A 72089-nucleotide genomic window follows, 5' to 3' on the forward strand; every position below is an offset into this window, starting at 1 on the left:
CAGCTCACCTGAGGAGGAAGGGAGGGATAGAATCTGGAGGAGGCCAGGGGTGGACAATCAGCCTCCAGGGGAGCCACTTTTGGGAGGCCAGGCACAGGCACAAGGGGCGCAGGCACAAGGGGCACAGGGCCAAGAGGTTGTCCAAGGTGCAAGGGGCCACAGAAGATGCCACTATCCTGCTGCCAGGGTATACAGGCGACGAAGCAGCTACCTCAATATGACTGAGGTGCAGTGCCAAAGGAGGGTCCAACTCTCAAGGGAGACAGTCAACTATATCTGTCAGATGATTGGCCCTGAGATCCCCCTAACTGTGTGAGTGAACACCCCATGCCAGCAACTCTAAAGTTCACAGTTACCCTCCACTTCTATGCCTCTGGCTCCTACCAGGGATCGTTGGGTGATCTTTGCGGTGTCTCCCAATCAGCTGTCCACACTTGTATCAAGCAGGTTACAGATGCTCTGTTCAGATGGGTATCCACCTTCATCCACTTACACTGCGACCAAGCAAGTCAGGCACAGCGAGCCAGAGGCTTCGCGGCCATTGCTGGCTTCCCGGGCGTCCAGGGTGCTATAGACTGCACACATGTGGCCATCAAGGCGCCAGCAGGTTAGCCTGGTGCCTTCGTCAACAGGAAGGGCTTCCACTCCATGAACGTGCAGATAGTGTGTGATCACAGGATGCTGATTCTTCAAGTCTGTGCAAGGTACCCAGGCAGCTCCCACAACGCCTACATCCTCAGACACTCCCAGGTGCCGGGGCTCTTCAGTGCTCCGGCTCGGCTGGATGGTTGGCTGCTGGGTGACAAGGGCTATCCCCTCAGAAGGTGGCTCATGACACCACTACGCCGTCCAAGAACAGAAGCTGAGCATCGGTACAATAGGAGCCAGGGCACCACAAGGGCTGTGGTGGAGAGAGCCATCGGTCTTCTCAAGATGTGCTTCCGTTGCCTGGACCGCTCAGGGGGCACACTCCAGTAACCCCCCAGTTCGCGTCTCTCTGATAGTGGTAGTCTGCTGTGCCCTGAACAATCTTGCGCTGGAAAGGGGGGATGCAGTTGACGATGAAGACCTTGACGCCCTGGATGAGGCTGCACATGATGAATCCAGCAGTGCCTCAGAGGATGAGGAAGCACAGGGCGATGATGAGGGGCAGAACGATGACCTGCATTTACACCAAGGAGGCAGGGACACCCGTGACAATTTAATCCAAAGAACCTTCAGCTAGCTCCACACACATGGATCAGCAGGAACAGCATTGCCTGGCACTTCCGCAGGTGGCACTTAGGTGCCACATCTTCCACCTGTTCAGCTGCAAATAAGGGCTTAGTACAGAAACATCAATGTCCACTCAAACACTCATGATAAATATGTGAAAAAGAAAAATGCACCACAAACAAAAGACCCTCAGCCATGGTCACAAAAGTGGACTTTATTTTGTCCAAAACAAAAACACACATCACTTGTTAGCGATCACAAAAATATGGGTTCTTATTCTAAGGCCAACACAAAATCACCAGTGACATACCCGTGGAGTGCCTAAGGTGCCTTATGCTTACATTTTCGGGTGCTACATCTAGGTGTTGCCCCCATCGCTCGGAGAGTCTTGAGAGACAGCCTGCTGACTCTGCTGTCCTATTGGGCTCGATGACCTTGGCGGGCATCCTCTGGCCCGTGGAGCCTGTGATGGCCACGCCTGGGAGGGAGTGACCAGTTCCAGAACTGGCACCTCCCCAGTTCTCACAGCCTCAACGGAAGAAATGTTGACTGGCAGAGGGGCAGAGGAGCTGCTGCCCTCCTCCGGAGCACCCTGAGAGGAGCTCGCAGCAACGGCAGACAGCTGCTGCACCAACGTGAGGTCACACTGGACCTCCCTGCTCACTGCAAATGCATGGGCCCTGAGTGCCGGCGCTTGGTGTCCACAACATCTCCCACAATGGAAAACACCACCTGTGGCCAGAACCGCTGTGAGGGCTTGCAGGTCAGAGCATAACCCAATCATATTTTGATCCATTTGGTGGAAGCCCCTCTCTATGAGTCACCAATTTCTCATTGAAGGAATCCTGAAGCTCTGCCCTGAGGGCGGATTCTTCGCATGCACTCTGCCTAGACTCCTCCGTCGCAGAGAACAACTGAACCATTCCCTCATGCAACCCTGCCCAATGCAAACGCACTTCCTGCCGCCTGTCCTGCAGCTGCTGCATTGAGGACAACTCCAGAGGCATGTCATCAGTGCCGGACTCAGCATGTGCCTCGTCCCCTGCAGCCCTCCGGCTGCTGGAGCCATCGGCACTCTCTGCCCCGACCATCTCCTCCAGCGATCTTGATGTGTCCTCTCCACTGTGACCCAGGACACGAGCTGACGGTAAAGTTCCCACCAAGGTGTGTGTGTCTGCGCTGGTGCCTGGCTGGCTGAAATGATGTGCTGCAAGTTGCACTTGTTGGCCCTCAGGTGTGGAGGGGGGGCCGCGGGGTCGAGGTGCGGGTCGCTCTGGTGGTGATGCTGAAATTAACAACAAGGACAGTGCATCAGTTAGCGTACATTCAGTTCAACCTTTCATCCCTATCCCCCCCAGACTCATAAGTCGCTCACCCTTCAAGACCCTAAGGAGACGAACATTGGTGAGGTGAAAAAGAGTCAAGACGAGCCCCAAACATTAAACGTACATGCAGACAGGCTGGTCAGATGGCCTCAGGAATGTCACATGGCATGTTATGTACCATAGGAATGGGGAGAGCGCAGAGGTACCTGACCTGGATGCATTGTGACCTGGATAGTTGCGGGGCTGAGGAAACATCACAAACAGTTGTGACATTTGCCATCGATCACAGGAGATCGAGAGGTCACATTATTGGCCTTCATTCCGTAAGGAGGGGCATAGACCGGGTGGGCAGAAGGCAACATTTCCCCTTGGCACAGGGATGAGTAATGTGGTGGCATTCCCCTAAGTTGAGTGCCATGATGTTCAGAGCTGAGGTGCTGAGGACCTTTTAGACAAAGTAATGTGGGGCGCACTGGCTGAAAGGGTGCTGGAGGTCCCAAATCCCCTCAGATGAAATAAGTCTTTGGCTGTGCAGCAGCGATCCAATGGCATGTTAGACCATGGTGATAGTGGTCATAAATGGGATAAGGTGACTTTGGAAGGTGGTAAAGATGCGATTCCTCAAGGAGACGAGGGCCCCTTCTGTATGACCCACACGTCAGAATGTCTCAGTCCGTGAATGAGCATTGTTTCAGCGTTAACAATTGCAGCAACCATCAGTGGTTTGGATGATGGGCAGACAGGGTGGATGGGACTGTGGACCTCAAATACCTGCTCGCCAGACCCCAGCCTCACCGCCCCCAGCCGCCTTAGCCTCCTGACTCCTGCCCAGCTCCATGGCCTGCTCCTCAAAAGGCGTGAGGCGCTGCAAGGAGGGCGCGCCCACCTCCAGTCCTCTGTCGCTGCAGGAGGGCGCGCCCACCTCCAGTCCTCTGGTGCTCCCGGGCATTGTGGTGACTTTTTGCCTGCAAAACAGAGAAGAGGATTTATTGGGGCTGCTCACTCATGTACTCTGCACGCGCACGCCACACCCCAACCACAGTGGCCCATCTGAGGCCTCCAGCAGCTCCTGTCCACACTACTGGTGATCAGTCCCCAGAAGATAGCACGGCTGGTCCCAACCCCATCCCCCAATGGCCACTTTGGACACATTCGGCATCCATCACTTTGAATATCACACGGCTCTTAGTGACCATGGCAAGGAGGCGCAACTAGGTGCGGCGCCGATGCCAGCAGATGGCACTTGCCCAAAACACCTTGAGGCACCCCTTGCACCATCTCATTACCATCAATATGAAATGTGTTGGAGTTCTGAGTATGTGTCGTGCGGCCTCCCCTGCAGGTTGCCCCCAGACTACTCAGATGCCACAAAGACCAACATATGCTGCAGGGAGAACCCTTCTTCTCCTCAACCACTAAGGCTGGTGTAAGCATGGTCAGTACCCATTTGCACACCCAGCGTGCGACAGATGCCCTCTGCAGTAACGACAGCAAGACATGGTTGGGGTGGGGGGGGGTCAAAGGCTAAGGTTGCCTTCTGGGTCAAATGGCCAAGACAGACATGGTACTCATCCTTCCAGAGCGTAGCAAATCATTGAATCGTTTCCTGCTCTGTGTGCCAGTGCGCCGTATATCATCATGGGCACTGACAGCGTCACCACCTCCTCCCATGCCTGGCTGGTGACATGGGGGGCCCTCCTCCTCCCATCCTCCAGATACAGAAGGTGCTGACAGATGCCCACCTCTTGCAGGAGGACAGCAAGGCATGCATCGGAAAATCGCGGGTGTTGGGGGGGGTGTGCACAGAGGCTGGCCTCTCCTGCAGCCTGCCTCCCTCCTCCTGCTCATGCTGCTCTGCACTCGGACCTCCCTCCCTCTCTCCATGAGCGGCCATGGTGCACTGCCTCAAGCAGGCTGCCTGGCCACTCTTTATACAGGCTGCTGGTTCCCCATTGGAACCGGCGGTCTGAGGCCGCCCACCCCCGTGACTATTTTCCCATTCTCCACGGGAGTCACTTACCCACGGGACAGGCCTTAATTGGCCCGCCCACAGAAAATGGTGGCGCGGCCCGTTTCTTCAGCGGCAATCGGCCGCCCGCCCGCCGCCAAGTCGGTCAGGCCCGCCCGACTGACGAACGTAAAATTCTGCCCATTATGAAGAGTGACAATGGCCCTCAGTTCACATGTGAAGAATTCAGCAGCTTCACAAGGGATTGGAAAAATCAGCACTGCGCATCGTCTCTGCGCAATCCGCAGCCAAATGGAAAGGCTGAGGCGGCAGTGAAAATCGCCAAAGGACCTCGTCAAAAAATAGAGCAAACCTAGCACAGATGTATACAAGGCAATCTTGGTGGAGAAACACACCAACCGAAGGCATGGAAAGTAGTCCAGTCCAGAGACTAATGTCATGCCGCATGCAAACTGCTCTTCCAATAGCAAAAAAGCTACTGAAACCAGAAATAGTAACAGTGTGAGTGAAAAGATGAAGCTGAAACAACAGAAAGTTAAATTTCAGTTTGACAAGCCTGCCAAATCATTAACAGAGCTGAGCATTGGAGAACCAGTCAGGGTGTAAACCTTCAAAACTCTCAACAGGAGTCAGTCCATGTGGAAACTTGGCACATGTGTGTAGAGAAATTGTCACCTTGATCGTACGCAGTAGAAGTGAACAACCAAATATACCGCGCAACCGCAGGCAAATCCGCACAACTAGTGAAGCTGTTCCTCCACAGTGCAAAGCTGTTCCTTCACAGTGCAAAGCTGTTCCTTCACAGCAACCGGACGGCCGGGGAGAAGGGATCTCACCAGCTGCGCTGGGTTCAAAGCTACCATCAATCCCAGAGGTCCACAAGTCCCCAACAACTGCAATGAAGCAACAATAGTAACCAAGGCAACAAGGGCCATGGGAACGACACTCTCTGGAGACGAACATCCAATGTCAACGCACATGTGTTCCATTAAGAGACCTGCACATTTTAAAGACAATGTGTGTAATGTATGTGCAGAGACTGACTAGTAGAACTAACAGTTTTTAATGCATGATGTATAGTAGATAACTTGAGTAACTCATAGTCACACAGGATCGTGCATGCAAAAATGTTTTATCTTCACTAGGAAAGAAAGGATGTTTGTATCTTTTGTTCAATAAAAAAAGGGGGATGTTTGGGTTTTGGAAATGCAATCTTTACTAAGTGTAGTACCTGGCTTGTCATAGTCATGCGACTGCCATGAGGCAAGCTGACTGTAGGCTGTCATTTCTCTTCAGTTCAATAAAACCTCTCAGAGAGAGCACACAGAAGTACAGTTGTCCTTATACATGAATCATCCTCCATGCTTTCCTTGCAGGTGCCTTTTACACAGTGGATGCAGCATGGCTGGTGGATATCTGCTGAATTTCAATGGGGGTCTACGGGGAGCTATGCTTTTGAGAAGCTCTGGGTTTAGAAGGCCTGGCTTTAACTGCACCATCTCTGCAAAGGTGGTAGCAGTCTGGGGTGGCTGGCTGACCGGCAATAAATAGCAAGGGCACTGGTGGAACTGCAGCGATGGGAAGGCGAATGCTGTCATTCTGAGAGAGGGCAACAAGTTTGTGCTGCACAGAGCCACTGCCACTCCCCTGAGTCAGCGCTTCAACAATTCTAATAATCTGTTGAAGCACAGATTGCTGGACTACTGTGCAAGCCTGAAAACCCTTCCTGAAAACCCATTTGAACACTGTAATCTGCAGCTAAGATGGCAGCTATCTGAGTCTACAAGGCACCAAGCTGGGCTTGTATGACAACAAGCTGTGGCCTCATGACTTCAGTCTGAGCTTCCACTGCGGCACTCAGACATTGCATGGCTTTTGCTTGTGCTGCAATGGAAGGTGAGACATCGGCCATCAGACGCTGCATGCTGGCTGGATCCGTAAGTGGAGCTCGCCACCACTTCCACACTGTAAAGAGTGGACTCCAAGCTCTACACAAAGCCCTGTGCCAAGTTGGAACATGCTCTTTGACAGTGACAGCAGGCCGTCTGGCAGACCTGCCAATGCACCCAACATTTCTGTGTTTATGCCCATAGGCCTTTTTCTGCACATTGTCACATCGAAGTCTACATGATTAAATGGTGAGAATGGAAGAGGTAGAAGGGTAGCTGTTGTAAAATCTGTGCTTGCATAGAAAGATGTCAAGGGAAAACAAAAACAGAAATACCTGGAAAAACTCAGCAGGTCTGGCAGCATCTGCGGATAGGAGCACAGTTAACATTTCGAGTCTGAATGACCCTTCAACAAAACTAAGTTCTGATGATGTTCTAAGATGTCAAGGGCTTTTGCATTAATGAAGATGACACTATGTTCCTGCCTAATGCACCTTCTCAAATTCCACAAGGCACTCATTTTTCTAAACTCCAGAGAGAGTGTAGACCCAGTTTACTCAGCCTCTCATCATAGGACAACCCACTCATCCTAGGGGTTAGACTGCTGGCACTCACTAGTACAGCTACCTGCTCCCACTGCTTTCTCAGTCTCTGTCTGGAGGGCCTGCTGGCCTCCTGAAGGATGATGACCTCTCTCTCTCTCCTGTCCGCCTCCTGTACCAATGCAGTGTCTGAGAACCTGCTCACTGGCCTGTTGCACCATTCCTGCAGCCTGCCCCTGGCCTTCCACTCTTCTTAAAGTGATTTCCACCTCTGCTTCAACCAGAATGCATCTCGCCTTTAAGAGAAGCAGCCTGCCTTTAAGTTGTGCAGGCTGGCAGTAAATGGTGCTAAATTGGGCCCCCTGCTGAGCTGTGCAGCCATTCGGCAGTGTGTTCAACACTGTGCTGCACAGCACGACCATGGAAAAGAGCAGGCAGTGTGAAGTCTGCACAGGGTAATCGTGCACCACGGTCTTCACACCTGACATCATAGGCTCTTTAATTTAGAGCTGCTGGCTTCCCATCTATATCCAAATCAGCTCCTTTACTTAAAACTGACCCATTTCTGATGTTTATGCTTCTATAAGTTGAAACAAAATCATCATGATTAAACTGCTTAACTGTCAAATCTATCATCGCCGAGGGAGCAAGACATTTCAGAAGGGAATCAGCACTACGATTAGAACCTGAAATTTACTAAATCCCTCTTCATTTTCCTATCATGCCCTGTATTTGCACAGTGCATCAATATAACCTTTCTCTTTACTTCTGTGACTCCTCCAAGCTTCCAGTATGTGAGATACTGACACTAACTTCTCCTGTTTTGCCCTGGGTGGATGAACATGAAGAATTTCTACCCCTTAATCAAAAGTCAGGAACTCCTCTAAAGAAACATTGGTTTGGAAATTTTATTGATGAGAAACACAACTTGTTTTCAATTCACTGATCATTAAGAAAATTAATTACAAAATGAATTTAGAGGTATCTTGTAAATTGCTTCACATTTAAGGCTGGAATACTCTTTCTGGGAGGTTATTCTGGGAGTTGGGAAGTGGCTGTAGTCCTCCATAACACAAATGAACAAAGTTAAGAAATTCAATTTTACCTCATGAAACAATACACCAGTTGAATCAGTGCTAAAGGGTAATTTTGCCAATAGAAGGAAAGAACAAAACTTACATTTACATAGCACCTTTCATGTCCTCAGGATATCCCAAAGTGCTTTGGAACTAATTAAGTGCTGTTAAAGTGTAGCCACTATTGTAATGAAGGAAACACTGCAGCCAACTAGCATGCAGTAAAATCCAACAAACAGCAATGAGCAGATAGATAAATTGTTTTCATGATGTTGATTGAGGGGTAAATACTGGCCAGGACACTGGGAATAACTCCCCTGCTCTTCTTCAAAATGGCACCATGGGATCTTTTATAGAAATATAGGAGCAGGGGTAGGCCATTTGGCCCTTTGAGCCTGCTCCACCATTCAATAAGCTGACCTGGCTGTGGTCTTACCTTCACTTTTCTGTCTGCCCCCCACCATAACCCTTGACTCCTTTGCCTAATGAAAATCTGTCTAACTCAGTCTTGAATAAATTCAAAGACCCGGCCTCCACTACTCTCCGTGGAAGAGAATTCCACACACCAACAACCCTTTGGGAGAAAAGGTTTCTCCTCATCCTGGTCTTATATATCTTTATCTTTACATCCCCTTGAGAAGGCAAATGGAGACTTGATTTAATGTTTTGTTCAAAAGACAGTGCTCTTACAATGCAACACCCCCTCAATACTTCACTGGAGCGTCAGCCTAGGTATTGTGCTTGGATCAGTGTAGCTCCAAAGCCAAAACAACACTCGACATCATTCAGCACAAAGCAGCCTGATGACCAATAGTGCAATAAATGGATGACTGCTTTAAGATGGAATTGAAACGAAACAGACTTTAAAGAAAAGTAACTTCTTCAATTTTTTTTTAATTTTGTGGATTTTTTTAATCACCAATGAGAAATTTCACATCCCACAAAAATAAAATTGGCTTTCCAGTGATGGTAAGGGTGTTTAACAGCAGTCATGAAGTTAATACGCTGTTAAAATCCCAGTTAAACCTCATTCAACAAGGTGTAACTTTTTCCAGAAATTTTATAGTGAGCCTAACAGCTTGAAAGCGGAAGTTTGTGTCAATTCATCACTGCAAGAATGATCGCAGTCCGTGGGAAACATTATGTACCCCCCCACCCATGTAGGAGCAATGGCTCACTGACTTCTGGATTTCCGCATTATTCTGCTTGTGCCTGAACTCCCAAAGTTGCTGTCAGTTCCAGCAGAGTAATGACAGAAAGTACTGTCCAATTCACCATCATTACTACAACAGCCCAAGTGAAATGTGCTTTCCTTGGATAGGGAAACAAAATATTCCTTTATAAAGGCTGGCTAGCTGCACAATCTTATCTGTCCCTCTGTCTGAGAAAAAAGTTTATAACCAAAATTTATAACCTGCTAACGAATTAAACATGCATTTTCGGGGAATGTGATTTAATGAGCTTGTAAAGATAAATTCAGCCAATCACAATATAGCTGCAATAATGGGCTTTATACACTTCTAAAGCACCTAACAAGCTAGCCAATCAGTACAAATGTTAGTAATTGTATTAATCCAGCTGAGGAGTGTGCAATTGGCTCAATGGCCACAAAGGAAAGTCCAATTGACAGTCCACCTCTGAAAGTAGTGGTCACCCCGATATTGTATGTGAGAAGGTTCCTGGTGGGTGAGGAAAGCCTCTCTTAATATAAAAAAATGCAACAAGTGTGGCAACAATTCATGGAAAGAGTGCAGCAAGAACAACACTGAAGGCCTGGCATCGGGCCTGGAAGAAATCGCATGACTCCAAGAAGAGTGAGCTATAAATATTATTGCACAATGACAGCTCAGGACACATATGGACATGAATTAATTAGGATGTGTTATGGAAAACTCTCTGTGCTGATGTAGAGCAATGTCAGCAATGATGTAAGAAAGGCAACCATAATCAAAAAAGGCATGTACCACAACAACAAAGAACTAGAACAGGTGCAATGGAGCAAATGGACCCTTCATGTGCAGTAAGGAATTGCCATGCAACAAATCATCCCACCTCAATTCATACAGGATCAAAGGCAAACCCTGTATAAAATCGGCAGTTTTAGCCTGCAGTAGGAGGCCTAGACATGAAACTCATTCCTCACAGGGGAATAATTGATACAAGGGAGACCTTGGAAGCTGGGGAACTTTCAATACTTTGGAGCAAAATATACGGATTGATTTAAATGTGTCTATGTGAGAAAAATGATTGATAGATCGCTAGACAGACAGGTAGATAGACAATATATTATTCTTTATTCTTTCACGGGATGTGGGCATCACTGGCTAGGCTGGCTTTTATTGCCCATCCATAATTGCCCTGGGGAAGGTGGTGGTGAGCTGTTCTCTTGAACTGCTGGAGTCCATGTGGTGTAGGTACACCAGAGTGCTATTAGGGAGAGAATTCCAGGATTTTGATCCAGCAACAGTGAAGGAATGGCGATATATTTCCAAGTCAGGATGGTGAATGACTTGGAGGGGAACTTCCAAGTGGTGGTGTTCCTATCTATCTGCTGCCCTTGTTCTTCTTGATGGTTGAGGTTGGAGATTTGGAAGGTGCTGTCGAAGGGACCTTAGTGAATTCCTGCAGTGCATCTTGTAGGTGGTACACACCGCTGCTACTGTATGTCGGTGGTGGAGGGAATGGATGTTGAAGGTGTTGCATGGGATGCCAATCAAGCGGGCTGCTTTGTCCTAGATGGTGATGAGCTTCATGAATGTTGTGCGAGCTGCACTCATCCAGGCAAGTGGAGAGAATTCCATCACACTCTTGACTTCTGCCTTGCAGATGGTGGACAGGCTTTGGGGAGTCAGGAGGTGAGTTACTCTCTGCAGAATTCCCAGCCTCTGACCTGCTCTTGATGTCAGGTCCCTCAATCAGGCACTGTTCCTCTGTGTCTTTGAAGGAGGGAACACACCTAACCCCAACCCCTTTTTAAAAATTAATTCATGGAATGTGGGCTTCCCTGGCTGGGCCAACATTTATTGCCCATCCCTAGTTGCCTTTGAGAAGGCAGTGGTGAGCTGCCTTCTTGAACCGCTGCAGTCCATTTGGTGTAGGTACACCCACAGTGCTGTTAGGAAGGGAGTTCCACGATTTTGACCCAGCGACAGTGAAGGGACAGCGATATATTTCCAAGTTAGAATGGTGAGTGACTTGAAGGGGAACTTCTGGGTGGTGGTTTTCCCATCTATCTGCTGCCCTTATCCTTCCAGATGATAGTAGTCATAGGTTTGGAAAGTGCTGTCAAAGGGGCCTTGGTGAATTCCTGCAGTGCATCTTGTAGGTGGTACACACTGCTGCTACTGTGCGGTGGTGGTGGGGGGAGTGAATGTTTGTGGATGTGGTTCTCTCTTGTTGGAGATGGTCATTGCCTGACACTTAAGTGGTGCGAATATTACTTGCCACTTGTCAGCCCAAGCCTGGACATTGTCCAGGTCTTGCTTCATTTGGACACAGACTGCTTCAGTATCTGAGTCGTCACGAATGGTGCTGAACATTATGCAATCATCAGTGAACATCCCCACTTCTGACCTTATGATGGAAGGGAGGTCATTGATGAAGCAGCTGAAGATGGTTGGGCCTAGGACACCACTCTGATGAACTCCTGCAGTGATGTCCTGGAGCTGAGATGATTGACCCCCAACCACCACAACCATTTTCCTTTGTGCTAAGTATGACTCCAACCAGTAGAGAGTTTTCCCCCTGATTCCCATCGACTCCAATTTTTCTAAGGCTCCTTGACGCCACACTTGGTCAAATGCTGCCTGGATGTCAAGGGCAGTCACTCTCACCTCACCTCTTGAGTTCAGCTCTTTTGTCCATATTTGAACCAAGGCTGTAATGAGGTCAGGAGCTGAGAGGCCTTTAGCTGTTTCTTGATATCATGTGGAGTGAATCGAATTGGCTGAAGACTGGTATCTGTGGTGTTGGGGATCTCAGGAGGCCAAGATGGATCATCCACTCGGCACTTCTGGCTGAAGATTGCAGCAAATGCTTCAGCCTTATCTTTTCCACTGATGTGCTGGGCTCCTCCATCATTGAGGATGGGGATGTTTGTGGAGCCTCCCCCTCCAGTGAGTTGTTTAATTGTCCACCACCATTCACGACTGGATGTGGCAGGACTGCAGAGCTTAGATATGATCCGTTGGTTGTGGGGTGGCTTTGCTCTGTCAGTTGCAGGCTGTTTCCACTCTTTAGCGTGCAAGTAGTCCTGTATTGTAGTTTCACCAGATTGACACCTCATTTTAGGGTAGGCCTAATGCTGCTCCTGGCATGTCCTCCTGCATTCTTCACTGATCCCCTGGCTTGATGGTAATGGTAGAGTGGGAGAATATGCCAGGCCATGAGGTTACAAATTGTGGTTGAGTACAATTCTGCGGCTGCTGATGGCACACAGTGCCTCATGGCAGCCCAGTATTGAGTTCCTAGCTCTGTTCAAAATCTATCCCATTTAGCATAGTGATGGTGCCACACCACACAATGGATATTATCCTCAATGTGAAGATGGGACTTTGTTTCCATAAGGACTGTGCAGTGGTCACTCCTACCAATACTGTAATGGTGTCATGAAGCTAGTAATATATATAATATTTTGGAAAATATTTTTCTTTTAAATTACAGGTTTAGACTGTGGGTATGCCTTAATTGGATTAAAGCCAGCTAGTCTGGGTGCTTTGATATGTATTAGTTTTGATATGTAAGGGACATAGCGTACAGTTGCATTTTTTGAATAGACATTCAAGAAGGGGGGGGTGAAAACTGATGCCTTTCTAGCAGCTACCTAGCAATATGTTTATATTACTAATAAAATTGGTACAATGAAAGGGAATTCATTGTTCAAAGAGGCAGGTGAGACAATGAGAATTTGAATTCAATCAGTGGTGGTTGGTATAACTTCAGCAGTTTTCGGGTGTGCAGGCAGAAGCAATGTGAGATCAAAAGGCAGCAGTAAGCCTCCAACTGGCTCCACAGCAATCAAAGTGAAAGAACCTAATTTTGAATTCATACGGTGAAAATGCTTTGCCTGATGTTTGGTTAAGTCTATGGGTTGCTGTTGCCTTAATGGAGATTAGTTTGGGAATTTGTTAAAAGTTATGATAGTAATTTGTAGCCATGTGTATATATATTTTAACCTGTGTAAATAAATAAAATGTTTCATTTAGTTTAATATAAAAACTCGAGAACTGGTGGTCTGATTCCTGAATTTACAGTCGCATCTCAAACATATCACTTAAAATTATAGGTTATGACAGTTGTTTAAAGCTTCCCTCTGGGATTTTTTAAATAACTCCATTTTACCTACTGCATCGGTTATAACAAATGGGCAGATGCATCTGCAGCTGGTGGATTGGTGAGGATGAGGTTAAGTAGGTTTTTCCCTCCTATTGGTTCCCTTACCACATGTCGCAGACCCAGTCTAGCAGCTATGTCCTTTAGGACTTGGCCAGTTCCGTCAGCCATGGTACTACTGAGCCACTCTTAATGATAGACATTGAAGTCCACCAACCAGAATACATTCTGTGCCCTTGCCACCCTCAGTGCTTCCTCCACCACTCCTCCAAGTGGTGTTCAACATGGAGGAGTACTGATTCATCTACCTGAATACAAGGCCCATGTTGCCATGGAGATGGGCTTTGAGAGGTGTAACATCAAAGATTTCCTTGAAAACTCACAGGCAGGGTTAGTCTGCCAAGATCTGGGAGAGGAAGAGCAGCTATAGGCAGCAGGTTTACCATGCAGGAATGCAGGTGGAAACTTGCACTCAGGTTGAAAAGACCAAATTCATGAGAAGTTAAAACGAGGTTAGAAGATTCACTTAGCGTGCACTGGAGGCAGAATCTCCAGGGAAAAATCCTCACCATGAAAGACAGTTCTGAGGTTAAAAGTTCTCAGTCTGAGAAAGGAAAAGAACAGAAGTAAATCCTAGGGAGTGAAGAATCACCTTGGACTGAATCCGGGAGAATTGAATGTCTATTTAAAGGACAGTGTAAAATATATCTATGAAATGTGTTTCCCATTGTGCTAAAAGGAAAAAGGGAACATTCTGTTTTGTGGTTTAAAGTACATGTTGCTTGCAAGGATAGTGTTTAGGTAATAATGTTTTTAGTCTGTTTATTACAATAGAAGTCTTAAAACATAGAAATCTTGTCACATCAATCTTTGAGCTATTAACTAGAAGTTTGAAGTTTTTTTAAAAGTTATCGGCGTGTGTAGAGATCATAACAACCTGGAGAAGAGAGCGGATACAGCACAGAAGGAGGCCATTCAGCCCAATGTGTCTGTGCTATCTCTTCGAAAGCGATATCCAATTAAGTGCCATTCCCCTACTTTCCCTATAGCCATGCCATTATTTTTTTCCTTTTGGGGGACATATCAACTTCCCTTTTGGGAACCACTGTTGAGTCTGCTTCCACCACCCTTTCAAGCAGTACATTCCAGGTCATAACAACTCAGTGAGCAAAACATTTTTGCTAATTATCTGAAATCTGTGTTCTTTAGTTACTGACCCCCTGCCAGTGGAAACAGTTTTCCACATGAGGCAGAAAGGAATAGGAGAGCATATTGATAGGGGGAAATGCAATTAATAGAGTGAGAGGATACTTGCTTGAGCATAAACACTGACATAGACCTTTTGAGCCAAGTGGCCTGTTCCTATGAAGTAAATTCAATGTCAATGCACAACAGATAGAAAGAAAACACACGAGCAACACAGTGAACCTCCACACAAAATAAAATGAATTTTCTTTCACTATTTATTCACTTTTTATGCACAGAAGTAGAAGTGGCAGTTATAGAATCATACAGAACCATAGAATGATAGAAGGAGGCCATGGATCCATCATGCCTGCGCCAGCTATTAGAAAGAGCTATCAAATTAGTCCTAATCCCCTGCTCTTTCCCCATAGACCTGCAAAGTTTCCCCATCAAGGATTTGTACAATTCCCTTTGGAAAGATATTATTGGCAATTTTATTGTTATTATTGCATTCCACATCATAACACATTGTGTAAAAGAACCCTCCTCATCTTACTTCTGGTTCTATTGCCAATTACCATAAACCTGTATCCTCTGGTTACCAGCCCTCCAAAGACAAACTGCCAGGCTCCTGAGATGTCTCCTTTGAGTGCCTGGAGAGCATAGAATTGATAACAGTTTGATGAACTTCCCTGATCATGCATGGCAGGGGGATGACTATCCACGCAAGATACCATGGGCAAAGTGCAACATCTCAGTTGTAAACTTCTGCTTCTTCATGCATTGCCACTTGGTATTGTCCTGGTAGTTAGTCCTTCTGTAGCAAACGCAGTTGCCTAGGATAATAGTCATAGCAGATCATGTCCTTCCGGTGCCACCAGTTCTTTTTTCCTTACCTCAGTTACATTGCAATTGCTCTGGACGGTAATCCAGAGGCCTGTAATAATAACCCAAAGAATGTGAGTTCAAATCCCACCTTGGCAGTTTTGAGAATTTGAATTCAGTTTACAAAATCTAGAAATTTTTTAAAAAGCCGGCATCAGTAAAAATATTCATGAAGCTATCAATTGTCATGAAAATCAAATTCTTCATTCATATCCTTTGGGGGAGGAAACCTCCTGTCATTACCTCCTCTAGCCTCTTTGCAACTCCATTTCCACACCAACGTGCATGACTCCTAACTCTGCTCTGTAGCAGCTGGGCAAGCCACTTGGTTGTGACAAGCAGAGATGGGAGTAAACCTTACCAACAGTGCCTACATCCTGAGAATAATGAGAAAACATGTATTCCTGCCAATGACTGGTACACATATGTTCTCAGACAAATGGTGTGGAATTTAATAAGAAGAGTGTGGCTCCCAATGGCAGGACAAGAAGTAGGCACCACTTCTGCCTACATGTCAGTGGCCAAAATGCACGCAATCACAACACAAATTTTAAGTGCGTGCAGCGGGCAGGCATCCCACGTGCAATCACACAGTGGGGGATGGCTCTCAGCAGTCTGCCTCCTCGTCAACTGCTGATGTTGGGGTTGCAATTCGGTGTGGTGGTCAGAAAAGAAAAATTAAGAAGTATTAAGAAGCAATATTAGAAGCAATAATGGCACAGGTGCTGAGACACTGTTATGGTTTAGACATGTATATACATATCACAATTTATTTTGTGCACATGACTGTTATGTACATTTGTTCAGACATTGTCCTTCAGAGGGCACATTGCCCTGTCATGCTTCATATTTGGCAGTCCTTGCTGAATGAAGGGGACGAAGGAATCTCACCTACGTAGGCATTAATATAGTGGTGTGTTAGAGGTCAGACTTTACTGGATGGCAAAGTGTATGGTGTGATTTGTATTCTCAAGGCAATGCAACATGGCTGCACATTCAGCATCTGCTGGCCTCCCTATAAATGACGTGCCAAGCAGGTTAGCCAAGGTCACTGACGAGCACAAGCAGTGATGTGCTGCAGTTACTTTGAGGGTACCTGGCATGGGGTTCCCTCCAAAGCCACGGGACTGCAAGCCTTGTTGTAGGAGTATGCACAGGTAAGTAACCACCTCGCAAGAAAGCCTTAGCCATCTGTGACATTGCCTCTCAGACATCTGGAGGTAGTTGGTCCTTATTCTGAACACACGCTGACACGTCAATGCACTTCAATGATGAAGACAGCCATGGTTGCCTTCCTCCTGACCTCCCTCCCACTCGTTTTGTGCCGGCTGGTGACCTTGTAGCCTATGGGCGGAATTTTCCATGCCACGTTGTTGTTTTACCCGCCCACTACCACACTTAGTGCAAACCTGGGAAAATTCCACCCTATGTTGTTGTGGGTCAAAACGCCTCCTCTATTGAAGACTCTCCTCCACGGTCCAATATTGTAAAAAGATTAGCTGTATAAGACTCATTTCAGATCCACCAAAGCGAACTGCATGAAGAAAACAGGCAATGATATGGACACTCTGGTGATATGGCTTTCATTGCTAGAGCAGCTGCATTTGACCTATGGGAATGTGACACCTGCATATTGGCCTCTCCCAGGACTCCTCGCATCCATATTGCCCTCTTCCCACAACAACATAGGGCAGAATTTCACCCTTGTCGGGCGGGCTCGGCGGGGGCGGGCAGGGGCGGTCAGGGAGATGACCAACATGCGCAATCAGGGCTGCAAAGCGATTTCACGCTGAGGGCCAATTAAGGCCGGCCCAAGGTGAAACGCGAGCTGCAGCACTCAGCGCTGCCTGTGCAGGCGCGAGACGGAGTGCAAGCGGATCGAGCGTGTCCTTCACGCGTGCATGCGAGTGCCCACTTCATAATCTCAGCTCTGTGCCTCAAGGGGATGAAGAGTTATTAAAAAATAAATAAATAAAATGAAAATGTCATAAAATATGTCCCCTCATGTGACTCTGTCACATGAGCAGGGACATGTTATTAATGAAGTTTCAAAATTTTTAATTTATTTTTATTTGCTTTAGTAAACCTGGTCCCGCCCATGGATGATGTTTCCTGAAAAGAGCAAAGGCCGCTTGGCCTTTTCATGAAAAATTCAACTTAATTGATAATTTAATGGCCTTAACAGGCCTTTTAATTGTCGGCGGGTGCACTGCCGACTCCAGCACGTGCCCACCGAATGAAATATCGCGTGACTGCGCGTTGACGTCAGGACGCTTGCCTGACATCAACACGTGTCATTTTATGCTTGAGGGGGTCGGGTGGGTGCCCAATTCATGTACCAGGACAACCAGATCTCTCTGTACTGCAGAGTTCTGCAAAATCTCGCCATTCAAATAATATGATGCTTTTTTATTATTCCTGCCAAAGTGGACAAATTCACATTTTCTCACATTATACTCCATCTGCCAAATTTTGTCCCATTCACTTAACCTGTCTATGTCCCTTTGCGCACTCCTACATCTACTTCACAACTTACTGACCTACCTATCTTTATGTCACCACCAAATTTAGCAACCATACATTTGGTCCCCTCATCCAAATCATTGATATATTTTGTAAATAGTTGAGGCCCCAGCCCTGATCCCTGTGGCACTCCACTTGTTACATCTTGAAAACCTGAAATGACTCATTTATGCCTACCATTGGTTATTTCCTAACCAATCCTCTATCCATGCTAATACATTACGCACTACATTAGGTTTTAACTTTTGTTGGAGATCTCAGAATTATCAAATTTCTAAAAATGATAAATGTTTTTTTCTTTCCCTTTACATCTTTTTTTTTCCCATCACACGTCATTTAATCTTTCTTTCCCTCTCTTTATGTACCTGATTTGGCATTGAATCCACTCAGTGTAATTCACACAACTGCCCTGAGTCCTTCCACTGTTAATTTCAGAATCTTTCAATCTGATTGGTTGAGGAGAAATTATTTTCCCTGTTCACTCAGGTCCCAGATGCCCCATTATCATCTTGCACTTCACAAGTTGCGATGCGAAAAATATAAAAATCCAAATGCACATGTACAGGTCTAACTGATGGTAGATGTCGTTAGATGCTCTGCTACAGGAATATCTGGCCATTGTTTTTCAAATTTTGATAGCTTAACCCATCATGTACTTAATTTGGTGTATTATCCATTTTTTTATATCCTGGGATCACATTTACAAATATTCTATTGCATGGCAAATAATAACCTACTGGTGCATATTACCATCATATATATATTTAGCAATGAGAAGATTCACCAGGGCAACCAGATGTATAATGAACAACACTAAAGCTTCAAAGGAAAGTATTGCACTGCTATTTTTATGATCAAGATATTTTGTGACTCCTATACCATGTATTTTTATAAATTAAACACATTTTATCTCTAAATTCATTTAAAATCTTTATTGAGCATGTTATATCAGAAGATTTGGATGTAGGTAGAGCTAGAATTTGTTTCTCTGATGCAATTCTCAATCTGTGTACTGCATATGAACAAGCTGCATAGTTGCCTTGAATAATATGGAAGTTCTAAAAGCTGGAAGTTTCAGTTTGATCCCTCTGACCTTTCCTCATGCATACATTACATAGGGTGCTTCATGTGGAAAAATAAGCTTCTAAACACAATGATGGCAAGCTAAATCAAATGTATTCCCTTCAGATAATGTAGTGCCTGCACCACGCAAAGGTTAGTTTTGCTAAAGTGACAGGCAAGGGAAACATTTAGAAGAGATTATGTGAATACATCCATTTTACATAAAAGTGGGAGAATGGTTATATAGAACGAGGCATTCACAAGTGTAACATGCTGGAATTCTACATGTAATTAAAGTTAACTGATGACTAAAAACTGGAAAATAATTAGATTGCTTACTACGACAAAATGGGGAACACAGAAACGTGTGTATGCTTCTTTATTCAAACCATGTATTGCATTGGAACAAATAAAACAGTATGAACTAATTCATGTTAAAATGACCAAAGGTGTAAAAAATAGTGTAGAAAAATAACTAATTGTTTGATTTGTGTTAATCATGTCCTAGAGTATAGCAAAAAGAAATTTATCAATCTATCCAACAATGACAGGTATTGTGCTACAACATTTGAAGAAAATAATTGTGCCTAGATATATAAGACTAGAAACTGCAGCCCTATAAACTCCTTTGATCATCTTGAACACCATAATTTCTCTTGTAAGAAATGCTGCTGAACATTTTGGTTTTTCTTTATATTTGAGTAGAAGATTAACGTGTATATTTTTTAGGCCCCAAAACCTCAGTGTGTAAATACAACATATGCAACAGTGCACTATATGGATCAAGAAGATCCTGAATTTGATCAGCACACTGGGTGGGCTTAGTTAATCTCAGCCAGTTGACAGTGGGCTCAGCAATCAGGTTCAGCATGCATAGGTTAAAGAAGAGTGGGAAACAGGAACAACTGACCAAGGTTGCCACTCCTGATTGTGTCCCGTTACTACCCCCTATCTCTCCCACTTCCTGGAATGGCACATTTTGACATTGGGTGAGTAGAAACCTAGCTGTGATGAGCCCCAGGGCAAAATAGCATGCCAATGCTCACCGCCTGGCCTCACCCAGGAAAAATGGTCATTTAAGATTGAGTATTGGAGTTGTCAATGCCAATAAAATTGCATTTAATATGATCTACTGCATTCAGGAAAGGAAACATAAAAAGAGAAATATTAAGGAATGTGTTTTAAGTTTGTATTATTAGTTTTGAGTGTAAGCATCTTTAAAGATTTTTTAAAACTACAGAAATACTCAAGAGCTGCATCAGGCCTTTTTCATGAAATATTAATAAATACAGAAAATGTCTTCACTCAGTTCTTTTTTTTGATTTTTTTTTGTATTTTAAAAATCTGGCATATTTAAAATACAATCAAATTAACAATATGTTGTTATTAGTTTAGTAAGAATTGCCATCTATTCAAATATGTCAGCTGGTTTGGTAAGCCATCTTCTTAACCTATTGAGACAATCTATTTCAATAATTGTAAAGTTATCTTGTAATTGCCTACATTGTGCTTTTGTCTGAAATTGATTGTGATTGCTAATTAAATATTTTTTCTCTTGATAAGAATCAACAGATTTTTTATGTAGCCCTAAAAGTACTTTGTCCAAGACATTGTGATACAATTCTATCTATTTTGCATTATTATCTCTAGGCAGTGTAGGAGTAAATGCGTCATGGTAATGACAAGACCTCTGATTTTGTACAGCATTATTAATAGGAACTAACATCAAACCCAATATAAATGTTAAAAAAGATACCTCCCAAGCAGAGAGAGAGAAAAAAATCAAACACAGAAACTGCGCCAATAAAACACTTGACTAAATGTGGACACTGCGAGAGTTTTGTATCAATACTGCCAGTTTCAGTTTATTTTAAATCTGCCTGAGTTCTTATCAGCTTGTCATGTGCACTTTAGTTCTTTGTGAATCATCATACATTTCCATTCTTAATATTGAACAAGTCTTTGCCTTGTGAGTACGCAACTGCTGTAATCACTGTTATTATTCATCTTATTCACACACATACTCCTGATATACATCTTGTGAATCTTGTGAAACTGTTCAATGGTGATCTGGCCTGGTCAGTATTCAGGAAGATAACGCGATAAGACAAAGCCAAGCGATTGCAGTATTTTGGGACATATGCTCCATTCTATAGTCCTAGGTATTGACTTTGTTGTAAAAATCCTGGAGAAATTATTCAACAAAGGATGAAGGCATAAAGCAATCCATTGGCAAAGTGAAAGGAAGCAGCAAATTCCTTCATAAGACAATTCTAAACATGAGAAGGAAGTTAGCTCGTTTTTGCAGCTGAACGTTGAATTTAATGCAGTGATATACTGAGAAGTTTTGCATTAGCCTGCTGATATATGTGTTTCTCTTTGAAACAGAATGTCAAAACCACTCTTTGTTTATATGTGCAAATTAATATAAATGTGTTTATATCAGAAAGATGATAGCTAGATAGACAGACAGACAGACAGACAGACAGACAATATATCACACACCAGATCAATTTTTGAGAGATGCACCTAACCTGCATCACATCATTCTCATGACCCCCACCCCCCCCCCAACCCCTTCCCTTTTGCAATACAATTGCAGATGGGTAGATATTGGTTATTTCCAGTGTCAAATGTCACGCTGGTTAATATATAGAGTCCTAACACTCTACAGAGATTTTATTCTGATTCAGAATGTAGATAAGCCCAGATTTCTATGTGGTGCACAAAAATTAAGCTTCCTTGTTATTGGAATAAAATGCACAACAAGGGCACATCAGTATTCCTCATCAATGATTAATTTGAGCCAGCTGGCTGCATGACATCTTGTTCAGTGACATGATTGGCAAAAAAAACAGAATAGCCTTTGTTCAACTCATAGGACCACTGATATGGAATAAAGGATGTTATGGAATTTCTATGTACTGATATGATTTGGTTTGTGATATAACAACAGGCATCAAACACCAAAAAGGGGTTTCCCTACCTAGATCTTCATCCAATGTGTTACAAGGCTGTCCATTTATTGTACTGCATTCATTTAGTTATCATTTGTTCATGTATTATGAGTGAGTAGTTGCCAAATAAAAAGAAATCAAAGAAGTATTTTGTTCTGAAATAATTGTATTATTTCATACACATGCCACCGTAGCATCATTAAGAGCTAAGAATTCACAAAGCCACCCTTTCCAAAAGAGACAAAAAGTTAGAATTCAAACAGCTCTTGATTCCATTTGTTGGTTCGAAAGTAATATTCCATCAACATTCGATGGGTTTAAATTGGGAACTTGCGCGGGAATAGTTTTAATTTACATCATCAAATAAAAGTCACCGAACTTCAATTTAAAGCTGACCTTGAAATTATTAAAAGACAAATTCAAAAGTTCTTCAGAATCCCTGCTGCAACAAATATTGTCATAATATACAAAATATTGTTCAACTAAATCTCATGTTGAGCTCAAAATGTATTAATTTGCGATCGCATTTTTACTGAAACGCATATGATCTCAACATTTGGGCTAATGTCACCTCCCACAGGCCAACAATATTTGTAAGGGACCTTCAGCCGATTGTAAACTTAGTCTTAAAACACCCACCCACTAGCAGTATAGTGAAGCATAAACGCTTATGTGAAAGGGTCAAATATGTTATTGTGAATACATCTCATTTTCATTATGAGACAATTATAAAATAATGAATAAAAATACCGACCCAGAAAAATTCATTGCTTTGCTCGAATAGGTTATGCCAATGAGATGCACAAAAGACAACACCACGATTATATCTACTTTCGCTTAGCAAAATATAAGGAGATACTTGGCTAAAACAAACACCATTAGTTAACGGATGAAGGGACAAAGTAACTTCACTCCTAACACAGCAATGGGAATTGGCAGGGTAAATATTATCAGCACAGGCTTAAATCTGGCGGCTGGATGAATGGCTCTCTTTTCAATTTAAATATCTGGATTGAAGTAAAAATGTGGGCTGTGGTGGTGGTTGATTTCACCAAAACTCCCTGTCTGTGTGGAGCGTGCTACTTCTATAATTCTCCCCCTGTATGTATGTATGTGTCGCTGCGTCAATCCCTATATTAACAGGGCGGGAGATGGATGATTCTTACTGCAGCTGGATCCGTCTTCGGTTTCTCTAGAGCCACTATACGAAATTGCCCTCTCACATCCTGGCATCTGACCTAAACTTACGCACCAAAGCATTCTCATTCATTCACTCCTGTTTAACGAAAAAGAAATACTGGCCTCCCCTGGCCATTATTAGGACAGATATTCCGGTTAAACAAGTAATGAGTTCTCGTTGTCATTACCGATTGTCAGTGTGTCGTTTAGACCACACATTTTTTGCTGCACACTGCATGGTCTTCACTGGTCGTGATATCATAATGAGGGATTACAAATACTAACTGAATTCACTTCTAAAAATCCCCTTCTGGCTCCCTGCGGGGAAAGAATTGTTCTGTGCCTAACGACGTCCTTGGCGAGTTATTTTCGAGTGCATTGTGATAGCGCCCAGCTCGCTTCTGGCCTTGCTGGCCGCCAGCTTACCTGTCCAGTAAGAACCGCAATGCAAACTGAGGAGACTGTCGCACAGAGGGGCGATGTGAGTAAGACCCCCTGCAATTCTTATTCCTAGGCACTGATGAATCACCCAGAGTTAGCTAAATATATATTTCATTCCTCGTCATATTAAAAAAAACTATTGGATACTGGCTTCTAAAGGAGAATACGAAAACGCAAAGCTGGGAAAATGGGACAATGATAGACGGATCCCTTCTAAACCAAACATGTCTGTGTCCTAATTGAAGGAGACAGCCAATGTGTAAAGCACTGTTGAGTGTTGAGACAGTGATATACAATACCTGGGGTCTTCGCATTGCTCTGTGGATCATTACATGCGAAATATATCGCGTTGAACAATTTAGGTTCCCATTATGTCACCATCCCAAGCGTTCAGCATGTTTCAACTAAAGTGATATGACCCAAATGTGCGCCGCACGTCGCTTCGACTGTGCTGTAGTTAGAAGGTGAGACAGAGGACCTAGTCAGCAGGGTAAAACCAAAATGATTTCAGATTCCCTGGTAGTTCCCTTTTAGATATTTTTTAAGCATGTCGAATTTTAAGCTAAGTTTTTGTTATTTCTAGAATGAATATAACCCCGGTCTAGTAATTCAACCTAAACATCAAGAACAAGACTTATAGTCGCAGTGTATTGATATTATAATGCGGTATTGCAGGCTATCTACAACATCTACATTGTTTAAACAAATCGCAACGGAGCACGTAGCTGAAATCTTTGAGTGGCATCCATTAATGCACATAATGTTATTCTTTGACTTTGTTGAAGGATGGTTGACAGGGCACCACAGCATGAGCTGAATCTGGTATTATTCGGTTTTATGGTATTCAATGTTGTCGCACGCTTTATTGCATACGATTTTTTAAATTATTAACTTTGCGGATTGTTTGCGTTTTCTGAAACACAGAAGAACACGTTCAAAGTGAATCAGAAAGGGCATCCACTTAGCAATGTGCATCGAACGAGACTGTTCTTCTCTTAGTAGAGAAAGGATTTCACATTCCATATTGTAAATTAATCTAAACACAACACAGTCCCAGCATGTACATGGAAAACCATCCACAAACATATGATGGGTTCATGATTTGAGATATTTTCCAACCTATTCTTCAACCACGAAAGGCGAGCACTCCTCTCCAGCTATTTAAGATGCAGACTTTACATTTGACTTTTATCATTTCTAATGAGATCTAAGGCACATTAGATCATTCCGAACGCTTGCGAAGGAAGTACTCAACAAAGGTAGCTAATATGAAAGCGCAATTTCATCATTTTACTTTCATTAGTGTCAAATAACAGATTATTATATGAACTCGGTAATTGTATTAGTAACTGAGAACAGATTGCCCATCAGTAATGTTTCCTGACCATTCTGTAAAATATCTGAACATCTGAATGGCAAGTTCCCTGCCTCATCCTGCCGTGTGAGTAACAGAAGCAGACTCTATCTTCACGTTTATCTGACACAAACATTGTGATTAACACTTGCAGGAAAGCTTCATGTAGGAGATGTGTGAATTCTATGATCAGGTAAAGCAGCAATGCGAGTGCGCGTTGAAATAAATCAAGATGCGGCTGGAAACCCACAGCGAGCCCCTTCATCAAGTTAAAAAGAGCAGGTTAAATATTTGGGGTCCTGGTCCTTCCTGAGTTCTGACCAATGGTCTACACTGAAAGGTTAACCAGGCATCTCTCCTTGCGGCTGCTAATCGACATTCTGTGGATTTACAGCATTTTCACACTTTGAATTCCAGCATTTCGTAAACTTATTTTATTTAAACGCGTTCCAAGTTACTTTGGACGGTTAACGAGAGACAGTACATAAATAAAAAATAAATCCAAATATACTATACAGATAATATACACCGCATTTATCATATTATACCGTTAATATATATTGACGTCGTGGCTAACATATAATTGGATATATTAACTGTAATGAGGGGTGATTCTTGACTTCGCATGACTGGACAAATAAAGTCGCTCTATTTTACTGAAGTAAGGTTGAGGAAGGTTTTTCGAGCCTGGTCAATTTTGAAATTCATCAGGATAGCTCAAACCCACTCATATTTCCCTCTTTTACCACTGGAGTAGGACTTTCACACAGGAAAACCTGGCCATACTTGTGCGTTTCATGCATTAACCTTGACCCAAGTGGTTTTTTTTTTCTTTCTCTCATACACCTCCCCCTCTAAAATAAAACATTTGTTTTATTTTAAATGTCTTCATTCGGCATTAACAACTTAACCAGGGTGCCAGGTGTTTAAAAGACAGTTTGCTGGAAAGTAAGATATTTTCAAAATCAGAAACAAATGAATAAAAAAATGTATCTTCTTCAGGTCCAGAACAACTCGGATTCGGTGAGAGAACGGGAACGAGAAGCTCCGGGATAACCACTGGTATTGGCAAAGACACCGCTGAGAAAAAAAATGCTCCTTGTGTGCAGCTCCGATTGAAACCTCAGAAGCGCGCGGTAATGTCGCCCCACAGATGTTGCTGGGCACACGGTGTCAGGTTTTAAAGAGACTTTGGTCTACAGCTCGCACGTGCTGTCCTTCAGTGTCACAATAAGTCCAGACACGGGGGCTCAGTGTGGTTTCTGGGGGAGGGAAAAATCAGTTTTGAATTAATGTTAAGGATTAGAACACAGCTACAAGATGTTTTTAAAGATGCTTTGATATGAACCGAGCATTGCACATAGCCGAATCCAAGCCCAAAGCACAACGGGAAAGGAATGGGATGTAGGGTTTGACATCTGCTCCTACTGATATATACCGAGAGACAAAACTGTCCTTCTCGACTGCATTGATGTATTCTCCAGACAAACGTACAGTTGAAAATCAAATTGACTTTTTAAAATCACCTTGTCCAGTTAACAACGAAGTAGGTAACTCGATATGAGGGTATAAGGTACCTGTAGGGTTTATATGTAGATTGAGTCATGTAAAATGATTAAGGATTGATAAATTAAGCCAGTTGAGGTAAAACAAATCTTATACAATGGCTTTGGTAAAAGTGTTTTCTGTCATGAAGGAATATTAATTCAAACAAAAATCATTTCTTATCACATGACGTGGATTTATTTAAATTAAGAATTGTTTATTAATAATCTACCCCCGCCCCCCATCATAATAAAGACAAACAGAGCCGAGTTTCTGGGTGGCATTGTGGCTGATAACGAGCAGCTTTGAGAAATATTTTGGAAACTGGATCGATTTATCGAGCCGAAGTTAGCTTGCTATCTGAAGCAATGCAAGCCAGCCAGCATTGGTCGATCTGAGATTAAGTCTTTTCTTTTAACAGAACAATGATCAGAAACACCCCGTGCATCAGTTCCCCCTGCCCTGCCCTCCGCTGGACTTCCTTCAAAAACTTCCCCGCCTCGAAGGAGAGCTTTCCCAATTTAAAATAGATGCCGAAGAGTGGAAAATTCGCCACTTTCTTCTAAAGAGGCACGGTGCCTGGTTGTGTAGCGGGGGTTAAAATGGGGCAATTCTTAACCATAAAACCATCACAAACGAATAAAGCCAAGAGGCAAATCACTCCCATTTTAAAACCCTTAGATTGCTTACTGTTCTGTCAACTCATGTGATCCCTTCAGCACAATATTTTTTTCCAATTTAAAAAATCCGAACAAACTCAATAAACTATGGAGTTGGGATGAAGACCTAAAATGGTTAAACGTAAGGATGCGACATGTTATTGAGCAACCGTTTGTGATATCATCGAAGATGCACTGATTTGTTCAGTATTCAGTGACACGCAGGGTTTGCTTTCGGACTCAGATATGGGCTTAAAATATTTGCAGTTCGGTTTTGCCCCTTTCCTGCACTGACTTTAGACACTAGAAGTTGGAGACATCCCAGATTTTGCCCAGAATAGGCCGGCTCCCCTCTGGGAGAGACTTGCCCAGGAATGACCAGGGCTCACAGGATCACTAGCAATCGGAACCTTATCCCAGTTCCCGCCGAGGGATGGGACCAGGGTGTTAAAATGATATTTGATAGCCGAATCTGTCAGGAATTTGGCTTCTACAAAGTAGGCATCCTTTCTCGCCAGTGTCTGGTTCCACCTCCTCCCCCACTCCCCCCCCCCCCCCCCCCCGCCAAACAAGTTAAACATTTGTTGTCTTGAGGCTTTATTTATGGGTCATTCGCAATTAATTCACACAAGATTGCGAGCTTGGATCTGACTGTAATCTATTTCAAAATCATGGTTATCTTATTCGCTTAGGAAAAGGATTCAAATGTTTCTTTTTGGTGGGGGCAGGGTTGCAGACTGCCACATGTAATCTTTCCCACCTCACTCCGATTGTGCTGTTACTATGTAAAGACTCGGGACTCCGTTTATTGAGGAGGATGTGTAGGTTTCTTTCTCCTTGACTGACATCGCAGCAGTGTTACAATCTTTATTTGTAAACAACCTCGGGGATGACCCTCCTCTTTCGACTCGCACGAAGATTCATGTCAGTCCTGTCAGTGTCCGTTTAACATTCATTTAGCCCCTGTCTGTATCCCAGACGCCCTGCGATCTGTTGGTCCCCGCGCCAATTTGCCACATCTCCTTCTCGGTGGTCTTTGCAGCCTCTTGTAGCAGTTCTCCTGGACACACCTCTCCAGACAAAGCTTTATTCACTTTGAAATGATCTCACTCACAACCCTTCTCCCCGAACGACATGCACTCTCAGCAGTCAGCGCCTGTGCAAAATGAATAGCACGGCAAGGCTTAACAACCCTCAGCCTAAGCACCCAAAACCATCACTTAAAACACACTGGGCCATTGCCCGCAACACTCGTAGCTTTAGGAAACCGATTACACGTTTGCTCTTCGCTTAGCGATTTATACGCAAGTGGGCTGCTTGAAGTAAAATAAAACGATTGTAATTAAAAATAGACAATACTGACATGGAGAGGGTTACACCATGGTCTGTCCAAATCGGCCGAGCCAATGTTCAGGGCGAATAGGCAATAAATACCCGAGGATATTTTCCTGCATGTATTTACATTCCGGACAATTTCATGCGGGTACTTTGTCTAGGCTACAAGTATATAAATATGTATTCGAGTAAAATATGCAGTACAAGTATCTTTCTACTGAGACGAACGTTCAGTATCGATGATGTTCCAACATGTAATCGGTTCTATCTATCCCGTGCATCAATTGTTTGTGATCTTTCTAGTCTCCGACACGATATGGAATTGTGTATTTGCTCCCAGACAGGGGAAGGGGCTGTAGTCTGGTTTCTATCAGTGGGTCCACTGTCAGCAGCCTCGTAGAAAAGATTGATATTTCTGTTCGACCGTACACACATGCACACATCTCCGCACACGCGTTACACGCGTTGTCAAGGTCCGAAATGAGGGTACTGAGCCTCAAACAGACCGTATGCACAAGCTGCAAATCTTTGTCAAACGCCCATTTAATCCTCAGAAATATGGAACTGATCTAATTAAAACAAACAGCCGCTTGACAACACATTACACTGACAACTCTTATTTACTCAGTCTGAGGCGATGCGAGGAAGCTGTGCACTGTCCAGGGGTTAACAAATGTACCAAAAGGAGCTGGGGTTTTATTTTAACTTTTTAAACCCAGGAAAAATCAGAAGCATTAGTTTATTGTTACATCACGGACACTCGCTCTGGATTTATCACGCACACGGTATCCCAAGTCATGTCACCCAGTCTTAGTGTATCAGATAAATACATATATAAATGCATCTGACTATGGTACTCGCCACGCCCTATCTCTAATCTCTTCCAAGCATTGACAAACAATGAGTATTTCATGGACGTGTACCGGGAACACTGCAGAAAAACCAAGCCACTGGAACTTAACTGAACTTTGCAGCTGCTCCATGAAATACCCCGCCGGCCTTCAAAGAAATTTCAAAATAAATTGAGCGAGGTTACTTAAGACAAATTGCTCCCAATGTTTCTATATTGCCAAAGCCAAGCCTCCAGTCTTTTCAAATCAGACACTTTCACACATGGAAAGCACTTGGACATTCCGAATTAAGGTTGCCAACGCACATTTTCCTGTGGAAAATATATAATGTTTGACAATCTGTGGAATTGCAATGGGACTTTTGTTTTTTAAAAAATATTATCTGATTTCTTAAGTTTCAGCAGGAGCTCAGTGACAATCAGGAGAAGCGCTATTGGTGTTCCATCAGGTTGCTAAGGAAATGTAAACAGAAGTGAAGCTGATGGACTATCCGCATTATCTCTCAGGAAAAGGGGGGGGGGATGAATCAAAGTTTGAATATACAAACCGAACAAAAATAAACTCCATCGTGCTAATAAATAAAACCTCGTCGGGTTATGTTCACTTCAGAATCTAATATCTTTGCGAGTTCAGACATGCATCCTCTTTCTCCCTCCCGCTATCCCCTTTTGTCCTGAAAAATTCATCGGACAGGGTTTAATTGATATCAAACGCTCTTTAACCGGGACGGGGACTGCCATTTCGCGCCTCCGATCTGCCTGTCTCCAATGGGGAGGGGGGTGGGGGAGTGTGGGGGACACCGGATTAACCAGCGAGCAAGCAGCATTCTCTATTGCTGAGGAATTCAATTAAAAACGAAACCAAATTCGTGTGGCCCAAAGACCAGAGAGCGCCTCTCTTCTGAGAGAGAGAGAAAACATAAGCCTATGGATTTCAACAGGATCTGGCGGGACACAATGTACTTTTTGTAACAGTGCTCACAGAGGCAGGTGAAGTTCGAGTTAAAAGGTCGTGACACTGATTGACAGTTCCTAGTCGGGGTTTTATGCTGTTTTACCCCATTGACAAGGGGCTGCAAATCTCACCAAGAATCATTCACAAATCCGGGGCAGAAAACGTCCTTTTCTTGCAGATTGAATCATTTAACACTAAATCGGAAACATTTATTTGATATACATTTATATATGTTATATATATATATATATGCTCCGGTTAACAGTAAGCCAGTGCACCCTTGTGCTAGGTCAGTCCCTCTCCCATGTCCGGCCAGTCTACTTGTTTGAATTGCCCTCTTTTTATTCTGCTCCTTGGATATATGGTATAATGTGACCACTGTTCTCTCTTTTATTTCTCTCTCTATGGTAACGAAGATCATCGGCGCAAAAATGTGTCTATGAATAAGGAAATCAGCATAAAAGGGCGTCTGAGAGCCGCATCTGTTACACTTGGGAAGTTAGCGCCTGTTAGTCTAACATGAAAGAGCCAAGAGGGAAATTCCTCCATCAGTCCCTTTTCTTTAAAAAAAACACTGAGCGCAGATAACGTGACAAATCGAACTCAAACAACCAACCGTAAATCCAGCTTCGGCAACCGATGTGATCTTCCAACTTTTGCGCGCTACATTTGACGAAGCAACATTATAAATTAAAATTACGGCATTCAAAGGTCAGATATTTGACTGTTTATCAAATTAAAAGTGCTTTCCATGATGTTTTAGTGCCAATTTTTGAAGCTGGTCCCTCCTGACACGGTTTAACTTTGAGATGATGCGTTGGATAGTCCTCCTGGGCTTGGGTGGCTTTAGAAAGTGACATGGTCAGAAAGAGTTGAGCCACGATGTGTTCCCCAGCACCCCACCCTCCCCCCCCCACCCCCGACATCCACCCACCACCACCACCCACCCCCCAACCTTTCGTCTTGACCTTGAGAAAGATAGAATCAGTCTTTCCCCACTCTGTATCCCAAAAAGGCAAAAAAAAAGAGAAACTTTTAATAAGGACACTTAAACATGGCTGGACAAAGGTCAGCCCCAGTGTTCAGAGAAGATCTCCTCTTTGCAAGGTAACTTACCGTGTAAGGTGGAGAGATTCGCTTCCTACGGAGAGATGCGGGGACAGACATTCTGCGCGCTACTGGTGGACTGGTCCTTGGCATTAGAATTGATCGCGTTCTGTTTTGAACCCCATGTTATTGCATTGTTCCTCTGTCCTTGTGAGGCTCCAGGAATACCATCCTGGCCGGCCAACACTGGTAAACACTGCAGATTAATTTGCCGAGAACTTTGAAGTTCTCAACGTTAAAGCGAAAAGGTTGCAAAATCAACCCCCCACCCCCCCAAAAAAGAAACCACATCTCCATTATCACTCTTGTTGGGAAGGCATTACAAAGCTGTGTGTCTTAAAATATTCAAATGAAAACACACAGGAGTGCGGTCTGTTGCAGTACTGGAAGCTAAACAATGAACTGGAAAATACTCACCTATCAGCGGCTGTAGATCCTTCGAAATTTCAGCTCAGCTGAATTTAGAGAAAGTGTCGTCGGCAATGGCTTAGAGCATCTGCCGGCGTTCCTTTATTTTGCCCTAAATATATGAAAATGTATGCAAATTTAAATCAATCTTAACCTAGGATCTCTCGTTGTATTTAATGGAATTTCAAACCAATAGCTGGACTCTGAAGCTGTTATACCGATGTCAAATGTAATTATTACGCGTGCCAACATCTCAAAATGCCTATAAAATGCCCCCATCATTTCCTACCGGGTTTTCCAAGGAATAAGGGACCGAACGAACGAGGTGACTGCTCCTATAATCCTAATTTCTCGCTAGCACTGCGCTGCTTGTGAGAAGTCCCCGTCCTTTGAAAAGACTTCCTGATATAAATAATTTCCGAAGGCTCTGTCATTCAGGGAGTTAGCCAAGGTCCAGTGCTGGTATTTGACGCTGTACCGCACACAAATGTGCACACGATTTACATTTTTAATAAGCATGTTGTGCCCTAGTCATATTACGAATCGAACAAAATGAGAATAATTCGTCCCGTCCCCCTCCCCCCCCCCAAATAAAGAGTTGTGTAGTAGCTATAATGTTTAACTTCGTACAAGAGATCAAAGCCTTTGCCCAAATATAATCTGAACTGTGTGGAAAATAAACATTCGTTATTAACTCCAGCTCAGTAATTTATTGAGCACATTAAGTGACCATACACGTTACTTGCTGCAGGGTCATATGAAACGCCTGGTGCTCCAAAGGATGTGCAAAATTGTCGATTTTTTTTAAAAAGAAAGAGTTCTGAACTTTTCAACAGAAGGTTGTATCTTGTTTTAGTTGTTCTTTAAGAATCGGGGTGGGTGGGGGAGGGGGGCGGGGAGTCCCTGATTCGATCTAAAAGTTCTGGGCAAAACTTTGCCCGATCGCAAAGGACAAATGGTGTGTCTCCTCGCTGCAGCAAGAGTTAACCATCAGTAAGATGTGACCTGCCAGTTAGCCAGCGGGCTATCCAATGGGCTTCGGCGCTTCCTTGACTTCCTCATTGGGTCGACAGTCGAGGTTTGGAGTTTAAACACAAACTCCCCCCTCCCCAACCCCCCTCCCCAGACATACAGGCAAATTTGGTTAGGCTGCTCCACCTCGGAGATCCTGATTGGCCGACAACGTCATGACGCCCATGCTTTTGGCCTGTTGCTCAGCCCGGCGTGGTTCCCCATTGGCCTAGGAGGCTGCCTATCACTGACCAGCTCTTACCCCACCACTCCCCCCCCTCCCCTCCTCACCAACAACACTCCCCCCCCCCACCACCAAACCCCCCTCCTCCTCCTCCTCCTGGTGACCCCCTTTACCTCAGCTTTGTTGTCAAAGACTGAAGCTGTTCCCGGAGGCAGGTTATTATTACTGAGGGATTGGCGGAGCCATGGCCACGGCAGCTTCCAATCTCTACATGCCGAGCAGTGGGATCCTCACTTCCAACTCCATCGTCCACACCGAGTCGTCGAGCATGCAGCAGGCAGGCAGCTTTCGGAGCCACCAGAAACTCATCCAAAGTGACTACCTGCAGGGGCTCCCCAGCAACGGGCACCCCCTGTCCCACCAGTGGGTGACGGCTTTACCTGAAGGCAGCCCGTGGTCCACGGCGCTGGCGGCGAGCCCCCTGAGCCAGCAGGATGTGAAGCCCGGCAGGGAGGACCTGCACGGCGGGGCCAGCCTGCACCACCGCGCGGGTCACCTCGCTCACCACTCGCCGCACGCCAACCACCCGGGCGCCTGGGGCGGCGGCGGAGGAGGCGGCGGAGGCGGCGGCGGAGGAGGCGGCGGCGGCGGCGGCGGCGCTCACAACCCTCCCGGGCAGCCGCTCAACATCTACTCGCAGGCCGCCTTCACGGTCAACGGCATGCTGGAGCACGTCGGCCCGCCTCCGCCACCGAGCGCCGTGGGCCAGGGCATGCACCCGGCCGGCCTCAGGGACAGCGGCGAGCACGGGGAGCTGGCGCCCCACCACTGCCACGACCACTCGGACGAGGAGACCCCGACCTCGGACGAGCTGGAGCAGTTCGCCAAGCAGTTCAAGCAGCGGCGGATCAAGCTGGGCTTCACCCAGGCCGACGTGGGGCTGGCGCTGGGCACCTTGTACGGGAACGTCTTCTCGCAGACCACCATCTGCAGATTCGAGGCGCTGCAGCTGAGCTTCAAGAACATGTGCAAGCTGAAGCCCTTGCTCAATAAGTGGCTGGAGGAGGCGGACTCCACCACGGGCAGCCCGACCAGCATCGACAAGATAGCGGCTCAGGGGAGGAAGCGAAAGAAGCGCACGTCTATAGAGGTGAGTGTCAAAGGGGCCCTAGAGACCCATTTCCTGAAATGTCCCAAACCCGCAGCCCAAGAGATCTCCAGTCTAGCCGACAGTTTGCAGTTAGAGAAGGAAGTTGTGCGGGTCTGGTTTTGTAACAGACGGCAAAAAGAGAAACGAATGACTCCTCCCGGCTTGCATCAACAGGACGAAGTGTTCTCCCATAGCGTTGACCCAGAGACACCGACACACCACGATCTTTAACCGGGAGCCCTGACAATGGGCACTGCTGGCACTCGCTGGAACATGAACTGAGAAAGGAATGGGGAGCGCTTCCCCCCCTCCCCCCCTCCCTTAAATTATATATTTGACTGTCACAATGAGGGCGGGGGCAGAGAAGAGAAAGTTGTATGTCAAAATAAACAGTCTGCGAGCAGGCGAAATTCCTAAACTATGTACAGTTAGCAGTCGTGTTCACATTGTCCACGCCTGTGGGGATGAACACCTAATCGAGGACATTGCTTTACCGCGACTGTGGTAAATTGTTATGCTCAGACAAGGATTGCAGTCCAACTGTGTGCCTAACACCCATCAGCGCCTTGGTTTTCTCGACTATATCAGGTGAATCTGTTGCTATGGCCGGCATTACCCCCCCTCCCTCCCTCCCCACAACCTTCCTTTTAATAACTGGTTTTAAGCAGTACGACCTGCCATCAAAACGTACAGTATTATTACCTATTGAACTGGTCTGTAGGAAATGCATACAAACGGTTAGGCCCGGAAGACAGTTTAACAACAGGCTGAAAGATATATTGAAAAAAAAAATAAGCCGTTCAATCAAAATACTTGGGCAGCGTTGTGTCCAAGTTATCCTACTCGTGACGAACGTTACTTTAAGCAACTGTAGGAAAATGTTTGAAAGGCTGTGACCTCAGTTGCACTAATTTTTATGTAAAGGGAATATTTTGGCGTCTCAGTTGCAAAAAAAAACAAACATTAACACTGCCGTGGAAACCGCTGGTATAGAGATAGAAAGCTGGCAAATATGTTTTTCTCTCTCACCCAGGTACCTGCCTCTGAGCGCATGCAGGTATTTTATTCGGCATCAACGCCAATTTCAGCGGAGTTTCGAGCGAGTTCTCAAAAACCTGCCTTTTTTTAAGAGGTGGAGGAGGGGGTGGGGTGGAAAGGAAAAAAAAACTTTTTAAATTTAAAAAGACGGATCAGTTGCTGGTCCGAAATATGAGATATTTTCTTTAAATGTTTCTTTTTCAACGATTATATTTGGATTACTTATGGAGGCTGCGAACAGTAATTTATTTTCCTCAAATTTTGTATTATGTTTTTAAAAGACAGAATCACCGCGTTAAAGAAAGCAGTAAAATGTTTGTTGTTTAATAAATTATATATTTGATGTCAGATTTGATTGTAACACGATTTCAGTTTGTGATTTGGTGACAACAATTTCATTTTGGTGTACAAAAAAATCAAATCTGTTCAAATAAATTTGTTATTAAAACTATGTTGTGTTTGCAGTCATGTCTAGTGTCCTCCCTCCCCCAATACCCGGAATCAATGGTCTGATAGGTTAGTGCATTATTTTGCATTTATTGGAACTTCTATTTGCGTTTTTGCTGTTTTGACAATTACTTTTTTTACCAATTCAGAGGGGAGAAGTTAATAACTGGGACAATGTCCTGAGCGTAGCGGTAAATACACTCTCTCTCCACAGTCGCAATGTCGAAATGAGAGTTTATTATAAGATTCAACCCTTGTTCCATCACTGTTAGGAGGATTCCGTCCAAATGCAGTTGTATATCAGATAGTTTGAGCTACCGGTCATTTAAGTCTAGTTTTAAATGTAGCATTCACACTCATTCTGCCTTCTAACTAAAGGTAGACAAATGAGAATCGGTAACCGCCCCCACCCCCAACTGAAGTCTTTATATTTTTCGTGTTAGTGTTAATATATAGCATTGCGATTTCTGTTGCTTTGTAGATTGCGCTGTGTCTTTCATTTTGTTTTTGCTGGTTTGAGAAATTTAGTTCACCTTATTTTGGCCTTGTGGTAGATTGCACTTAGTCCCGAGTTCCCCATTCTCACGGCATCCCTTCAACACTGCAAATCCACTCAGCAGAAATGTTTCTGCAACGTTTCTCGTTTAACGGAGGCGATTCTAACCGTCCGATGGATTACAGCCTCCCCTCCGACAAGCTGAAATCGCCACCCATCCCCTTTTTCCAGCCCGTTCTACTCCCTGTCGAGACTGAGGTGGCTCATTTGTTCTGACGTGTGTTTTTGGATGGGCAAGGCCGCTGGTGAAATCGCGCAGGGGTAACAAGCATGGCTTCCGTCTCCCATTATACACACAGTTATTTTCTCATTAAATGCCCAACTCCTTAGAAAACGCGCCACAGAGAAGGAAATAACCAGTCAAAGAAATGCAGGGAAAACAGCCAATTCCTTCCAACAACGGCCCTGGGCAGTGCTGTTGTTGCATCTCGGTGCACAATGAGATTTAATTCTTGCATGCGGGCTTCACGTTTAATGCAAACTTTATTCGATATATTTCACTGAAAGGTTATTCAGAAGAGCCTGGAGGACGAGGGTTTTTTTGTTCAAAGTAATTATATCGCCTGTATTCAGAAGGGATGAATAAACTGTAATCACTAATATCATTATTGTAAAGATTTCCTCTTGTGTAATGCAGTAACGGCACTCGTCAATTGGTACCGATGCTTAAATTAAAACAAAAGGTTTTACTGACAGAATACCCAGGAAAAAGGCTCAGTTGAGCATCAGAAACCGGATTACTGGATACGGAAAATAGATTTCCAATGTAGCCTTGAGACTAAAGGTAGGCGAGGGCGCCCATTGTGTACCGTGCCCAGTGTCAGGAACAATGTTTTTCAGCTTCTCTTTGGAGACAGGGCTTTAAACGATTCAGGTGAATTTACACATTCTTCAAAATACGGATTACTCTATTCGAGAGGGGGACAAAAGTACATGCCACACTAGGCGCTGCGCAGTGGAGTCCACACACTGCAAAGCAGACGTTAACTAGACTGAGTTCCTCTTGCCTTGACCGCATAGGGAACCCGCACCCCTCCTATATTGTACCGAATAATGAAATATCTCCGGGGTAGAATGGAGCAAAAGTTTTTAACGAGGGCAATGCATGCACTGTATGGGTACTGATCGTGTAAATGGAGCGACTGGCACTTGGTACATCAATTTGCAAATAACCAGCTAGCAACATTAAAGAAAAACATGCCCTGAAATCAGGATTGTACATGTAGACAACACATTGCCTGCAATGCTCTGATATATGCAAATCGTTGTCAGTCCCAGTTGTGCTCCTTATATCATCAGTACCGATGCATCAATCCCTAATTTATGCGAGTCTGCATTTATACAGCGTTTCGGTTCATCGCGAGCTGTTTTTTTTTTGTTTTGTTTTAGCTGTTTTATATAAGTGTGTGCAAAATAAGAGGGGACAACTGTACCGTTCAATTGTTATTCGGAGGGGGGTTATTTAAATATCTGAAGAAGTGAGCGCCTAATGGTGAAAACAAATCCTTTTTCAGCCTTTTTTTTGGTGTGTGAGTAGAATTCCGTTAGGAATTGATTATGTTGGTGTCCCGCCTGTATCAGACCGGCCGGGGTCTGGATTGTGTTTAAAGCTAACAGCCTTGGGAGAGTTTATCCAACAGACACTGAAATATTGACAGCGATTTCCCGAATGATTGAAATCATACATTCGGTAATGCTATCGACATTTCTTTCACAATAGGCACAGAATAAAAACACACACACACACACACACACGAAAGAAATGTGAAAGCACAAATTCTAAAATATTTCTATCAGATCAGATAATCAGACTGTGGTTACGGGCGGGTTGGGTAACAGATTGCCGATTGAATGGTTTGTGAATTTGACAATCTGATTCGTGAAGAAAAATATTGCAGATTTAGGAGATTCTTTTGTGTGTTTTGGTTTTTTTTCCCTTTGTCTTTTGATCGCTTTCATTGTATGATTGGTCGAGTTTTGTCAACACAGTCTTAAAATCATAAATACTACTTTTCGGAAGATGATGGCAAAATAATGCTACGTTTTTTGGTTGGGGGGTGTGAAATTTTCCCTTTCTCGTCCCTCCTTTTATTCTGTGGTGTATTTGAAAAGGTTACCACACTTCTCGTCCTACTTTCAAACTATCATGGTGTCGTTTGCAAATCGTATTTATTTATTTATTGTTGCTGCCTTCGATGCTCCTGGAGTTGCGCGTTTTAGCTGCGGTGACTTGAGTTCAACCGTTTTTGCCTCCGTTTCACGAAGCAGAGGGATTAAAGGATCCGAGGCAATGTTTGAAGATCGCCTTCCAGAGGTTGACATGGCAAAATTCCCATCAAGTCATCGTGGGATCTCAACTTGGTGCTGAAAAGCGCAGCCCCAAAGCCTTGGGCCAATCTTCCGATGGAGAGAAGGTGTGCAGAAAGTTAGGTCCTTGGAGAGCTGGATGCAAACAAGTGCTAACAGATTTGAAAAGGAGTTTCAATCCATTTTTTAAAAAAAGGCAAGTCACAATAGCTTTTGCCCCAAAGAATTGCAATTCGATGCCAAGTTTTCTGGAGACTATACTGTCGGGAAAATGCAGCTTGAAACATTCCATTTTATTCGCCACGGGGGATGAACGTTCTCCTCGTGTATACCGTGTTTTCTGGGGATGATGACATCACTGAGGACTGCTTGTACTCTGTAAAGTTGTTATATAATTTTCCACAGCACTTTGGCTCCTAAATAAAGCAGACGTGTGCTGGTAGCCAACATTCTGTGGAAAGATGAAAGACACTATTATAGTCACACTATTATAGTCTTCTTACACAGCATGTACCTGAGAAGGGAGTCACAAAAGCGCTCCCCCTGCTGGGAAGCCCTGCAAGGTGATGAAGTTGGCATTCAGCACACGTTGGAGCTAAAATTCCTCTGGCCCCATTATATGATTCAAGAAGTTACCGTGGGTAGAAAAGTAAGAAATGTGACTTTTTTTTTTACTCATACCATTTTATCTCCATAAAATTGTCGATAGGTGGAATTTCGTCGACCTTAATCCATAAGTGAGAAATATTAAAAGAATAGCAGTCAGCGTCCATTAATTCACTATAATAAATATACTAATCTCTAGAGCGAGGAGGATGCCTCAGCAAGAACTTTAAATTGCACTACAAAAATATGTCAGAGTAAGGGTTATTTTTGTTGTTATTTTAACCAATTTTATTTCTCTTATTAAGTAGCTATGTTCAAAACCATATGGTGCATATGTTGGCTGTGATGAGAGCCGCATTTCGGCAGACAGCGAAAACCAGACAGATGTAGATTTTCCAAATGTAACTCACGCAATGTAGCACAAGTCATTTGAGCTAATTTCTCCAATTTTTGATGTAGAAGTTGTGAAAGTATATGATTTCTTTTGCAGGAGCTAGGGGGTTGAAAATGTCTGGCTAAACAGTGACAATCAGTGACGGCAGTGGGAAATGGAACTGTTCTGGTCTCCAGAGACAAGTAGAGCACTTCATTTAAGTTACTCAAGCTAATGGAGGCAGTTCATTTCCATAAGGTTACAGCTTCATTTGCCGGGAAACACTCGGCAGAATGCCACCACCTGAAATGTTAACTCTATTTCTTTCTCCAAAGATGCTGCCTAACCTGCTGAGTGTTTGCAGCATTCCGACAGCAAATGTTTGAAATACTCAGCAGAAAGGTTATGAACCTTAAACATTAACTCTGTTTCTCTCTCCACAGATTATGTGTATTTGCAGTGCTTTGTGTTTTAGTTTCAGATCCCCAGCATCCTTAGTATTTTGACTTTGTCTTTAATTTTGTCTTTATGTCCCTTTATCAGATATCTCCGTTTTATTGTGCTAAATTTGGTTATTGGCGGGGTTCTTTTTATAAATGTAACCGTAGAATTATTTTTGATACATAGGTTATTTGCATTTTCATTACTAGATTGCCTGCTGGGTTGAACACTATGGAGTCTGGTTAAGGAGAGACAGGTGACAGCAAATGTCTCAAAACCTGAGCCAGTGTCAGTCGTTGGCCAAATGGGAGGAGAACTGAAATAAAATGCAAAGTGCAAACCATACTGTTTCTACCTCCCTCCCATTGGCCAGGTATCTCACTTCTACCTGGTACTGAATGAGCCTGCCCTGGAAGAATTTCTCATTTAAAGATGAAAAAGGTTGATTGAGTTTCTCTCAAGGCAAAAAAAAGATGTTAAAACCATCACAATTTAATTTTGTTACATATATTTCTTCATCATAATCATCAATAGCACTGAAAGAATTAACTAGATTACTTGAGCAGACTGTGCCAACTTCTGTTTCATCTGGCAATTACTTTCTCATAGAATTTTTGCAAATTTTGGAACCAGAGTGGCTTTCACACCAGTTACTATACGATAATATTTTCCATTAGCTGCTTTTGATTTGATTTCACTTCACAAAATATTTGTGTCAGATCCCACGAGACTGCCTGCATTTTGCACACATGAGGGTAGCAAAGAAAAGTTTCAGGGCCTTGATTTTTATATGTGCGGTCTGTGCAAATACAATTCTCAATCACCTCACCAGGGAAAGAATTGAATTAGCAGGAATTTGCTAACATATCTCACAAGTGCATTTGAATGCACTGTATATTATTTTAATATACAAATACCCATGTACTATTTCAGAAACATCACTGAAAGTGCTCCTTTTTAATTTGGAAGCAGCTGATTCATATTCTACAAGGCTCATTGTCTCCCCATCATAGCTTTAAGAAATTGGGTTTTAAACCATTTTGTCATGTGTTTTCTGCAACATTGAACTAGGTCAATCAGATTCTCTGCAGAGGAAAAAAAGGGGGAAAAAAGACTTGCATTTATGTAGCACCTTTCATAACCTCAAGACATACCAAAATGCTTTAAATCAATGAAGCACCTACGAGGTGTAGTCACTATTGCAATGTAGAAACTATATTAGAAGGTTTCACAGAGTAATCTCTGCAAGGCTCCATATAATACTCTTCCCAAATTTTGTGAATTGAAAATATCATCGTAACTTATTGGAATACATGTCTTATATGGTCACAAATTTTACTACTGCAGTGGCTTTCATACTGCAAGCTAAGTATATGTTGGATTTAAGAGCAAGCGGTAATGCAAATTTTTACATCATATCCGAGTACAAAAATATTGAGTTGTATCAGTTAAAACACATGGAGCACTCTGATGTTGAGTTTAAGAATATTTGTTATTTTCATGAAACTGAATTAAATATTGAGCATTGAGTTTTAAATATATTATTGGTGATAACTTCATGTTGTAATAATATGTTCTCGGCTAGTAACAACAAAAAACATAAAGTATTTCCTGTGCAGTTCAGATGTTATTACTCTGGAATGGTACACTTGATGGCAAGAAAACATATTTGTCCAGAACATGTCTCTTCAGAAAAGGTTAAAAATAAATAACAAATACAACGATTTTAAACTGTCAACATTTTCACAGATGCACCAAGATTAGAAACCTAACAAAACTACAATTTATTTTGCTTATTTTGAAGTACTACTAATTGTTAAATGTTGAGTTCTCACATGCATTTTTTTAGAAATCATTTTTCAAAATATATAAATGAAAAGCGATTTGGATCTTGAAAGGCAAATGACCCTTCAGAACTTAAGGTGAAAGTGACAGTGTTCCGGTACACAATTCACATGTCTAACATCAAATGCACACTATGGATTGAATTAAGTATTACCGTATATGAACATTGTATTAATCCTTAAAATGCCAAGCTCCACTATTTATTACCGTTCATTCCAAAATTTCTGTTATTCAAGTGCATTTTAAATTCATTTATGAAATGGTTACTTTATAACAAATTCTAATTTCATAAACCAATAAGATGGAGCATTTTTTCTTTTAACATATTAGGTTAACAATCATTAAAACATAATTAAAAGTCTTACATAAGAAGGAAGGATCTTTTGAAGTTTTGATACGAGTTTCTATGTCATTAACAAAACCTGGGTTAAACTGTCAGGACAGAACCAACAGTTAGTTTTATGTAATTTGTTGGTTACATAAATGGCAAATGATTATGTAGTTAGGAAGACAAGGACTCAATAATAAAAGGTTTGGAAATTAGCTGATTAGTGCTTTTGCTTCAATATATAACAATACATACAATATCCAATGCAGTGGCAATTTTGGTTTATATTTGTAAGCATTACTGTCATTTTGCTTAATAATTTTCACTCCAATTTATCCCAAAACAATATAAAGTACAATTATGCTTTCCGTAACAAATTTATGTAGAGGCTATATTAGTGTTTATTTAGAAGATGATTTTACTAAAGCATATTAGAAATTATAATTGAGGTTAATTCAATGACCCTTTACTGTAGCGTGCCATTCTTGCTTGTTTATTTTTTTACTGTGTAATGCCTTTTGTACCAGAATTGCACTGCTGGCTGTTGTTTTTTTCAGATGAAGTGATGGCATTATGAATGAAAACTATCTATCAAAGCATCAAGGAAGGTAAATGGTCTACGTACAGCTTAGAGAAGCAGAAGCACAGGTAGAGATGGGAAAACAGACAGCAGAAATGGCCTTTCAACATATCCTGCAAAATAATTAGGGCCGGCATCCTCATTAGTGAGTATACATGAAGGGAATTATAAAGAGAGAAGAGAGTGGCCCTGACTGTACTAAAAAATGAAAATATAGTGTTGTTTAATTTTATCTGACTAGAAGTCTTTTTTTTCATACTCATGTCTTTATCTCAGCGAAATTAGAATTTCCATCCTCAATCTCACTCTCTGAGTTTCCCTCACATTCTTTGTTCTGACTCTTCCTCCCCCAAAGATAGTAATTGATGCTGGGTTTTGTTTCTAAGCAAAATCCTCCTATGTTTCAAGACTTTGATCAACTGGTTTAACTTCTGTATAATATAAACCATATTCAGTATCTATTAAACAAAAGATTAAACAGGAAATTGTATTCCATGAATTTTGGCAGAGTGAATGACTCACTCGAAGGAAAGAACATGATGCTTGCGCTTTTACATTAGATTCATTCCTTGAAAAAAAATATTCTGCATAAAAAAGGATTATGATTTTAAACCAACTTCTCTTCACTGTGTCGTGGCTTCATTAGAAAATCCCTTTGAAGGTCTGTGCATAAAAGAAATGGACTTGAAAGTAACATGTTCAAAAGAATTTAAATTGATCAACAGATTTTTGTTAGGTAAGGAATATGGAGTTGAGGCAAGTAAATTAAATTGAGGTATTGATCACCTATCACCTAACTGAATGGCGGAGCAGACTCAATGGGCTGAATAACCGATTCTTGTTCCTATGTTTTAATCACTTTCAGGGGTGAAATTATTTCTATATATTGTACATAAGTATTGCAGCTCAAGCCTTTGGGATGTATACTGCTGGACACACTAATATAGAAGGCACTTAACCATGTGCTTGAGACCTTATTCCATATTAGAGGTGGTAAATCTTGTATTTATACAGTAAATAATGATAAAATGTAACATGAGTCTAAAGTTTACTCCAGTGCATGATTGTTAATAAGCTAACAGTTTAAAATAATGATTTATAAAAAGGTTGACTGTAAACAATTTGACTCTTTCTTCAATGAACAATCAAAATACAGCACAGATCTCAAAATGCTAATTATTCAAGAATAGGCAGAAGAACCTTCAAGAAATGAAATAAGTGAAAGTCCAAGAACTTCTGTCTGGATTTGGTTTACATTTACCAAGAGCACCTTCACCAGAGTCAACCTGATTAACATCATTTCCCTGAAAAGGCTGTAAATGAATGTCTAAAAATATTCATGATGCACAATTTTTCTTTCAACTGAGAAAACTCTCCTGCTTCTGTCATACCTATGATGTTATGTAGGTCCTAACCATCCCCCAGCCCAACTCATTCATTTTACTGAGTGTAGTGCAGTGGTTATGATGTGCAACCAGTGGTCAAGAGAACTGAACTTGTTCCAGAAAGTGCACATCCCACAATAGCAGTTTGTGTATTTGAATTTAGCTTTTTAAAAAATCTGGGAATGAAAAGTTGGTAGCAATAAATCTGACCATGAAATTGTCAGATTGTCATAAAAACCCAACTTGTTTACTGAGCACTTTTAGTGAAGAAAACCTGCCATCCTTACCCAGTTTGGATACATGTGGCTCCAGTCCCACACCAGAGTGGTTGAGCCTTAACTGCCCTCTGTTATGGAGCTTAGCATATCATTCAGTTGTATCACACTGCTATTGCAAAGGTTCCAGGAGGTGGCCTGCCACAAGCCTCACAGGGCAATTAAGAATAAGCAATAAATACCAGCCTTGCCAGTGACACTCTCATTGTGAGAATGATTTAAAAACAAGATACCCACTAAATTATTTTTCAGTTAATAATTAAAATATAAGAGTAAGATAATTAGCAGCCCATGAATAAAATCAAATACTTAGAAATCACAAGTTTCAAGGCTGTATATTTCTCCCAATGATGTCATTGTACTAATTGTACTATGACATCAAGGGATATGGGGATAGCGCGGGAAAGTGGAGTTGAGGTAGACGATCAGCTATAATCTAATTGAATGGCAGAGCAGGTTTGATGGGCTGAATGGCCTACTCCTGTTCCTACATTCCTCCAATCTTATTAACAGAATTCTCAAGCTTTTCATTAGAAGAAAAATTTGAGGCCACGCTGATCCGGTTTGTGTCCTATAAATGTCTCATAGACAGAAGCTGAAGGGAACTCGATTGTTTTATGTTATAAGATTTTATAGTTATTATTGGCAAAAAAAATTGACTGACTGCTTCAATCACACTAAATATCTTCAGAAATTGGATCCCTGATATCATTCTAACATTTCTTCCTTATGTTGAGGGTTCAATAAACAAAAGAATTATCACAAGCTATGCACTTGCCAAGATTTGTATTAAACCTTAACCATTCTGCATGAAATTCTAATGCAAATTCTTCCTTTGTATTTACATTGCATGTTGTGAAAAATAAAATCTGATAATAAACTTGTAATACCCAGCACTATATGAATTTATGACAGTAATGCTGTTATTTTTAAAGTGTATGCAAAAAAAAGGCATTGATCAAAAATGCATTTCAAATTGGTAACTAAAATCACTGAAAAAAATCAGCATTAGTATGATTCTTTATGATGATATAAAAAGTCAGGCTGGTTTCATCATTGCTCTTAAAAGCTTTACTGTAGCCAAAGAAATGAAAAAAGCAGGGATTATGCACAAATGGTGGCATTCGTTCTCTACTTCTTGCATTAGCTTCCTGTTTCACTCTGAATATTATTCAGTGCCAACAATTCTTGAATATCATTTGTACAAATTCTGCTTAAGAATTGGGACCCTTCCCATAACAGAGTGAAATTTCTGGAGGCAGTTAAGGATCTTATGAAACACAAAAGTATTTTACCCAGTTCTCTTAGCCACTTAGCAATGTTGTTCGTTATAAATGAGGCATATGTATAAAGAATTTAACCAGCTATATAAATCATTGACTTTTAAAACTGTTTGTACAGTAATAGCACAATAATTACACTTATTTACTACCCGGTCATTAGAACATCATTTTCAGTCTTTTTTTTGCATAGTAATTTACCACTACCATGGTAAGTTAAGCCATCAAATGGAATACAGCATGTAATAGGATAAATTAAATAGTTTAACAACTGGAAACAGCCCAGTTGGTCTTTGTGAACAAGTATGGTTTAGTTTGCAGTGGAGTTGAATGCAGCAAAATTAAAAGCAATTTAATACCTATGCAGGTCTCAAAGATAGAGGTTGATGTTCTGTTGAAATAATCCATTAAAAATAAATAAAGGAATATTGGCCTATTGAAGTAAGCACTAAAAAGCCATGGACAAATATATTCCAACATTTGCAAAATGTCAGAACTTAATGAGATGTGTTAATGACCTTCTAAGGTGGATACATGCACAGGTGGTTAAGCAAAGGTCTATGATGAAGGGATAGGGCAAAGACGGAGCCAGAAAACAATTATATCCGCGGAAATAAGAGTGCTCATAATTTTCAACCTTATGGCTAGAAAGAGGAAGCACATCAACCAAGTCTTTAAGTTTTTAATTTTAATTTAAGGGTACATTTTTGGTATATGTAACATGCCATTGCATTCAAGTTAAAATATTAATATCCTATAATATAGATTAACATAATATGCATGCCAATCATAATTGCAGTCAATATAGTCTGATATTGTCCATCTGTTTGAGAATACAGCAAAGATTAGGTAAATCTCCTAAACAGCAGTATTTATATAAGCATTCTCAGATGATTGAGAGTTTAAAATCCTGTGTTCACATATCATACTTTCCAACCTTCAGATTGGCTTCATCTATGTTCCTATCAACAATTGATTTTTTTGGAAGAAAACATCTGCGGAATATCTGAGGAGGAGGGAAATTAAAACCAGAAAGAATCAGAGGAAGATGATAGGATGGTCACTTGTTGTGTTTGGTACCCAACCACTAAATCAGAAAAAGGGAAAGCAAACATTTCACTACTTGCAAGGTCCCATATGCAGTCACCACAAAAAACCTTGAAATTTTCTCCCATTGCACCCAGAAAATAAGAACTGATGCATCAAGCACCTGTAACAAATATTGGCCCCTCAATTTCTTTCTGATTGTACAACTTGAAGTGTCTTAAAGGTTCAGAGCACCAAAAATGATTTGTTGCCATAAAAACAATTCTTAAGAGCTACATAGTGAGGTTGCACCCTTGGATCAGCCTATGTAAATTTGCTAGACTCACTTAGCTATCTCATTAGTCTACTGATTGCACTCATAGCCAACCATTTTCTATCTGCATCCTTTCAGGAGTTAAACCTGAGGCAATCAATCTGCTGATGCTGAGATTGTTGGAGAAGCCCTGAATGTCCCTGCATTTAGTGTGGTAAATCTGTGACATCTGCTCCTGAGGCTGTGCATGAAATTTCGTGTCATTTGACAATCATGAACAAAAGTGAAGTTTTCCATTGTTTTCATTATGGTACTTTACAAATAAAACCCTTGTTAAATTAGACAGAATTTATAGCACAGGGACAGACCATTCTGCCAAACAGGCCTATACCAATGTTTATACTCCACACAACCTCTTCCCACCCAACTTCATATAAGGTATAATGCTATTATATCCTTCTATTCCTTTCTCCCTCGTTGCCTATTTAGCTTCCCCTTAAAGGGATCGATACTATTCACGTCAATTACTCTATGTGATAGCAAATTCAACACCCTAACCACTCTCTGGACAAACACGATTCTCCTGAATTCCTTACTGTATTTATTAATGACTATTTTCTATTGATGGCCTTTGGTTTTAGGCTCCACTCAAGTGGAAACATCTCTATGTCTACCTTATGAAACACCTTCCTAATTTTAAAAACCTCTATTAGGCCATCCCTCAGCCTTCTCTTCCCTAGAGAAAAGAGCCTCAGCCTGTTTTGTCTTTTCTGCTTGATATAAACTCTCAGTGCTACTTGTAAGCAGTTGCTTTTTTTCATAATTCACATCTCTTTTCCGCAACACCGTGATTTAACAATTAATAGTAATCTATGGTTAGTGATAGTTCTGTATATTCTTTGTGAAGAATAAAACTGTCCTTTGTCAGGTCCAAACCAATCACCATTTCTTTTGGTTCTAACACCCTACAGTCCTTTTGAGTGTCTGCTTTATATCCAGTTCACTCCCAATTAACCAATTAGCACCTTGTTAACTCAGTACTACAACAAAGCTATTAGCTATTTACATTCTGTGACAATCATTATATTATTACATGTCATGTCCTACGTTTCCAGTTTCTACACATATGGGCTGCACCTTTATCTTCTGGATCTTCCGTTCCATTTGCTAGATAAAAAGAGTTGGATAACATGCAATTTTCATTCAGATCATACTTTTTATTTTTCTTTAATTCAATTATCTGATACAATGTAGTAAGGGCAGGCAGCATTGCTGACAAATCTTATTCACATCACAGCAATTGTAAGGAACCTCAATACTTCATAAATCCTCTATAGCACAATTCATTTATAGCAAATCTGTGACTAAGCAATTGACTAATGGCTATGAAGTGCTTAAAACTACTTCAAATGTGCCTTAAAGCGTGTGTATTTAATATAAAACATGGTAGAAAGTAGCACAGCTAGGAAGATTCGGCCCTAGTAAATTAACACGTGGGAGATACAAACTTGTGAAAAGACAAAGAAATCACTAATATTACCATAGCACTATTTGTTTTGTTTAGTCTCACATGGGGTGTGGGCATTGATGGCAAGGCCAGCAATTTTGCCCATTGCTAATTGTCTTTAAGCAATAATAATGAGCTGCTCCCTTGAACCGCTGCAGTCCATATAGTGTAGGTACACCCACTGTGCTGTTAGGGAGGGAATTCCAGGATTTTGACAACAGTAAAGGAACAACGATAGATTTCCAATTCAGGATGGTGAGTGGCTTGGAAGGGAACTTGTGGGTGGTGGTGTTCCCATGCAGCTGCTGCCCTTGTCCTTCTAGGTGGTAGAGCTCGTGGGTTTGGAAGGTGCTGTCGAAGGAGCTTTGGTGAGTTGCTGCATCTTGTAGATGGTACACACTGCTGCCACTGTGCATCAGTGGTGGAGGAAGTGAATTTTTAAGGTGATGGATGGGGTGTCAGTCAAGCGGGCTGCTTTGTCCTGGATGGCATTGAGCTTCTTGAGTGTTGTTGGAGCTGCATCCATCCAGGCAAGTGGGGAGTATTCCATCACACTCCTGAATTGTGCCTTATAGATGGTGGACAGTTCAGTTTCTGGTTAATGGTGACCCCCCCAGGATGTTGATAGTGGGGGATTCAGCAATAGTAATACCATTGAATGTCAAGGGGCCATGGTTAGATTCACTCTTGTTGGAGATGGCCATTACCTGGCGCTTGGCACTGTGTGATGTGAATATTACTTGTCACTTCACACCCCAAGCCTGGATACTGTCCAGGTCTTGCTGCATTTGGACATGGACTGCTTCAGTATCTGAGGAGTCGCAAATGGTGCTGAACATTGTGCAATCATCAGGGAACATCCCCACTTCTGACCTTATGATGGAAGGAAAGTCATTGATGAAGAAGCTGAAGATGGTAACGGAAAGAACAATTTGGTCTGTTTTCCATAATATTTTTGAAAATGCCTGCACTTTTTGGACTCAGTTTATAAATTGACTGATGGAATAACAAACTCCTTCCTAGGCCTTGCAAACGGTTCAATGGTAGCACCCTCACATCAGATTTAGAAGAACAATTTGGTCTGTTTTCCATAATATTTTTGAAAATGCCTGTACTTTTTGGACTCAGCTTATAAGTTGACTGATGGAATAATGAACTCCTTCCTAGGCCTTGCAAACAGTTCAATGGTAGTACCCTCACATCAGATTTAGAAGATTTTGGGTTCAAGTCTCACTCCAGAAACACAGATCACATAATCGAGGCTGATATCTCAGTCCAGTGCTGAAAGAGGTGCAGTTTTTCCAATGAGACAGTAAACTGAGGCCCCATCTACTCTGTCAGGTGAATGTAAAAGGTACAACTGCACTATTCCAAGCAAGGGAGTTCTCCTGGTGTCCTGGCCAACATATATCCCTCAACCAGAATCACTAGAAAAGACTATCTGGTAATAGACCTCATTACTGTTTGGGTTGCGGGGGTGGGGGCTGGAGGTGGGGGCTTGCTGTGTGCAAATTGGCTGCTGCATTTCCTACATTACAACAGCAACTACATCTCAAAACTTCAAAAAGTCCTTCATTGGCTGTAAAGCACTTTTGGATGGCCTGAGGTTGTGAAAGGCACTAGATAAATGCAAGTCCTTTTCCCCAGAATGATTGTCCATGACATTGTAACAAATGAATCTTGAACTTTCTCCAGTAGTTGGGAGCCCAGGATACAAAATTGTCCCCACATTTAGAACTAGTTGACACTTAATGAAAATACAATTGTTATCTGCCAATGTGCACCTTTGTTACTGTACCTTATGTACTGTAAATGATGTATGGTAACCTACAATTTGGCATTATTCTTCTAGACAAATGCAGCTTGGCACTGTTAAGCTGCTATGCCCCATTATGTTTAATTCAGCAGAAAATTACTGGGGTAAAGAACATTTTTGATGTAACCAACACTACTGGGAAAAAAAGGGATCAGACTGGAAAGTCATGAGTAAACTATTACAATTAGCCTCAGTATAATTCTTGGATCAGCTAGAAATCTAGACATCAAACTATCCCTTTTGATTATAAATATATGCCAAGTTAGAGCTTTTACCTTAAGCACCGCAAACATTACATGCAAACAAATGCTATTGAGTACAATCTTTATATCTCCCCACATAATTAATACTGGGCAAATTTATGTTATGTATTGGCTAGTTAACCCTCTGCTCTATTATGTGCATTATTGCCTGAATAACATTTTAAAAATATCCTTAGTTTTATCCAAACTTCCTCTTATCAAACGTTTGAGTCCTTTCAAAATGTGTGGACTTGGAGAATTATGCATGTGCCATCACTAAAATTTTGATAGAAATCTTCATTGAAATTTTAAAAGGCATTGAACTGTCGGTATTTGGTTTAAAGCCATATGAGAACTGGAAAGCATTTTTCACCTTACTGATAGTGGCCTGACATGGAGCAGGCTCTACAGAAGCATAACAAGGTAACGTGAGACATGGTTCAACAGCTTCTCAGTGCGAGAGAACACTCATACACAGTTCGCCAGATTCTCTATCTTTCAGTGGATCTAAATTGTGTTTTTAATGTATATTCAGGCATGAATGCATTTTTGTGCTGTCACAAATGCAAGTTGTGTAAAGGTAGATTTTGCTCTGCGTTAAATATTTTTGGCAATGGGCATTTGTTTATGGTGCTAATCAACGCTTCTGGAAAGAAGGGCAAAGACCCAGGCATCCAGCGTGTTACAGCACTGATCATTTTATTATATTTAATGTAAGGGGAAGAAGCTTTAGAACCTTGTGTCCTCCACATACAGACCAGGGAAAATGCAGGCAGCACAAAGTATAAAAGAACATTGCAATTTGAATATTAAATGGCCAGTGCTGATTAGCAAGGGCTGGAATTGGAAAATTATGCCTGGATGTAAATATTTCGCTTTATGCATTTGTTTAAACTTTGAATTGAAGATACTTCAACAAAATTTACTATTGGGTTGATATGGTCATAATAGTTTACTGAGTTGGTTAGTAGATATATCCCTTCACTATTACTGTTATTCTGATACTTAAAGGCACACCTTTTGGCATTGATAGACCTCACTGTAAAAATGTACTAACAAACAGTCAATTTACCATGGAATTTTCATGTCTGGGTGCATTTCTTTCTTTCATTACACTTGGGATGCATTTTTGAATGGCTTATAGTTACTGATTATTGTTCATTGATGGTAGCAATGAGCTTACAAGTAGAACCATTGGGGTTAAGTATTAGCGGCGAGCAGTTATTTTTCAGACTGCAATAAAATATACATTGGTGTACCCCAGATTATTGTTCATTGATGGTATGCCACAAGCTTCTCCATCTACAACAGGCCTCAGTTTGTGTTTGTCACATGCCATTTGTAATGTAAATATGGCTACCTCCTGTACATGAATAATTGCTGCACAAACCATTGTCACTGTAAAGAATGCTGCTGTATGTCATTGTGTTGGAAAGTTAACTGGCCCTGACACCAAACTTTTCATGGCGGGGGGGGGGGGGGTCTCCCATTTGGACTGGGGTTGGGGAGGGTTTCTCTTTTTGGGGGGGGTTGTTGATCTTTGGGGTTTTCTTCCACAGGGAGAGGGGGAGGCAGAGACATTGGGTGTATTCAGGGCTAAGTTGGACAGATTTCTGATTGTTGGGGGATTGGGGGTTGCAGGGGAAAGGTTGGGGTTGGTGCCATGGTCAGGTCAGCCATTATCTTGTCAGGTGGCAGGGTGGGCTTGGTGAGCCAAATGACCTACTCCTCCTCCTAGTTCTTATGATCTTATGATCTTATATTCAATGTTAATGTTGTCAAGGATTGGTCCTTACATACCAAACCTTGTTGTAGCAGATCTTAATTATGATAAGGTGGTGAGTACTTCAGAACATAAGTAAAAGACGATATTTGTCTGTCCTATACAGCAATTTAGACAACTCAGAATTCAATAGTATGCCTAGAAAATTGGTTATGAGATGATAAATATTTGGAATAAATAATGTTTTTGCATATCTATTTTAAGCAGTTTTACTTGATATCCACTAGCTCCACCTGCCTTGTTTACCCTGAAATAATATCCCAGCCAAGGCCTAACCAGTGATTTATAAAGGCTTAGCAGAGCTTCATTGTGCTTGTACTCTATTTATATAGCCAAGGATCCCATAGGTGTTTTTTAACAGCTTTATCAACTTGTCCTGCCACCTTCAAAGATTTGTGTACAAACACCTCCAGGTCTCTTTGTTTCTGTACTCCTTTTCAAATTGCACCAATCAGTTTATATTATAAAAACAAAAAGCTAAAAGCTACTGCGGATGCTGGAAATCCAAAACAAAATAAAAACAGAATTACCTGGAAAAACTCAGCAAGTCTGGCAGCATCGGCGGAGAAGAAATCAGTCAACGTTTCGAGCCCTCATGGCCCTTCAGTTCTGCTGAAGGGCCATGAGGGCTCGAAATGTTGACTGATTTCTTCTCCGCCGATGCTGCCAGACTTGCTGAGTTTTTCCAGGTAATTCTGTTTTTAATCAGTTTATATTGTCTTACCTCTGTCTTCCTACCAAATTGCACAATTTCACACCTACCTGCAATAAGGTACGTCTGCCAAGTGCCTGTTCATTTAGGAAGATGAAACATGAGTAGTCTATTTCGCCCCTCAAGCCTATTCCACATTCAATGAGATAATGGATAATCTGCGACCTGACTCCATTCACTCACCTTTGCCCCACATCCCCTAACTCCTTCGAGTAACTAAAATGTATCAATCTCAGTTTTAAAACTAACAATTGATTCAGCATCAATTGCCGTTTGTGGAAGAGATCTCCAAACTTCTGCTACCCATTGTGAGTAGAAGTGTTTTCTAATTTTGCTCCTAAAAGGCCTGGCTCTTACTTTTAGATTATGCTGCCTAGTACTAAACTCCCCAACTAGCGGAAATAGTTCCCCTTTATCTACCCTACCTGCTCCTCTTAATATCTTGAAAAGAAAATGCATCGTCTCTGTCAGGGAATTGAATCTCAATCTCACATGTGACAGGCAGGATTACTCACCACAACACTAACAAGAAACTGACACCAGTTCTCTACGTCCTCTAAAGCTGGTACAATGCTCCTCACATCTTATTGTATCTCTGAGCTTTGTGACATGTGCAAACTTTGAAATTGTGCCCTGTTTACCCAGGTCCAGGTAATTAATATACATCCAAAAGAGCAAATACCAACCTCTCACCAGTCTGAAAAATAACTGTTCACCACTAGTAATTGTAAGCTCATTTCTACCATTAATGAATAATAATCAGAAACTAAGGTAACACCATTTATGTTTCTATATCAGAGTGATAAAAAAAATCACTTGCAAATCCTCATACTCCTATGTCTTCTAGTCCCCCCGGACAGCCATGATCAGCTTTTAACCCCTGCTGCCTGCACTTTTCCATCTATGAAATATGACATAACAAATATAACTAGCTATTTCTTGCATCATTTCATTATCCTCATACCCATTGTTATTTTTTTAATTAATGAAATGTTTATTAAAAGCAGGTTGAAATGTACAATTAGATTTTTTAAATCTTTGTCTGAGGTGCTCCTGATCTCAGTTGGTGGTCTGAGTAGTGAAGTTATCAGAAAAATCATTCAAGACAAATCAGTCGTATCTTTTCCTGATCTTTGTCGCCCCTAAACTTTTCAATTTTGCTTTCAGAAGGGTCTTTCTTTGCTGAAGGTTTTAAACGATACTGGAATGTTTTAGAGGAAAACCAGGATTTGATAAGAATTCAAAACATAATGGGAGAGAAATTGGTCCTCGTTGAACCCACTTTCTAGGCAGAAATCCAGAACTAAAAGGACCAAAATTCCACACCCCTAGGGTGCCTAAAGGAACTCATACACCATACTGAGTGCAGCCAGCACTGGGCCTGCTGAGATGTGAGAGGTTAAATTAGGTTAAATATTTTGTTATCATCATGGCTCTGAGTGCACTAAGCTTGTCCAAACACTCATCTTCAGAAGAAGAAACCTTTGATTGCTTCATAAAAACATAGATTCAGCATTGATGCAAATACTGAGGTTATAGTCATAATTTTTTGCAGTTCAGTAGGGATATGGGCTAGGCGTGGAACCACAAATACAATCAAATGAGATGACTGTTAGAGCTGAATTTTACCATGGGCTTCAGGACCTGGATATTGGGGCAGAATGCAGCTCAGTCCTCTCATCCAATTAAGGACAGTGACTGGTTTCCTGTTGCTGCTGCTCCAGTTAAAGAGAGAGACAGGCACTGCTGAGGCAGGCAGGTGACCACATACCTGCCTCAAAATGGTGGCTCCCTTGGGCAGGTATTTAAATATTAAAATCTGAGGGGTTGAGGATGGTAAGCCCTGTGGGACAGTGGGGAAACCTCTCTGGGACAGTGGGGAAACCTCTCTGGATGACCCATTGGTGCTGCGGAGCCTGCAGGGGCAGCCTTCTCTGCCCACAGCCCCCCTCCTTGTGCCATGGAACATTCAGCCCCACTGGTACCCTGGGCTGCCATAGGGAGGCCAACTCCATGAAGTTGGTGGCGTTCCCAAGCGGTGGGGCCACTCTGCTGTCAGAAAATGCCAGCAACCCGGTGAAATGTGGGCCCAGTTACGCAAATTGTATGCCCATCTCCATTGAGCGGGCAGCCGATCTGCCTCACAGTCCATCTCCTGCTTGCCACTGGGATACCTCCCCAGTGATGGGACAGTGATGGGGAGCCATCCTGTCACCGCTCCCCACTATTTTACCAGTCCCATCACCTCTGTTCCTGTTACCCGGGGTGGGGGGTTGTTGAAGGCAGCCCTAAGTCTCAAGTTAACCTTTACAGCCCTAAAATTGCAACCCTCTCTTAAGTTATGTAATGAATGAGGCACCAAACCAACCCAATATCCCAAAGATTCTTTCCATCACTTTCATGGTGGTAGACTCTTTGATATTCGGGTATATCCGAATTGTAAGTGACTTCATCATCTTCTGTGAGTCCTGTTGTGACTGAAGAGTCTGTTGCCAGATCAGCATGAATGTCCACACAACTGGCAGTTCATGTTGTTGTTGATGCTTGGGAGAACTGCTGCAGCTGTGCCACCTCTGACCTTCCTCTGGGCACATAGGATGTTGTGAGTTTAGCTTAGATGGCCTTCGAAGCAAATTTCAAAGTTTGTCTCCACATGGGCCAGTCAGCTGCAATGTTTTTCCAAGCGTGTTATGGACATGATTTTCCAGAAAGGTTTCTAATTAGAAACATTGAACTTTATTTACAGGCTGCAGCAGCAGTTACATGCTTCCATCAAGCTCCACAACTAGAAGAAGAACTCCCACTCTAAGGTTCCCCACACTTAGAGCTGATTTGTTCATACTCTCATGTGACACTATACAACACAATAAGTCTTAAAGCTACAGTCACTACATTCCTTAAGCTATAATTACTACATTCGTCCCGCTTTAAATTTTTTGTACAGTTTGTATTTATAAGAACATCTACCTTCATGACATTACAACTATGTACATGGGTCATGGAATTATAAGTTCAGTCTCTCATGTGGTTTTCTGATCCAGGTGGAACATTGTAGCTCCACAACTTTTGAATCTCTTACAGGATCCACATTATCTGGAACTGCAGCAACATCAGGTGCCTCTTTAGGCACAGTGTTATCTATTCCGACAGAGACATCTGGTATGTCTATCCTTGGTTGAACAACTTCAATGGGAACCATGGGTTCCACAATAGTTACAGATGAAACATCATTTTGTTGGGATATCTCCACTCTTCTCAAATGATCCACGTGTTCGTGGGTGATCTGGCCCTCCACTTCTACGTGGTATGACACAGGTGCAGTCACAGAAACTATTACGCCAAGTAACCAACTCAGTCCACCACTGAAGTTTCATAAATATACTGCTTCACCAACAGTAAATTCTCACTCACGACTATGCAAATCATGAGTCGCTGTTTGATTCCCTTGATTTTTCTCAACCTTCCCCTCCAAATTGGGAAGTGTCAGGCTTAACCTCATTCGAAGGCAGGGCTTCATAAGTAACTCTGAAGGTGTTGAACCTGTAGTAGTGTGGGGGGTTGTTCTATAGTGAAATAGGAAACATGAAAGTTTAGTCTCCAATGATCGTCCTGATAATTTTTCACCCCAGCTTTAAAGGTCTGTACTGCTCTCTCAGCTAATCCTTTAGACAACAAATGTTATGGTGCTGTCTTTACGTGTTTAATACCATTTAGGCTCACAAATCTTTGAAATTCAGCGCTAGTAAACACAGTACCATTGTCTGAGACAATTACTTTTGGCAATCCACGTATAGAAAAGCTTTAGCGTATCTTTTCTATAGTTGCACCTGACGTTGGCGACCTAACCTCGTAAACATCTAGCCATTTGGAATGTGCATCAATTATTAGTAGGATCATGATGCCTAGAAAAGGACCAACATAATCTACGTGCGGTCTCACCCAGGGTCTACCAGGCCATTCCCACAGGTGTAGTGGGGCCGCAACAGGTAACTTCTGCAGTTGTTAGCATTGTATACAGTGTTTAACCACCTTCTCGATAGCACTGTCCATGCCCGGCCACCAAATGTAATTTTGCGTGATCATCTTCATTCTTGAGATTCCCGGATGTGCTCTGTGCCACTCTGCTAAGAGGTGGTTCCCTTCCTTGTGAAGGAACAATTACTCATGCACCCCATAATATGATACCATCCCGACTGTTCAGTTCATTCCTTCGAGTGAAGGATGGCTTCAATTCATCAGGGACTGGTTCCTGGGGCCATCTTTCCAACGCTTGGTCTCTTGCTCCAGACAGGACTGGATCACGATTCACCCAGTTTCTTATCTGCCTTGCGCAGACTGGCGAGGAATCCAGGAAATTCATCGTTAATACACTCTCTTGGGGAATTGGGGCATGTTCACTGCTCTCCTGCAAAGGAAAGTGATTTAGGGCATCAGCATTGGCTATATGCATCCCTGGTCTGTGCACAAAAGTGCATTTATATGCGGATAAAATTAGAGCCCATCTTTGAAGACATGCAGAAGCTATGGGAGGGATAACTTTTTCTTCACTGAACAGACGGTTTACGATCAGACACTATCGTGAAGTGTCGGCCATCAACGTATTGATGGAATATTTTAACTCCAAAAATAATTGATAATCCTTCTTTCTCGATTTGCAAATACCCTTTTTTGGACGTGCAAAGGGCCCTCAACACGTAGTCAATCGGCCTTTCTGAACCATCATCCATCTTGAGCGATAGTACCACACCATAGTGGGGATGCATCGCAGGTTAGCACCAGTTCCTTTGTCAGGTCACAGTGTACTAACAAGTGCAAGAGTTTGAAGAGTGCAAGAGTTGTTTAACTTTTGTGAAGGCTTCTTTGTGGGGTGACTTCCAAACCCAACACTGGTTTTTCTTTAATAATGAGTGTAGAGGGACTGGGACTGTTGATAAGTTGGGTAGGAATCGACCATAATAATTAGCCATACCTAAGAATGACTTGTGTTCAGAGACATTTTTAGGCGAAGGTGCCTCCTTAATAGCTTTATTTTTTTCTACCGGATGTAACCCTTGGGCATCCACCCGGTAGCCCAAATAAACAACTTTACTTGCCTGAAAGATACACTTTTCATTTTTCAAGCGCACCTTTGCTTCCAAAAATTGTTTCAAGACTTCCTCCAAACTAGCCAAGTGTTCAGCTTCTGTGAACCCTATTATTAGGACATTGTCCAGGTAGGCCACGACTTGAGGTAGTCCTTGTAACAAACTCTCCATCATCCTCTGGAAAATCGCATAGGCCGAAGAAATACCAAAGGGCAGACGCATGTATTGATATAACCCTTTGTGGGTGTTTATGGTCACAAACTCTCTGGAGGTATCATGCTATGCCAGCTGCTGATGCGCGTGACTCATATCTAGTTTAGTATAAATTGTCCCTCCTGCTAATTTAGCATAGAGATCCTCAATCTTGGGGATAGGGCACTTGTCCAACTTGGCAGCTTTGTTTACTGTTAGATTATAGTCCCCGCAGATCCAGATGGTCTGATCCAGTTTTAAGACAGGGACTATAGGTGCTGCCCACTCTGAGAAATGAACTGGCTGTGTGACCCCTCAGCCTCTCTAAACTGTTCAATTCAGTGTCAACATTCTCCCTCAGAGCATACGGCACCAGCCTTGCTTTAAAGAAATGAGAAGCTGCTTCCGAGTCAACGTAGATCTTAGCCTGTAGGCCTTTGATTCTCTCCAGTTTGTCTTGAAAAACTCTGTCATATTTCTTTAGCAGCTCCTGCAGTCCCCCCACTCGTAGCTGGAAAATCTCAGAACAATTTAGCTTAATTCCTTACAACCAATCACAACCTAGAAGGCTTGGTCCTTCGCCTTATACTACCATCTCTGGGAGTTGTGCTGTTTGGTGCTTATAATAAACAGGTACAGTGGTAATACCTTTCACTTGGATAGCTTCGCCAGTATAAGTTTTCAATTTGGCTGAAGTCTGCTCCAAATTAAATTGTTGAGTACCGTTGTTTAAATATTTGAAGGTGTGCTCTCCCACTACAGTGGTTGAAGCACCAGTGTCCACTTCCATCATTAAAGGTTTTCCATTTATCTGCAGAGTAACAGTGATTGGCTCTGTCTTCCCTCGTTTTACATTAAATGGGAGTAAATATCAGAATTGGTGGTTTCTGGTTCTTCCACATTATGTACTTCGATTAACTTATTTTACTGCCCGGGAGTCTGTCTCAATATTGCTTTACATTGCTTCAGTATGTGCCCTCTTTTAGGCGCAAAAATAGCACCCCACCTTTTTGAAATGGCAAGATTCAGGAGTATGATTGCTTCCACATCGGTAACAATTCATTTTCAGATTTGCTGCTCAGCTGTTTCCTGTATTTATTTTAAATTTTCAGGTAGCAGGGATTGCCTCCCGCTTTGTGGCGGAATCCCGGCTTTTGGCACCACAGCCGGCTGTCCGTTTTCAACTCAACTGGAAAGCAGCCTCATTGTGTGCTTCTTGTATAGCCTGTGCATCCCATTCAGGCTTTCCATCGTGAGTGCTATTTCCAATGCTTCTTTAAATTCAAGATTTACTTCAGCTAATAATCGCCATTGAATGGCATCATTTTGCACACCACAGACCAAATGATCTCGGAGCATTTCGCTTAGGGTCTCCCTGAACTCACAGTGTTCAGTCAGTTGTTTCAATTTTGCCACATTTGTAGCAATGGTCTCCCCTGGGGCTCTAACCTTTGAATTAAACCTGAACCTCTGCATGGTGACTGAGGATTTGGGTTGAAAGTGTCCCTTAACAAGGTCTATCAATTCATCAAAGGTCTTTAAATCAGGGACGTTCAGGGCCATCAAACTTTGGATTAAATTATAGGTTTTACTCCTGCAAACGCTTAGGAGAATTGCTCTCCTCTTTTCCTCCACCATTACTTCGTTTGCATGGAAATAGAACGCAGGGTGTTCTACATATTGACACCATTCCTCCGTGGATGATTCAAAGGGATCAGTCCTATCAAAATGTGGCATTTCTGGTGAGTATATCTTCCTTTAAACAAGATACTCACAGTCACGGGACGAGGGACAATGCCGGGCCTGATTTATCCTCGTCACCAGTTTGTTAAGGGCTTGATTTTCCAGACAGGTTTCACAATAGAAAAACACCAAACTTTATTTACAGGCAGCAGCAGCAGTTACATGCTTCCATCAAGCTCCACAACCAGAAGAAGAACTCTCACTCAAAGGTTCCCCGTGCTTAGAGCTGATCTGTTCACACTGTCATGTGATACTATACAACATAATAAGTCTTAAAGCTACAGTCACTACATTCCTTAAAGCTACAATTACTAAAATTGCTCTTTTTAGGGTGTCCTTGTATTGTTTGTACTGACCACCTTGATGATGTTCACTTTGAGATAGGTCCCCACAGAAGATCTGATTGGGGATTCTGTAGCCAGCCATGTGGGAGACATGGTTTGCCCATCTAAGTTGATTGAACATATAATATCCTGAGGGATCTTGACAGGGTGAATGTGGAGAGGATGTTTCCTCTTGTGGGAGAATCTAGAACTAGGAGTCACCATTTAAAAATAAGGGGTCACCTATTTAAAACAGAGATTAGGTGAATTTTTTTCACTCAGAGGGCTGTGAGTCTTTGGAACTCTCTTCCTGAAAAGGAGGTGGAAGCAGAGTCTTTGAATATTTTTAAGGCAGAGGTAGATAGATTCTTGGTAAGCAAGGGGATGATAGGTTTTCGGGTGTAGGTGGGATGCAGATTTCAGGTTACTATCAGATCATCCAGGATCTTATCAAATGGCGGAGCAGGCTCAAGGTGTGGAATGGCTTACTCCTGCTCCTTGTTCATATGTTTGTATGAATTCTCTGGAGGGTGGTCTCCAAGCTGTTTAACCCTGCACAACGAAGCTTGTTGTTTGTGATTTTGTCTTGCCATCGAATTCTCATGATGGACCCCAGGTGTCTTTGGTGGAAGTGTTCCAGAATTTTAATGTGGTGGCTATAGCAGATCCAGGATTCTGCGCCATGCATCAGGGTGATAAGGACAATGGCCTGGTAGAGTTTGAGTTTAGTCTTCAGCTCAATGCTGCTTCCGGACATGACCATGAAGTCGACCAAAGGCAGAACATGTATTCTGGATGTGTGCTGATATCTTCATCAATAGTGACATCCCTAGAGCGCACACTACCTTGAACCTGGTGCCATCAACAGTTATGTCTGGTTCGTGTGCCTGGCGCTGGCTGAAACATAACTTTGGTCTTGGGGTCACTGGTTTGGGGATCAAGGTTTTTGGCAGCAGTCAAGAATTTGTTTTCCATAGTCTGGATGCCTTGTTGTAGGCAGCCAGCGCACATATGGAAGCTCTCTGATTACTGCATCTGTGACTTTGATGGAGGCACACAGTCTGGAGAGATTGAAGAGCTTCTGTGAGTGGAACTAAATGTTGGTGCTTGCAGGCATGTCCCTGGTGGCTTCCTTAAGCATTGCAGCAAAGAAGAAATTGAAGAGTTGGGGAGCCACGCACATCCTTGCTTTACTCCGCTTGTTTCCACAAAGGCATTAGACCACTTCAGGGAATGGAGGGATATGGGGAGCAGACAGGAAAGTGGAGCTGAAGCCCAAGGTCAGCCATGATCATATTGAATGGCGGAGCAAGCCGTATGGTCTATTCCTGCTCCTATTTCTCATGTTCTTATGTTCTCCCAGCCACGATATGCTGGGCAGTTATGTAAAAAGTAGGCTTTGTTTAGACCACCTTTTATCAGTCCCTCCAGTGAGAAACAACCAGGTGTCCAGGCAGCTGTGTCGTCAGCACTTGCTGACTGACATTGATGCAGCTTCCAGATACATCTAGCGACTGACCATCATCTAAGGACCACCTACATGCAGGATGAGGACTACAGCTTCCAGTGTGACTGTACCTGTCACTTCGCCCCCCTCACCCCCTTCCCATTACCATGGGGCAATTAGGGATGGGAAACAAATGCTGAAGCAAAATACTGTGGATGCTGGAAATCTGAAGTAAAACAGAAGAGTACTATAAATACTCAGCAGGTCAGGCAGCATTTGTGGAGAGAGAAACAGTTAATGTTTCAAGTCAATGACCTATCATCAGAACCCCAATGGACATTGAGGGGATTAGATGCTTTCTTTGCTTTCTATTTCCCTTCTTGTATAAAAATGTTCTGATGAAAGGTCATCAGCCTGAAACGTTAACTCTATTTCTCTCCACAGATGCTGCTTGCCCGGCTGGGAACAAATGCTGGCCTTGCCAGTGATGCCCACATTCCATGAAAGAATGAAAAAAAGACTTGCTTTTATGACTGTCGGTCACACTTTGCAGCTAAACTTATGGTTGTGGAGGAAGGGTGCATGCTGTTGCTTACGCCTCCACCACCACCCACCCCACCTGCCCACTACCCCCCCCCCCCCCCCCCCCCCCCGCCCCACCCAACCAACCAACTACTCTCTCGGCTGCTTTTGCACGATTCCAGACGTAAGGAGAATCCAAGCTGTCTAGATAGCTTGGCAGCTGCAGTGGATGGCCGGTACAGCTTGTTTCCCTGCTTTTGCCCTTTGCTGCAATCCACACTGTATTTGAGGTTCAAAGGTTGTGAGATGGCCCTCGTCTTGTTTACCAGATGGGTCCTAGCTAATGTCTTCTGTGCAAAAAAGGGGCTGAACCCTGATCAGAAGTCCTCTCTGGATCTACAGCCTCTCACTTAAAGTCCTATCCACCCCTTCTCAATGTCAACACTGTTAATCTCCACCTCACAGTGGAGATTCAGATGTTGGAAGTGTGAAACAAAGTCCATTGCGCCATGGAAGGTGACACCTACAAGTATTTTGGTGCTTTCAGCGGTTAAGGCACAAGGGATTAAACATACATCAGCTGTAAAATAATGTTCTCAGGACCTTTGCAGGGTTAATGATTCACTTCTGTGATTTGACCTTGATCAACATTCACACACAATCCTCTATGGGGCAGTCATTTTCAGAAAAACCCTTATTTATGAATCTAAGGTCTGCCTTTGTCATGCTAGCCTGTGACAGAGCTCCACTCATCTGATCTGTTACAGTCTTCCACCTCTTCCAGGCTCATGACAGGAGGATGCAATTGGACTGAATTTCACTCAAGTTTGTTTTCTTTTGGACCACTTAGAAAGAGAGGGAAAGACCCTCTCAAATAATGTGTTCTGGCTGCACAGGTCAATGATGAACACCAAATGTAAAGATCGAAAACAAAATATAAAGTTTAAAACCAAATCAACCAAGAGAGAGGAGAAGAGAGAAAACAAATTGACTATTCATTCAGTAATATCAAATGTCTTCCCCTCAATTCACATGATAATATGGCTTGGACGCATCTTATGCACGAATTTTCCATTTTGCAATGTGTATCTGAGAGAGATTGCCACAAATGACTGATGGTGTACAAATATACATTTTACTCAGTTCTTGCAAAATTATAGTTTTGCAAGGAAAAATTAAATATTTACTACTGAGCATTTTTTCCTCAGGCTAAAATTTAGTTTCATAAGGAAGATTGTTTATTTGCGAAAGAAAAATATATTAATTTGTGGCTTTAGTTCCTGGAAATCCATACTGTGCCAACAACTCACAGGTAATGGGTTTCAAACAGAATTTAATTGCAGGGGAGGTTTTTTGGTGAGAGATTAAGTCAAGTTTGATTTTCGCTGCACAATTTGGAGATCAAATTTCACAATTCTGTGATAACTGGAATCTGAAGCCTTGTTACAAGGAGACATATGGCCCTTATCAAATATGTAACAAAATGCTACTGTTCCAATCCTCATGGGACAATGGCAATGTCAACTGTAGGATCCAATTGTCCATGGTTGAATGATGTAGATGTGGATATTAGATTAATATGAAGTTCTTGAATAATTTCCTTCAAGAGTCAGGGGTGAATTTCACAAGAGTTTTATCCCTTTTATATTTTTAACCTTCAATTATTTGCCTACCTCAGGAGATTGAATTAATTAAAAGGAGGCCATTTTAGTGTAGTTTTTGTATTGCCTGTTGGGAAATGTAGGTTCAATGGACTGAATGGCTTGTCCTTTTCCGGATTTTACAACTTAGAAATTACTGTTGTTGGCATTAGCACATGAAGGTCATTCCTCCATCTACTATTTTAACAGAAGTGTTAAGCCATTGAATAATTCGTGCATGTTGCATTTTTAGGTTTCTTTTACACTTTCTACAATAGCTACTTTCTTCTTCCATGTTTTTAATGTCTACATCCTTGAGAGTTTTTCATTTGTTCCGATTTCTAGGTTGACTTACAGCATTTCCTGGATAACAAACAGAAAATCTTTTTTTCAGATTACTTCAGCTTTTGGTTCTATCCCAACCTCCACAGGTCCTAGTTGTTGTAGAAAGGGAACAAAGTAGCACTTCACTCGAGCTTGGTTTAGGCTTTTACTGTCATACAAATTTATTAAACAGTAATAGACAAGTGTACATGCTGTAGTAGTAACATGTAGACCTGAATTTTAAAAGTAACAATGAGGCTATCAGCATTCACCATTAATAAACAGTAAATCGGGCAGCAGCTTCCAACAGCCGCACATGTGCAGTTAAACACAGAAATCAGGAGGTTGTTGCCTGAGGGGACCTGCTCCTCCAGAAACTGCCAGATTATTAACTCGCAGAGGGACAATTGGCATTGAAATACATGAGGTTGATGTACTTACATGATACCCACCTAACACACCAGAAAAATTTGGGCTTTTCCATTCAAGTGTAAGTGAATTTTTAATGGTGTGATGAGCCTTAATTACTAACCTCTCTGGCACTAACTTTTACAAACAAACCTTTTTTTTCACTTTTTTCTGTCTTTTTTTAATAAGTCTCAACCTTAATCCCATCTTTCTCCCCCTCTCTTTGCTTTACTTTCTGTACATGATTTGGCATTAATTAACTATTTTAGCTACATTTCCTGGTTCAGACTGAGTAAGGATTCTTCAATCTGATCAATTAAGAAGATACACAGTTATATGCCCTGTTTATACAGGTCCCAGATCCCTGGTAGAAGGTATTGTGCTATTGCTATTTTGGATTTCAAAACACCAGTTTAAAAGCCCATAGCAAGTTTGTGTGCATGGCTAAGTGTGGCTAGTGCTATTCATTCTCCATTGATCATAAAATCTGGGCCATTATAATTTTGATTCATTAATTTGAGATGGGCATCAGATCTATCCTCTCAAGGATAGTAACTGGAGTCAAGTAAAAACTGTTAAATTAAAATATTTTCTCAATCAGGCAATACATTTGAGAAAATCACACAGCATGTTTGTATTTGAACTTAGTGACTAGCTGCTAACTTCAAGCAATCAACCAATTCACTGTGACCACAATGCAAATAAAGCTGGTTTATGAGTTTTTGTGAATAAAGATGGTTTTCAATTCCTCACACACCATGCCAGAATTTTAAGAAGTCAATTAAGTGAATCCCAGGAGTGAATATGGATGGCTTTTTGTCTCCATGTTAGCACTATTTACTGATCGTGATGTAGAATTTGGTCACTTTTATGCTTGTCTTATGTGATTTCTGAATTCAGTTTAACATTCCAACCAGCTGTCCATTAACAATCTGCTCATACCCATACATAAAGCAGCAGCATCATTTTTCTTACACAAATAGAGATCATCAACAAGCAACCAGTCTGACTGTGGAGATGATTTTGATCCGCAACATCATTTAAATATAAATGGGAATAACACTGCCTTGTATAATTTCAGAGAGTAGAAATTACAGTGCACAATGCAGTTGGACCAAATTGCTCTCCCTTCCATTTCAAAAGAAGTGTTAACTTGGATAACATATATAATTTCTACACCCCTTCACCTTCAGACTCCTCATGTATTGCCACTGGTGTCGTAATCCCCGTTTGCCTGCTAAGTCGTCATAACTCTAACATTTCCATTTAATATTATATGTATCAGCCTTGAAATTATACTCCAAGATAGGAAGACATAGATGTTTAATGCATTCACTTGAACTTTCTCTCTTGGCTGTTAAATAGATATTTAAATAGGTTATTGTCACCATTAAAACAGTAAACCCAGAATTTCTTTGTCCCGTGACATAACTTCAAGTCTATCATTTACTAACCTATAAACAATATAATTTATGTATTGTTGTTAAAAGAGACATGTAGAACCTTTTCATCTTGCATTCATCAGGACACTTAGCAAGAATGCCAATATAAGGGGAAAACAACAATTTATATTGTATGAGAAGAGAGTGCTGATTGGTTGGCAAGTGGACTCTGATTGGTAGAGGTGTTTCCATGGAGAATGCACCAGTGATGGTGACTGACCGTTAACTGCCAAGCATTGTTTGAAATTTAAACAAGGGAGCTTGACTTTGATTGGTCAAGGCTTGCCCTGAGGAATGAGTCAGAAAATGGCTCTCACTTATTTTGTTTGAATTCTCGCAAAGTGTCCTGATGGGTGCAAGATGAAAAGATTCAACATGTCTCTTTTTTCAGTAATACTCAAGTTCTATACTACCAAACAACTATTAATATAATTTATAATACATAGAATATATAAACAGTAAATAATATAGCACCCTTAACATTGTAAAACATCCAAAGGTATTGCATTGTAACATGAAATTTGACATCACAGATCTATTTGACCTAGCTTTTACATCCACTGGCCTAAGAAGTAGGTTTTAAGGAGTATATAGAAGAGGAGAGAGGTGAAGAGGCAGAGAAATTTAGAAAGGGAATTCCAAAGTTTAGGGCCTAAGCAGTTGAAGGTATGACCACCAATGGTGGAGTGAAGGAAATTAAGGATGTACAACAGGGCAGAGAGTCCTCGAGGATTGTAGAGCTGGAGGAATTATGACATAGGAAGGGGTGAGGTCATAAGGGAATTTCAAAACCAACAAGGAGATATATATCAACTATAAAATATCTGACATTAAAAGGTCCGCCTGTTAGCTCTCCACAAAGTATCTTGCTAACTTGTGAACAGCCAAGATCGATTGGGTCTTACATGAGTGCCCTCAACAGGAACATGTTAGTAATGAGTAAGGACTCATTGTTAATGATCCATTACATTGTTTTACCCAATATTACATGTTTGAAGCATTTACATTTAACAGATGTTAAAGATACTGGTCTGTAATTTAATGAAAATTACTTATTGCATTTTTGGGGGGAATAGTTACTGGTCTCCAATCATATGGAAACTCTCTCATGATGGGAGATAAACTGAAATGTTGGTTTCAACCTATCAGCAGTCTCTTTTACACAGTAAGATGAAATTATAATAGCCCCAGTTTCTATCTTTATAGCTTTCCTTTTACATTTAATCACTCCCTCAAATTTAATGGAAATTTCCTTTGTATAACTGTAAATGATATTCCTGCAGTTAGCCTGAATCACTAGCCCAAGTATCCACTCCCTGCAGCAACAGTTCACTAAGGTTGCATTGTGCACCATTTACAACACATAGCAACTCAGCAAGGGTTCTTCGGCAGCACCAGCCAAACCCGAAACCTCCTGCCATCTAGAAGAACAAGGGCAGCAGATGCATGGGAACACTACTACCTCCAAGTTTCCCCCCAAGTCACACAGCATTCCAACTTGTAAGTATATCACCATTCCTTCATTGTTGCTGGATCAAAACCTTGGAACTCACTAACAGCATTTTGGGTGCACCTTCACCACTCAGACTGCAGTGGTTCAAGAAGGAAGTTCATGACCACCTTCTCAAGGACAATTAAGGATGGGCAACAAATGACAGTAGCCCACAAACTGAAAATTAATTTTTGAAAAGGTTTTGACTTGATAAAACCTGATAAATAATATATGTTTAGTAAGTGAATTTTATCACCAGATTCCATCCTACATGACTGAGCTCCTTTTTTAAGTAGATTTTAACATGTATCCAAAGTGTGTTGAGGATACTGTTTTCTGATTCATTCAAACGTTCCTTCAAATAACTTGGGTTTTTCCGCATACCAGGGCCCAAACCAATGATAGTATTACTGCTGCTTACAAGAGGCTTTGAAAGCTTTGTTTGAAAGCCACATTATATCTGATTTTCCCTATGCTATAAAAAAAGGTTTGAAGTTACATGGTGCCTTTCACATCTTTAGGGCATTCCTAAGTATTTCACAGTCAACTAATTGATTTTAAAATGTGCTTACTATTGTTAAGTTGGCAGCAGTGCAGCTAATTTGCACATAATATAGTCCCACAAACAGAAAATGATGCAAATGCTGAGGGAACAGATAACTACAGAGGTCAATGCCAAGAGTTTTCACCATATTAAGGGAACTGATAGGGTAGTGTTATGGTGGTGGAACAGACTTGAGGAGCCACATTGCCTGCTGTTCCTATAATTCTATGAAGGCAGCAGCCTTCCATCCTCTGTAGCCCCTGGAGTAGGCTGTTATCAAAGAAACCGTAAGGGAGTTCAATATGATTTAGCTTATACATTTGGATTGGAATGTGGATTTTATGTTTGCTTTTATTTTGCATTGTGGGCAAGAGAATGACGACAGTAACAGAAGGAAGGTAAGGAATGTGGAACTGCTGGGGAATTGGGAATTGGGATTGAGAATATTGGTATATATCTGGAATTATTTGTTCATGTGTATACTGGGCAGAAAGGAGCTGTCCAGGTTTCAGCCTCCCTTCCCCCTCCTCCTCATTCACCTCCTCCCCAGCTTTTTGAATGATTGGTGAGGCAGTCTCGTGCAGCACCTTGAGACTGCACCCCACCCCTCCCCCCCACCTTTTACTTCAAATACGTTGTAGAGTTTGCACAATGCACACAGAAAATACCATTGGGAAGTTCACAATCCTTGCAAACCCTTGTGCTCACTCAACCTGCTTGTCTCTGGCAAGAGGGGATGAGACTAAGGATAGGGATCCTCTGTGAGCTCCCTTATGCAGCAGGGCACTGTAACCTTTCAGATGTTGCAAATATCTCCAGCAAAAGCCTGGAAGGAGCCAGGCAGATAGAGGCTCATAGCCACAGTCACCATGACAGCTGCTGGCAATGCCTTCCTTGTCTTGTTGTGAGGTTGGAGTTGAGGTTGCAGCAGTTTGCAAACTTCAGTGACAGCCTCCTTAGTGAACATCAAATTCCTCAAACATCGGTTGTCAGTGAGGTTCAGGTAGGAGGATTGCTCCCTTAAAGACCCTTTGTTGACATGTCCTACAGCTGAGAGCAGTGCTCCCCACTTCTCCCCCTGCTCCTCCCTCTTCTAGCATCTTGTCCTCTGTGTGACCTCTGATCATTCTCCTGGTCATGCTCAATATCAAGAAAGAGCTCTACTGATCAAAACATGTGTGGAAGCAACTGCTTTATGCAGAAGTCTTGAAGTTAGAGGAAAAGTACATCAGCACCTGTCAGACCACTCCCTGTAGGCGTTTTAAACTTTAAGCAACATAAAAGCCCTAAAAACTTGTCGACAAACACCAACAATCAAGAGAAGTAAACCAGCAACTTTAAGGAGCACTAGTGAAGCATCCTCCATACTGCTGAATGCTGTGTTCAACTGTGTGAAGTTAAGAAAGAGGCTGCAACTTGGTGGTTCACAATGGCACCACTGGTATCAAATCAGACAGCTCTGAAGCACTTTCTTCTGGCCAGTTGCAAACCAGAATTGGCAGAGACCTAGGAGCAAGTAACTGCCTACTCAGTGCAGCCAAGTTGAAACTCTTTGAACAGAGAACTTTGAAAATCCAACTTTTAAACATTTGGTTCCAACCATGCATTCCACATTGTGCCTGGGACTATTTTGGCATGCGCTCTGTCTTTTGGAATAAATACATCTGAATTGTGCTTAATTAACGCTTCGTTATCGAAACAGATGGTCATCTCATTTTTTGCAGCAAGTTCTTTGGTGACCAATGAGACCTATTTTTGGTTGGGAAAAAGTGACCATAGATTGAACAGTGGATCCCAGCTATCACAGGTTTGGAGAAAGACTTGCAGCGTTGCCATTTACATTCAGCACCATTTAACTGGTGGGATGTAGGATGGAGATGTCTTCAAGGCTGCCAGGCTTTCTTAACCTGAGCACATTGGTCCCACTTATGGACATTTATCTTTCACTATGATTCAGAGTCACTGTTAAGAGGCTTCAAATTTCTTTCTCTGACCACCACAAAAATCACTTCCCAATTGTCAATTGTAAGGTGGCAAGGGTGTAAATGAGAGATGAGCGATGTGTACAACATATTAGTGTTAGTGAAGCTTTGAGCAATTTTAGGCCCATTACATTAACTTCTCTCTAATAACCTCACACTTGGTTAGTAATCATTTAAATTTATAGCCCTGATAAGTTTCATGTGAATTATTCCCTGGAAACATTTTTGTTTCCTTCAATTTGACATCTGGCAAGATTAAAAAGATTTGATTGACTTCAGTTTTGCCCTAGGGTTCTTGTACCAATGGGATTTCAACAACAGGAGTTGATTTGTCAACTGAACTCTGTTTGTTTTATTAAAATCCCTCTTAGAAACATAATAAGCAGCATTTAAAGGCAAGAATAGATCACAATAAAAAAGCACAGCTGCTGTGTAGAAAACATAGAACATCAAGCCATTTTATCCTAATGCCCACATTCATCAAGAAAAGCTAAGACATGCCCTAAACAACTAAAATTGGTTGTTCATAATTCAACAAATCTCAACAGATCCTAGCTTAGAAACGTGATGATGCCTGCCAAAGTCATCACAGACAGGGCGTCGCAGTCAGCAGGCTGCCTCCACCTCCACTGTGGATGCCCGGGGAGCACCAAGACATAGCGGCAGGTTTAGGAAAGTTAAGAAAAAGTAGTTCCACAGCCTGGGCACGGGTGTTGATCACTTGTACATACTGTTCACAATTGTCAATAAACTCCCAAGAATGTCTCTCTGCCTGTGGCTCCTTGTTCTATGTTCTCGTCGCTCAGATGTGAAACCTTTCTGCACAAGATAAAAGGCAGGTGTCTCAGTCCAGGGCCTCTTCCCTGTGCTCTGTGTGGCCTTCAGACCAAAGTGATGATCCGACCTCACACTCCCTGGAAACATTACTGATGCCTGCACCTCAGCGGTGCTGGTCATTGCTGCCAGAATGTCATGGGCAGGTGCCACAGAGTTCTCTCATACTCTCTGTGTGCTCTCAGCACCTTTTGGCCCCCATCACACCAGCATCTGCGACCAGTGATGCTATGCACCAACTCCTGAAGGGCTGAAGGCGGACACAGCATCAGAAGTGTCTAAAGTTTCATGGCTGCATCTCTGAGATGGCCCTGATCGTGGAGCGCAAGCGAGCTGCCCTTAGCCAGACAGGAGTTAGACATTCTCAGAGGCTATGTGAAGATCTATGGAGTGTCCAGGAGAGTACTGGTCACCCCTCGGATGGTCAGAGATGAGTGCGCTGCATGGCTGCCCTGTCAGCCTGCGACATGGGGGAGACAGGTCTCAACCGGGATGCTCAGATTGACGATTGCATTTCATCATCATCCTCCACAAATCTGGCAGCTATGAGGGCCACCCGAGCACACCTACTGCATCTAGCCAGTGCAAAAGCCTCATCCCCGTCATCATCACCACTGAGGACCCCCTCACCCTCATCCCCGTCGACATCCTCCTAATTTGAGGAGACCTCAAGCTCCTCCATCTCCTCCTTAGCCAGTTCGTCTCCCCGTTGGAGTCCCAGGTTGTAAAGGGCACAGTAGACGACGACGATGCGGGATACTCTCTGTGGACTGTATTGCAGGGCTCCACCAGACCGGTCCAGGCACCGGAACCGCATCTTCAGCAATCCGATTGTCTGCTCCACCAAATAGCGAGCTGCTGCATGAGTCTCATACTGTCGCTCTGCTGCAGTCTGAGGCCGCCGCACAGGTGTCATCAGCCACGGCCTCTGCGGGTAGCCCTTGTCCCCAAGGAGCCAACCCTACAGCCTCTGTGGGCCCTGGAAGACTGCAGGGATCTGCGAGCGACTCGGGATATAGGCGTCGTGCACACGCCCTGCATACCTGCAGGATGCGTTTCTGGAGGTCACATACCATCTGCACGTTCAGTGAGTGGAAGCCCTTGCGGTTGATGAAGCCCACTGAGTGTAGCGACGGAGACCTGAGCGCCACATG

At 42.4% G+C, this 72089-nt stretch overlaps 1 protein-coding gene across 1 annotated transcript; it reads left to right on the forward strand.

Moving 5' to 3' along the window:
• The first annotated feature begins 33198 nt into the window (after positions 1–33198).
• LOC144683320 (POU domain, class 3, transcription factor 4-B-like) lies at positions 33199–35587 on the forward strand. Its single transcript, XM_078546257.1, has one exon. The coding sequence runs from the start codon at positions 33232–33234 to the stop codon at positions 34366–34368; it is 1137 nt and encodes a 378-aa protein (XP_078402383.1). The 5' UTR covers positions 33199–33231; the 3' UTR covers positions 34369–35587.
• Positions 35588–72089: the final 36502 nt, after the last annotated feature.

The sequence above is a fragment of the Cetorhinus maximus genome, chromosome 8 (assembly GCF_964194155.1).
Source record: "Cetorhinus maximus chromosome 8, sCetMax3.hap1.1, whole genome shotgun sequence".
Lineage (NCBI taxonomy): Eukaryota > Metazoa > Chordata > Chondrichthyes > Lamniformes > Cetorhinidae > Cetorhinus > Cetorhinus maximus.

What these genes read in the sequence shown, in the direction of transcription:
- LOC144683320 (XM_078546257.1), top strand. Translation starts at nt 33,232, where the DNA reads ATGGCCACGGCAGCTTCCAATCTCTACATGCCGAGCAGTGGGATCCTC.